The sequence below is a fragment of the Triturus cristatus genome, chromosome 4_1 (assembly GCF_964204655.1).
Source record: "Triturus cristatus chromosome 4_1, aTriCri1.1, whole genome shotgun sequence".
In the NCBI taxonomy this organism is placed as follows: Eukaryota; Metazoa; Chordata; class Amphibia; order Caudata; family Salamandridae; genus Triturus; species Triturus cristatus.
Genome location: NC_140585.1, coordinates 519,777,746 through 519,849,834, shown reverse-complemented (window position 1 = coordinate 519,849,834; position 72,089 = coordinate 519,777,746).

The following is a 72,089-nucleotide window of genomic DNA, read 5'->3' as shown; positions in this document are numbered from 1 at the left end:
TGTTCCTTTGGACTTTCAAGATGAATTAGGTCATTGTACTAAAGCTATAATTGATATTAAAAAAGTTCTTGAAGCAAGGATACTAAAAGGATATTATGTAGGTTTCGAAGACGTTATAGTAAGTTGCCTACTGGACTCTGTAATTAATTAATCAAGACTCAATTTTAATTGTGAGCCCTGCTGACCGCAGTGTAGGCCGGAGGCAGCGATCAGCATGGGCCCACAGCCACGTGGTGTTGAGTTGAGCTGCACAGTTAGAGGCACCAGAAGCACTCAGTGTGTGCGCACCCTGGGATCATACGTGGTCCAGGCAGGCTGCACTGGTAGCAATGTCTTTTGCCTACTGAATTCCGCCTTAATAAGCCTATGTGGCGATGACTTGTGGTGCAGTGAGTTAGTGGCACCTGAAGCACTCAGCATGTGCACACCCTGCAATGATGCGTGGTCTGGGCGGGCCGCACTGGTAGCAATGTCTTTTGTCTAATTAATTCTGCCTTAATAAGGCCACCTGGCATTGACTTGTGGTGCACTGAGTTAGTGGTACCTCTAGCGCTTAGCGTGTGCACAGCCTGCTCTGATGCGTGGTCCGTGCGTGCCGCACTGGGAGCAATGAGTCTTGCCTACTGGACTGCATCATCTGCAATTGCCATCTCCATCCAATTGTGAGCCCTACTGTCCTCAGTGTAGATCAAAGGCAGTAGTCTGTACAGACATAAGTCTGCGGTGCTGTGCCGCTGTGTTCGCAGGGGGCCTGTGTCAAGGCAGCCGGCGGACATGGCGGCAGCCACGTGACAGGGTGAGGGCTGCTTCTCTAGCAGATGCATTGGCCTTCACACAAGTAAACCATGTCCAGAGCCCCAGCCTATTTATTCACACTTCTACGTTGGAGTGGCGTATGTTGGACCAGCCTACTGCGCTTCCGCTTACAGGCAATGACGTTACGGGTACATGACCGAGATTTTCCCCACTTCCTGAGTTAACATGGTTGCGTCCATTGTCCACAACACTACAAGCACCAGCAGTATATGTGCACATGTAGAGGTTTGTGCTCTGCATAGTGAGGTCTGTCCAGCACATCAATGCTACACTTGGTATTGTGTGCATTATTGTTGGTGGGTGACTTGCGTCCTTCACACATGTTTGGTTGCTACATCTCCCAATATTCAGCTACTTTGTAGCTGAGGGGCCATGCCATTTTTGGAAAGTCTGCTGTCCTGTTGTTGCCAGCCTCGCTGGTAGTGGGGAGGGTGGTCTGAGGGGGAGGTCCTGAGGGTGGTGGTAGTGGGTTTTGTGGCCTTCTTGGGGGTCGGAGGTGCATGATCAGTAGCTCTGTGACATGTGTTGGTCTTCAGATGGGATTCTGGGCCGGGCTCCTTTTCACACTGTAGGTAGTCGTCCTACTTTACATTAGTAAAGGCAGATGTTACATTCCTACTGCTAACGCAGCTTATCGCCTGTTTTTGGATTGCACTGTAGATTTGGCTGCTCGTTGAAAATATCGGGAAGTGGTGTTTTCGTGTTACCTACTGTGCATATTATTAGCGTTAGTTGTTGCTCTCATATGTGGCAATTTTTATTTGCGGAAGCTATTGCTGGAAAACTGGCGATATCGGCTGTTTTCACCAGGTTGAGAATGGAATGATAATTTAAAATCACTGAAAAAACTATTGGTTTAATGAACATTACAATTAGAAATTAGCATTTAAAAAACCTTTGAAATTCACTGAAAAAACCATAGGTTTCAGGGACGCTATAGTTAGAAATTAGCATTTAAAAAACCTTAGAAATTCACTGAAAAACCATAGGTTTCAGGGACGTTATAGTTAGTTGGACATTTCACTCATACAAAACCAGAGAAATTTGAACGTTATAGTTAGTAGAGCTAACTATAACTCGTGCCCCCGCAATGCACTGCTGATGCCGTCACATATTACATCACTCATGACATGGTCAGTGACATCACTGATGACTTCACTGATGACATCTCAAATGACATCACTGATGACATCATCCACTTGATAATCTGATGCACCTCCTCACACCCTAATATAACCTTTGATATACCCACTCTAAAATACAGACAACCATTTTCGAAACCATAGACAAAACAATAGCAGTTACTATATACCCACTGACTAATTCCTAGCTATACACACACATTCATTCACCCATTCAGTTACTCATACATGCAGTAACTCATCAATACAGAACTATTATATGTACTCATACACCTATACAAACACTCACACACCGTCACTCATCCATAGAGTTATTGACACACCTAGCTAGACATGTAAAGAATCAATAACCCTGCTATTTACTCACCTATACAGTTATACATTCACTATCTAACCTATTCATACAGATACTAACATATACTTACTCTCTTATACAATCACTGACACAAGCACACACTCATTTATACTGCCACTCTCACAATTACTCACTCTAACATATAGTCATTTATGTACTCCAACACTCACATATACTGCCTTTCACATATGTGTTAACTCACACATATACCAGTAAGACATACATTCACTTACTAACACACTGATAAACACACTCACTCATCTATACAGCTATTTCCACATGCACTAGTGAACCCATACACCGAGTAAATTATCCACTCACACATGTAGGCAGAAAGTCACACACTGCCCACCCACCCACACACACAAACACTGAGGCACCCATACAGATACTCATGCAATCAATAAGTAAACCATATAGACATTCATGTACCTAATCATCAACCCATGCAGCAGGTTACACAACAACTAAGAGACTGATACAGACATACACACAGTTTAGTCACTAACCCATGCATTCAGTAAGACACATTTAATCACTAACTTATACAGTCAGTCACACACCTATTAAATCCTCCACCCACACACTTATACACCAACTCATTCTTCAATATACCTTGGCATTAACATATATAAAATATATTTTAACTTTACAGAAACACACATTCACTGGATGATGTCATCAGTGATGTCATCAGTGATGTCATTTGAGATGTCATGAGTGATGTCATCAATGATGTCACTGACCATGTCATGAGTGATGTAATATGTGATGTCATCAGCAGAGCATTGCGGGGCACGAGTTATAGTTAGCTCTACTAACTATAACATTCTAATTTCTCTGGTTTTGTATGAGTGAAATGTCCAACAAACTATAACGTCCCTGAAACCTATGTTTTTTTCAGTGAAACATATATATATATATATATATGTTCCAAAAAAGCTCCGAGCTTTAAAGCAGCACTCCACAAAGGTAAGTTGAACACAACCTTTATTGATGAAAGCGGCGCGAAAATGGCCCAATTAATCCTTTTCCCTGACGCGTTTCAGTGCTTCAAGCACCGTAATCATAGGGCGGCAGCTGGCAAAACATGAGATGGACTTCCACGTTTATTACCCTTATGGCACTCACTTTCAGGTAGGCGATATGCCGGGAGTAGAGGTCCCAATTCTTCTATTCAGGTATAGTCATTAATATGCCAGCGATTTTTCTGCCGATTTTCAGTCACTTTAAATTCACAGCCCTCCGGTGGGCCTCAGGCCATTTCAACCGCTTTCCTTTTTTGCAAACCCTTGTGCTGCATGGAGGCTGCAGTCGAATACTCAGCCCCACAGACCTTGTCCAATTGAGGAGGCGGTGCTTGCTTCCACGGCCGGAGGCGCCGTGTCATCACTGTTCCAAAAAAGCTCCGAGCTTTAAAGCAGCACTCCACAAAGGTAAGTTGAACACAACCTTTATTGATGAAAGCGGCGCGAAAATGGCCCAATTAATCCTTTTCCCTGACGCGTTTCAGTGCTTCAAGCACCGTAATCATAGGGCGGCAGCTGGCAAAACATGAGATGGACTTCCACGTTTATTACCCTTATGGCACTCACTTTCAGGTAGGCGATATGCCGGGAGTAGAGGTCCCAATTCTTCTATTCAGGTATAGTCATTAATATGCCAGCGATTTTTCTGCCGATTTTCAGTCACTTTAAATTCACAGCCCTCCGGTGGGCCTCAGGCCATTTCAACCGCTTTCCTTTTTTGCAAACCCTTGTGCTGCATGGAGGCTGCAGTCGAATACTCAGCCCCACAGACCTTGTCCAATTGAGGAGGCGGTGCTTGCTTCCACGGCCGGAGGCGCCGTGTCATCACTGTTCCAAAAAAGCTCCGAGCTTTAAAGCAGCACTCCACAAAGGTAAGTTGAACACAACCTTTATTGATGAAAGCGGCGCGAAAATGGCCCAATTAATCCTTTTCCCTGACGCGTTTCAGTGCTTCAAGCACCGTAATCATAGGGCGGCAGCTGGCAAAACATGAGATGGACTTCCACGTTTATTACCCTTATGGCACTCACTTTCAGGTAGGCGATATGCCGGGAGTAGAGGTCCCAATTCTTCTATTCAGGTATAGTCATTAATATGCCAGCGATTTTTCTGCCGATTTTCAGTCACTTTAAATTCACAGCCCTCCGGTGGGCCTCAGGCCATTTCAACCGCTTTCCTTTTTTGCAAACCCTTGTGCTGCATGGAGGCTGCAGTCGAATACTCAGCCCCACAGACCTTGTCCAATTGAGGAGGCGGTGCTTGCTTCCACGGCCGGAGGCGCCGTGTCATCACTGTTCCAAAAAAGCTCCGAGCTTTAAAGCAGCACTCCACAAAGGTAAGTTGAACACAACCTTTATTGATGAAAGCGGCGCGAAAATGGCCCAATTAATCCTTTTCCCTGACGCGTTTCAGTGCTTCAAGCACCGTAATCATAGGGCGGCAGCTGGCAAAACATGAGATGGACTTCCACGTTTATTACCCTTATGGCACTCACTTTCAGGTAGGCGATATGCCGGGAGTAGAGGTCCCAATTCTTCTATTCAGGTATAGTCATTAATATGCCAGCGATTTTTCTGCCGATTTTCAGTCACTTTAAATTCACAGCCCTCCGGTGGGCCTCAGGCCATTTCAACCGCTTTCCTTTTTTGCAAACCCTTGTGCTGCATGGAGGCTGCAGTCGAATACTCAGCCCCACAGACCTTGTCCAATTGAGGAGGCGGTGCTTGCTTCCACGGCCGGAGGCGCCGTGTCATCACTGTTCCAAAAAAGCTCCGAGCTTTAAAGCAGCACTCCACAAAGGTAAGTTGAACACAACCTTTATTGATGAAAGCGGCGCGAAAATGGCCCAATTAATCCTTTTCCCTGACGCGTTTCAGTGCTTCAAGCACCGTAATCATAGGGCGGCAGCTGGCAAAACATGAGATGGACTTCCACGTTTATTACCCTTATGGCACTCACTTTCAGGTAGGCGATATGCCGGGAGTAGAGGTCCCAATTCTTCTATTCAGGTATAGTCATTAATATGCCAGCGATTTTTCTGCCGATTTTCAGTCACTTTAAATTCACAGCCCTCCGGTGGGCCTCAGGCCATTTCAACCGCTTTCCTTTTTTGCAAACCCTTGTGCTGCATGGAGGCTGCAGTCGAATACTCAGCCCCACAGACCTTGTCCAATTGAGGAGGCGGTGCTTGCTTCCACGGCCGGAGGCGCCGTGTCATCACTGTTCCAAAAAAGCTCCGAGCTTTAAAGCAGCACTCCACAAAGGTAAGTTGAACACAACCTTTATTGATGAAAGCGGCGCGAAAATGGCCCAATTAATCCTTTTCCCTGACGCGTTTCAGTGCTTCAAGCACCGTAATCATAGGGCGGCAGCTGGCAAAACATGAGATGGACTTCCACGTTTATTACCCTTATGGCACTCACTTTCAGGTAGGCGATATGCCGGGAGTAGAGGTCCCAATTCTTCTATTCAGGTATAGTCATTAATATGCCAGCGATTTTTCTGCCGATTTTCAGTCACTTTAAATTCACAGCCCTCCGGTGGGCCTCAGGCCATTTCAACCGCTTTCCTTTTTTGCAAACCCTTGTGCTGCATGGAGGCTGCAGTCGAATACTCAGCCCCACAGACCTTGTCCAATTGAGGAGGCGGTGCTTGCTTCCACGGCCGGAGGCGCCGTGTCATCACTGTTCCAAAAAAGCTCCGAGCTTTAAAGCAGCACTCCACAAAGGTAAGTTGAACACAACCTTTATTGATGAAAGCGGCGCGAAAATGGCCCAATTAATCCTTTTCCCTGACGCGTTTCAGTGCTTCAAGCACCGTAATCATAGGGCGGCAGCTGGCAAAACATGAGATGGACTTCCACGTTTATTACCCTTATGGCACTCACTTTCAGGTAGGCGATATGCCGGGAGTAGAGGTCCCAATTCTTCTATTCAGGTATAGTCATTAATATGCCAGCGATTTTTCTGCCGATTTTCAGTCACTTTAAATTCACAGCCCTCCGGTGGGCCTCAGGCCATTTCAACCGCTTTCCTTTTTTGCAAACCCTTGTGCTGCATGGAGGCTGCAGTCGAATACTCAGCCCCACAGACCTTGTCCAATTGAGGAGGCGGTGCTTGCTTCCACGGCCGGAGGCGCCGTGTCATCACTGTTCCAAAAAAGCTCCGAGCTTTAAAGCAGCACTCCACAAAGGTAAGTTGAACACAACCTTTATTGATGAAAGCGGCGCGAAAATGGCCCAATTAATCCTTTTCCCTGACGCGTTTCAGTGCTTCAAGCACCGTAATCATAGGGCGGCAGCTGGCAAAACATGAGATGGACTTCCACGTTTATTACCCTTATGGCACTCACTTTCAGGTAGGCGATATGCCGGGAGTAGAGGTCCCAATTCTTCTATTCAGGTATAGTCATTAATATGCCAGCGATTTTTCTGCCGATTTTCAGTCACTTTAAATTCACAGCCCTCCGGTGGGCCTCAGGCCATTTCAACCGCTTTCCTTTTTTGCAAACCCTTGTGCTGCATGGAGGCTGCAGTCGAATACTCAGCCCCACAGACCTTGTCCAATTGAGGAGGCGGTGCTTGCTTCCACGGCCGGAGGCGCCGTGTCATCACTGTTCCAAAAAAGCTCCGAGCTTTAAAGCAGCACTCCACAAAGGTAAGTTGAACACAACCTTTATTGATGAAAGCGGCGCGAAAATGGCCCAATTGAAGCACTGAAACGCGTCAGGGAAAAGGTTTAATTGGGCCATTTTCGCGCCGCTTTCATCAATAAAGGTTGTGTTCAACTTACCTTTGTGGAGTGCTGCTTTAAAGCTCGGAGCTTTTTTGGAACATATATATATATATATATATATATATATATATATATATATATATATATGTATATATCCACACGAAATCTGACAATGAAGAGCGCCACAACCTCTCGAGTCGGGGCCTGTCTCAGGTGTGTCAGACACCTCATATATTCCACACGAACACACGCGCACCCTTCAGCAGCGTAGAACAGGCCACACCGACGTGCTTTTTCAATTTCTTTATTCCAGGCAAAAATGGCATGACGCGTTTCGAGGTGAAGCACCTCTTAATCATATGCACAGTTTGAAGGTGGGTTCGTTCGCATTTTAAAACGTAACTAAGACATTGAAGAAGGACAAATGTCCACTTGCTTGCTTTTAAAGAGGCAGTCCGTTTTTCTTGTGTTTGTTTTCGTTATTCTTTTCCTGTAAAGGTAATGAGTACTTTCTTTAATTCCTTTGTCTTTTCAATGCGAAATCGTTTTGAAACTCATATGCTTATCAGTTATCCTTTACACATTTATGGTGTTATTCCTTCATTTATCAATCCTCGGACTCCAATGCCCACAATGCCTCTCACATATCATTTAACCTTAAGTTCCTTCAATGTCGTTCTTGGCAGAACTTCCCAAAGTGTTTCTTTCTACCTGATGCTTGTCAAGCTTTTACTAGGTAAAGTACCATGTTGCTGCTACATCCGATAGTTATAGAAACTCCAGTAAATTCCACGACCACCCAGGTTAATTCGTTCTTACTTGCCTTTTTTGAAGTAAAGTTTTCATAAGTACGACGTGCTCCAGGGAAATCCCTTTAGCAAACTCTGGCAGATTCAAGAGTTCATATCCTAGGTGAGGCGGGCCTCTCAACGTGGCCCTTCCATTCAGCCCTTTTCAATGACAAGTGTTTCGGCCGGTGGGCGCTCTTTTACATAAATCCACACGAAATCTGACAATGAAGAGCGCCACAACCTCTCGAGTCGGGGCCTGTCTCAGGTGTGTCAGACACCTCATATATTCCACACGAACACACGCGCACCCTTCAGCAGCGTAGAACAGGCCACACCGACGTGCTTTTTCAATTTCTTTATTCCAGGCAAAAATGGCATGACGCGTTTCGAGGTGAAGCACCTCTTAATCATATGCACAGTTTGAAGGTGGGTTCGTTCGCATTTTAAAACGTAACTAAGACATTGAAGAAGGACAAATGTCCACTTGCTTGCTTTTAAAGAGGCAGTCCGTTTTTCTTGTGTTTGTTTTCGTTATTCTTTTCCTGTAAAGGTAATGAGTACTTTCTTTAATTCCTTTGTCTTTTCAATTCGAAATCGTTTTGAATCTCATATGCTTATCAGTTATCCTTTACACATTTATGGTGTTATTCCTTCATTTATCAATCCTCGGACTCCAATGCCCACAATGCCTCTCACATATCATTTAACCTTAAGTTCCTTCAATGTCGTTCTTGGCAGAACTTCCCAAAGTGTTTCTTTCTACCTGATGCTTGTCAAGCTTTTACTAGGTAAAGTACCATGTTGCTGCTACATCCGATAGTTATAGAAACTCCAGTAAATTCCACGACCACCCAGGTTAATTCGTTCTTACTTGCCTTTTTTGAAGTAAAGTTTTCATAAGTACGACGTGCTCCAGGGAAATCCCTTTAGCAAACTCTGGCAGATTCAAGAGTTCATATCCTAGGTGAGGCGGGCCTCTCAACGTGGCCCTTCCATTCAGCCCTTTTCAATGACAAGTGTTTCGGCCGGTGGGCGCTCTTTTACATAAATCCACACGAAATCTGACAATGAAGAGCGCCACAACCTCTTGAGTCGGGGCCTGTCTCAGGTGTGTCAGACACCTCATATATTCCACACGAACACACGCGCACCCTTCAGCAGCGTAGAACAGGCCACACCGACGTGCTTTTTCAATTTCTTTATTCCAGGCAAAAATGGCATGACGCGTTTCGAGGTGAAGCACCTCTTAATCATATGCACAGTTTGAAGGTGGGTTCGTTCGCATTTTAACACGTAACTAAGACATTGAAGAAGGACAAATGTCCACTTGCTTGCTTTTAAAGAGGCAGTCCGTTTTTCTTGTGTTTGTTTTCGTTATTCTTTTCCTGTAAAGGTAATGAGTACTTTCTTTAATTCCTTTGTCTTTTCAATTCGAAATCGTTTTGAAAAGGTTAAATGATATGTGAGAGGCATTGTGGGCATTGGAGTCCGAGGATTGATAAATGAAGGAATAACACCATAAATGTGTAAAGGATAACTGATAAGCATATGAGTTTCAAAACGATTTCGAATTGAAAAGACAAAGGAATTAAAGAAAGTACTCATTACCTTTACAGGAAAAGAATAACGAAAACAAACACAAGAAAAACGGACTGCCTCTTTAAAAGCAAGCAAGTGGACATTTGTCCTTCTTCAATGTCTTAGTTACGTTTTAAAATGCGAACGAACCCACCTTCAAACTGTGCATATGATTAAGAGGTGCTTCACCTCGAAACGCGTCATGCCATTTTTGCCTGGAATAAAGAAATTGAAAAAGCACGTCGGTGTGGCCTGTTCTACGCTGCTGAAGGGTGCGCGTGTGTTCGTGTGGAATATATGAGGTGTCTGACACACCTGAGACAGGCCCCGACTCGAGAGGTTGTGGCGCTCTTCATTGTCAGATTTCGTGTGGATTTATGTAAAAGAGCGCCCACCGGCCGAAACACTTGTCATTGAAAAGGGCTGAATGGAAGGGCCACGTTGAGAGGCCCGCCTCACCTAGGATATGAACTCTTGAATCCGCCAGAGTTTGCTAAAGGGATTTCCCTGGAGCACGTCGTACTTATGAAAACTTTACTTCAAAAAAGGCAAGTAAGAACGAATTAACCTGGGTGGTCGTGGAATTTACTGGAGTTTCTATAACTATCGGATGTAGCAGCAACATGGTACTTTACCTAGTAAAAGCTTGACAAGCATCAGGTAGAAAGAAACACTTTGAGAAGTTCTGCCAAGAACGACATTGAAGGAACTTAAGGTTAAATGATATGTGAGAGGCATTGTGGGCATTGGAGTCCGAGGATTGATAAATGAAGGAATAACACCATAAATGTGTAAAGGATAACTGATAAGCATATGAGTTTCAAAACGATTTCAAATTGAAAAGACAAAGGAATTAAAGAAAGTACTCATTACCTTTACAGGAAAAGAATAACGAAAACAAACACAAGAAAAACGGACTGCCTCTTTAAAAGCAAGCAAGTGGACATTTGTCCTTCTTCAATGTCTTAGTTACGTTTTAAAATGCGAACGAACCCACCTTCAAACTGTGCATATGATTAAGAGGTGCTTCACCTCGAAACGCGTCATGCCATTTTTGCCTGGAATAAAGAAATTGAAAAAGCACGTCGGTGTGGCCTGTTCTACGCTGCTGAAGGGTGCGCGTGTGTTCGTGTGGAATATATATATGTATATATATATATATGCCACCAGTGAGGGATATAGAACGGCCGATTTTGAAGCTGGGGAACCAGGTTCGACTCTGGCAGGAGGCTCAATCCTCCTGTTATTCGGGGCAAATCACGTAATCTCTCCATGCCTAAATAAATGAATGTGTCCGTCTGTAATGCAACTAGTGCTAGATACCTTCGGGTCAAGTTTGCGCTATATAAAATAAACTGCAATAAAACCCCTGCAAAAAAAAAAATATATATATATATTCACTGAAAAAAACACAGGTTTCAGGAACGTTATAGTTAGTTGGACATTTCACTCGTACAAAACCAGAAAAATTCAACCGTTATGGTTAGTTGAGCTAACTATAACTCGCTCCCCCGCAATGCACTGCTGATGACGTCACATATTACATCATTCATGACATGGTCAGTGGCATCACTGATGACATCACTGATGACATCTCAAATTACATCACTGATGATATCACTTATGACATCATCCAGTGACTGTGTGTTTCTGTAAAGTTTAAATATGTTGTGTATATATATATATTCACTGAAAAAACCATAGGTTTCACACATGTTATAGTTAGCTGGACATTTCTCTAGTAAAAAACCATTGAAATTCCCCCGTTATAGTTAGTTCAGCTAACTATAACTCGCGCGACCGCAATCCACTGCTGATGATGTCACATATTACATCACTGTATTCACTAAGATACTGTTAATAACTCACTTATACAATTAATTTTACAAAAAAAACCATCCATTTAGACACTTATTTACCCATTTATTCTTCCATTACCCTTTAGATATACATATATAAAAAATATTTATTTTTCAGAAAGACACATATTCACTGGATGATGTCATCAGTGATGTCATCAGTGATGTCATTTGAGATGTCATCAGTGATGTCATGAGTGATGTCACTGACCATTTCATGAGTGATGTAATATGTGACGTCATCAGCAGTGGATTGCGGTCGCCTGAGTTATAGTTAGCTGAACTAACTATAACGGGGGAATTTCAAGGGTTTTTTACGAGTTAAATGTCCAGCTAACTATAACATGTGTGAAACCTATGGTTTTTTCAGTGAATTTGCAAGGTTTTTTAAATGCTAATTCCTAACTATAACATGTGTGAAACCTATGGTTTTTTAAGTGAATTTGCAAGGTTTTTTAAATGCTAATTTCTAACTATAACGTGTGTGAAACCTATGGTTTTTTTAGTGAATTTGTAAGGTTTTTTAAATGCTAATTTATGTATGCATTATTATATGTTTTATATATTTATTTTACAATAAACTACCTATGTATATAGTTATAGATTGATTGTATGCTGTAATATGGAATGGCTCAGCTCTTTTTTTTTAAATTTGGATAAAGTTGAACAGCATAGTTAATATCTTCTATAAACTTATAAACAGTTTAAAATGTTATTTTTTTATTTAAGTGTTTTTCTCCGTGCGCGCACGGTGCGCGCACCCCGCGATTTTTTGAAAAAAAATAAAATGTTTTTTTCACCCTTCGGGGTCCTTCAGGGACCCCCTGACAAAGGCTAGGGGGTCAGGAACTCTCTACCCTGCCCCTTTTCACGTTCTCCACCTTTCGTTTTCACTGCGACACAGAAAATGGCGTCCGACACTTCCTGATTTCGACCGATTCGAATGTTGACTGACATCTAACCACCAATCAGAATTACGCTCGCGCACATTTGGTGCACGCACGGTGCGAGCACGGTGCGCGCACGGTACGGGCATATAGATATTTATGTACTTTTAACTGCAATTTTCTCAGGAACTACTGAACAGATTGACACCATATATGCAAAAGGCACATGCCTGACCTGAGGACTACCTCTTTGCCAAATTTCAAGTAATTCTGTTCAGCCGTTCTGGCTGTACCTTCGACTAAAGGTCCTATGGGAAAATGCATGGGGAAAACACGTTTTGGGACCCCCTTTTTTCTCGGCCCCCGCTTGACGAATCACCCCAAGACTTTCAGGGTAGGATCTGAGCGGAGCGCCCCATTAGTTTTGAAAATTTCGCGAGGATTCGTCAACCGGCGCCAAAGTTATTCAAAATAGAATTTTCAGATCTCCTATGGGAACTCGGTCCTAACTATAACTATCTACTGGCGACCGCCAGTAGATAATATATATATATATATATATATAGATATATATCTATATATATATATATATATATATTATCTACTGGCAGTCGCCAGTAGATAGTTATAGTTAGGACCGTGTTTCCATAGGAAATACGCAACATTCTATTTGGAATAACTTTGGCGCCGGTTGACGAATCCTCGTGAAATTTTCAAAATAGGTGGGGCGCTCCGCTCCACTCCTACCCTGAAAGTCTCGGGGGGATTCGTCAAGCGGGGACTGAGAAAAAAGGGGGGTCCCAAAACGCGTTTTCCCCATGCAATTTTCCATAGGGACCTTTAGTCGAAGGTACAGCCAGAACGGCTGAACAGAATAACTTTAAATTTGGCAAAGAGGTAGTCCTCAGGTCAGGGATGTGCCTTTTGCAGGTCTGGTGTCAATCTGTTCAGTAGTTCCTGAGAAAATCAAAAGTAAAATCATATATATATGTGGGCGGAGCCTAACCACACATCTCATCCTGAGATCTGATTGGCTGTCAGCACTTCATCCAAGAAGTGTTGGCAGCCATCTTGGGACCAATATACATGATAGCACCTCATTAAAAAGCATTGCAGTTAATAGAAGGTTTTAAGACTTTAGTTACATTATAAATCATTTGTTGATGGTACCATACTCATTTTAGGAATTGTGGTATGTTCTAAGGTGATTTCACCATGTGAAAAAGCCTTCTGCTGGGATATCATGATTGAGAGAAAAATATTTTCTCATGATTTTCACACAGCGGTTTGGAAGGTGATCTATAAGCTAAACTGAGAGCTTATTTTCTGTAAATTCACATTATCTTTCTCAGTCATGTGAGAATGAAGTCTGACATTCTCAGTAAAACATGTACATCCAACAAGGGCAGAGACTGTCAGTTGATTCCTTTGTGTTCTACTGCAGCTTCCCAGAGTGTTCCAAAGAACAACTAGAGCGCTAACAGTCCTACTTATGATAAACGTATGGCACACCTGAAGCCATCTTGCTTGGATTAAAGTGGTAACTCTTAAAACATTTAATTTAAAAAGGAACAAAATGAGGGGGTTCATTTTTCCATAAAAAGTATGATTAGTGCTGCGGAAAGAAAAATTAGGGCACATTTTGAGTGACTTCTCAAATCCTCTTCTATTTCATTAAAAAAATTCTGACATGCAGACTGAAACATGCACTTTCAATACCAGCAGCAGTTTTCCCTGGTGAGCAGTAGCTTTACTACAGTGATCTAATGAGCAAAAAGAGTGCTAACATTCTGAATTTGTGGCAAATGTGTGACACATCTGAATGCCTTCTTGATGGAATCAAAGTAAAAAACTGAAAGTATTTCCTACTGAGGAGACTGCAGTAAATGAGGAAATTAGGAAACTTCATAACAAATAAGTCTCCCAAGATGGCCACCAGAGACAAAAGAGCCCAAATGTAGCCCAAATATCACCCAGATGTAGCCCAAGTATAGCCCAATGACAGAATGTCCCAGAGTGTTCTTAAAAACAACTAGAGCGCTTACTGTCTTCATTATGACAAAAGTATGGCACACCTGAAGCCATCTTGATTGGAATAAACTGGTAACACTTTAAACATTTAATTTAAAAAGGAACACAATGAGGGGGTTCATTTTGCCATAGAAATTATGATTAATGCTGAAGAAAGAAAATGAGGGCACATTTTGAGTGACTTCTCAAATCCTCTTCTATTTCATTAAAAAATTCTGACATTCAGACTGAAACATGCACTTTTAATACCAGGAGCAGAGTTCCATGGTGAACAGTAGTTTTACTACAGTGATCTAATGAGCAACTAGAGTGCTAACTTTCAGAATTTATGGCAAATGTGTGACATATCTGAATACCTTCATGATGGAATCAAAGTAAAAAACTGAAAGCATTTCCTACTGAGGAGACTGCAGTACATGAGGAAATTAGGAAACTTCATAACAAATAAATCTCCCAAGATGGCCACCGGAGACAAAAGAGCCCAAATGTAGCCCAAAATCACCCAGATGTAGCCCAAATATAGCCCAATGACAGAAGTGTGCAAAACACTTATTATTTTGTGTTTTTGCAGTGTTATATAGTGCAGACTTGTCAGGTATTGGAGTGCTTTACATGAGCATTGGTTACATCACACAAGAACAAATTCATTTTGGTTGTAGACATGGGGAGACTAAGTGATTTGACCAGAATCACAGAATGTCGAGCTGAAGCAGAAACCCCAACCTGGTTCCCCAGTTGCAAAGTCTGCAGTTCTGGAAGTAACACCACATCCTCTCCCCTTTGTGCAACATTTAATCAAGTGGTCAACTGGATGAAAAAACATAAAGATAACAAATAATTTAAAAGTGCTTTGTCGCTATTTGAAAACTCAGAAAATATGTCCTTATTTTAGTCTTTTAGAGCACTAACCATAATTTTGATGCCAATAAGACCCTCTCATATATGTAATTTCTAAAGGAAATGCTCTAGGTATTACAGTTTTGATTACATCAAGATGACGTCAGGCGTTCCACACTTTTGTAATAAATATAGAATGTTAGCAATCTAGTTGTTCATTAGGATACTGTTGAGAGGCAGAGGCCAGGGGCACGGACTCTGAAAATTGAAGGCAGGTAGGAGGGTGCAAAGGCAACAATTTAACCACACTGAGCAGGCAGGAAGGGCCGTGGCAGCACAACAGACTATGGAGGGCAGTGGAAAGGGGGGCAGGTGCAACAAACCAACAATACAGGACTTGCAAGAGAGGCTGTGGCAATGTAATAGACCATTGTGGGCAGAAGGAAGAGGCAATGGTAGTACAACCATACATGCCAACAGACCCGATTCAGCCAGGAAACGTCCAATGTTTTTAAGCTCAAATGGGCTTTATTTGATCTGTCTCCTGTCTACAATCTCCTCTTTTTCAGTGTAACTCAAAGGGGAAAATCAATACCCCAGTTTTTTTTCAAAATCTCCCTCTTACCAAGCTCAAAATGTTCGCAAGTATGGTACATTGGATCATGGAAGGAAATAGAGTAGGGACATGGACTTGGATAACAGAGGACAGGAGGGACATGGAGAGGTGCACCAAACTGACCCTGCAGGGCAGGCATCAGGGTTTGCAGCAGCACAATACACCACACAGGGCATGCGGGACGGGAGTGCAGCACAACAATTCATAGAAAGAAAGAGGGAGGGAACAGGACCATGCACATGGACAACAGAGAACAGAGGGGCAAGAGGCAATGGTAGCTAGCTGACCATAATGGACAGACAGGAGAGAAAGCTGCAGCATAACAGACCATAAAGGGCAGGAGGGACGGATCAGGGGAATTACAATGGAACAGACAAGTCAGGAGGGAGGGAGTAGGGGTCTTCACATGTAAACAGAGGGCTGGGGGCAAGGGGGCAGGGCAGGAGCAGCAAGATAGCCATGGAGGTCAGGCAGGATGGGCACTAGAAGCAAGACACACCATGAAGAGCAACAGTGAGACTGTGATGGCATACACACAGACCATGGAGGGAAGGTGGGAGGGGGTCAGGGGCAGCTAACTGACCACACAGGGAAGGTGGGAGGGGCCATGACAGCACAGAAGACCATGCATGGCAAGTGGGAGGGTTAGTGGCAGGACAATGGCTATGATGGGCAAGAAGGAGGGTGCAGGGGCATGCACAAAAGACGATGGAGGATAGAAGGGAGGGTCAGGACCTGTGCACAGGCAAGAAAGTTCAGGGTAAGGGGCCTCACAACAGACCGCACGGGGCAGGCAGGAGGAGCAGTTGCAGCACAACAGACCAGGGAGGGCAGAAGGGTGTGGCAGTACAATGGACCATGTAGGACAGGAGGAAGAGGATAGGGGCATGGCATGTGGACAGGCAGGGTGGAGGTGGCAGGGACAGGTTACAGTCATCTGACAATGCTAGGCAGGTGGGAGGGGAGTGGCAGCTCAACAGAACACTCAGGTAGATAGGAGCGGCAGGTCCATGGAACATGGTGGGCAAAAAGGATGGAGCAGGGGCATGCACAAAGACATCGGAGGGCAGGGGGAAGGAGAATAGGGGCAGCAAGCTAAGCACAGAGTTTAAGCAGGAGGTCAATGATGGGGCATAGAATTGGGCAATGGAGGGCAGGAGGAGTGGACTGGTACATCATACTAAATTGAGGGCAGTGGCAGCACATCAGACCATGCATGGCAGGAGGGAGGAGGCTAGTCCATGGATTCACACAACAGAGGATAGGGAGGAGGGGGATGGGGCAGCAAGCTAACTGTTCAGAGAAGGCGGGTATTAGGAACTTTATTGTTTTTAAAACGTGTGTCTGTGCGAACTACTTAAAATATGAACAAGTATGCAGCATAATCTCACTTTTATTCAGGAAGAAGAGGGCGTTTGTGACTGTGACTCCGGGCTCACTTGGCAGAAACACACCCTGACCCTCCACCCCCTATCGCAAAATGTAATGCCCGTGAAAAGGGTAGGTGAACACAGTGTTATATAGAACATACTCCTGAGAGCACGATTGAAAATTAAAACTAGATATAGTGTATGGTATAAACTATGCACCAAAAAGTGTGATATAAGATGAACCGGGCGTGAAATATAATATAATGTGGAAATGTGGATTTTCCTGATCAGTTATGTCCCCTATCTTGGACCCCAACGGTTCTATATGCTTGTTACAAGTACATGTATGTTCCCTCCAGTTCCAGTTTCTAAGACGCAAACATATGTGTGTCTACCGTCAACATGTTCTCTGTCAGATCCGTCATCTATGGGCTGGATATTCGATTCCTAAGTATGAAAGGCCATCGACTTTATATGGCTAAGTTACTCCATTTTTATGATGCAGGCAAGTAGGCCCGATTCTGTCCTCAAAGCCTTTCCCTGCTCTCTGTCTTTGACAGCTTCAGCTTGAGCTCGCATCTGTATCCATGAACTTTGTCCTACTCCCTGTGCAGCTAACGGTGCCTGCCTCGGCCAGTTTTCGCCTGCCTGCCAAGAAGCTGTATTTCACCTTCGAATTATCTATTTTGCTCTTCAGCCGATGCATTCCTGTCTAGTGATTTAGGTAAACATTTCCCTTAGCTCACAAGCAAAGGACTCAGCCTTTCCGTCCTCCTGCAAGTGATTCATAGCCCTGCTGCCATGGAAAGTTTTCTATCCCTCGCATCTCATATAGACACTTAGACGTTTGTGCACGCACACAGTCAGTATAGACTAGATTCTGTTCGAGAGTCCTTCCTTGTGGATAACATAGTTCTCTAAACATAGGATGTTAGATATGATTTGGGATTAGGTTGACTTGACCCCCCAGACTTTTCGTCTCCACATGTAGAGCTAAATGTCAAGTCCCCTTCACCCCCTAGTTGCACGTCTATCACACGTCATGCTGCTGCGCGCGCATCTATGCCAAGTATTATCTTATAGATCCACCTATGTCTGATAATCCTAACCAATCATGTTTCTTTTATTCCTTATTACGCCTAGTTTCGATTACGTACCTGTCATGTCACTCTTCTTATCAAATGTTACGCCTTCTACATTCGTTTCATTGTAATGCACTTATTATAAAAATGCATGTCTGTCAATAAAGTATTGTACTTCACTTCCTGAACCCTCGTGGTGACGGAACCTGAAGGCCGCGACTCGAGTCGGCCATTTTGAATGGAATAAAGCCCATTTAGAAAACCTCTTATACCACGGATTCTGCCTCTTGTTATTTTGAGCTATTTACTTTATTTTAAGATTCCGTATGAAATTCAGTCCGGTATTTTTATTTACCACATAATGGCGCCCGAACAGGGACACTTTCTCATCTCACGCGCCGGCGGTGCGTTGCAGGCCCGGTCTCCTGCCACAGCTGGACGGACCATAAACGCGTACCAGCAGGATTTCCTGTAAGCTCCCTCCGGTCAAGCGGGGGCGACTGAGGCTGCGATCAACCCAGACGAGGCGGTGAGAAGTGCGAAGTATCCCGACCAGAGCCTAGCTGAGAGAGCAAGATCCGAGGTATACCGAGGCCCACCAGGTTTTCCGAAATCCCGACGTCCAGAGGGTCCGATGTCCGCAGTCGTCGAGTCCTGTCCATTCTCTGAGGCCTTCCGTTTCAAGGAGCTACTCGGTGAGTACCATCGCCGGGGAGGCGTGTTGACGCGCACATAGGTTGTGCCGGTCAAGACGGATTTGGGTACACAAATCCGGTCTGCACTGTTTAGCAGTGTATATGTACTGTTTAGCAGTATATCAAGTATTCCGAAGTATTCAGTTATTGTCAAGAATTCAGCGTGGTGATTAGTTAAGCAGACTGTCATCATTGTCGGCCATTGTTAAAATGTTTAATGTTTAATGTTTAAAGTATTCAGAAATGTCTGGCATATTGTGGTATGAATGATTGTTCATTGTTCACTGTTCATTATTGTGTTTTCTCGTATTAAGTAAGTTCAAGAGTAAGTATCAGATCAGTTGTCAATATGCCGCTCTTCTCGAAGTTAAGACAGATTACTACCAGAAAAGGGGTGCTTGAAGAAGCAGTTCCTATTCCTCCTAGGGACACTCCAGGGCATTTTATGTACCATAAGCATGGCTTAGATGCCATATTGTTTCTTGATCTATGGGTAGATTATACCAAGGGATTACCGGAAAGTCAAAGGTGGCCCGCAGCGGGAACCTGGGATGCAGAGTGCATCATGAAAGTGGAGGAAGAGTTATGGAAAAGAAAGGTCAGACAGTCACAGAAAGACGCTGTTGAGTTATGGCGTAAAGAATCTCATAGGCGAACAGAAAAAGCACGTAGACAAGAAGAGAGGAGTAAAGAAAGTTCAAATAAAGTTCAAGAAAATCTATTAATTGAGGAAGGTATCCGAGTGAAATCAGAACAAGTAAATAGACAAAGAAATGCTCTTATGAATGGTATGTATCCCCTTCTAGCCGAAGGACTACCTAAGGCTGCTCCAGAGATGCCAAAAGACTTGCCACCCCCATTATTTCCAATTAAGGTACATCCAAAAGGGCATCCCAGAACCGCAGAAGATGTTTTTCTTTCCTCATATCTAGACGACGCAGCTCCCGAGTATGCTAACGCCACACCACATAGACCGTCTAGCGGAGGGGTTCAACGTCAGGATCAGGTATCCAACCCCGTGCAACAGCAAGTCCCGACACAAGCTTCGGCAAGCACATCTGTTTCCGCATCTGTCTCCGCAGTCGACTCTACAGGGGTATCGACACCCATAGTTGCTGTGTCACGTTCAACGAACCCATTCACACCCGACGCCCCAGATGGGGCCACGGGAGGTGCTAGCAGTATCTTTACACCACCTAGAATAAATAAACTTGTCTTTCAAGAGTCAGCACATTCACGTACACCAAAATTCGTAAGTGAACGTGCGCTTAAGGAACTCCTTGTTAATTGTAGATATGACCCGGTGGTTGGTAAAGAGGACGAAATGGTCCTGGCATCATTACGTATCAGGCGAGCCGCAGAGTATTTAGCAAGGTTACCAGGAATGACTACGCATCTAGATAACATATATCATTTTGTTCAAACAGGACGAGATCCAGGATGTATTAACAGAGCTATGGAATTCCAGAAAGTAGAGATACAGGGGGAACTGTTACGTTTCCTCATAAACTGTGTAATCAGAAATCAAGATCGTCCGGGGGTAGACCCGAATGCAATGCTTATTCTTACAAGATGGAGTCAGAATATATCAGAAGGGAGACACGATAAGCAAAATTGTATAATAGCCATGTGCCGAAAAATACGTAAAGAAATAGAGCGTATTCATGAAGAAAGATTGGGAACAGACGAGTTTGAGCAAGATGAAGTGTCCGAATCAGGGAATTCCGCAAGACAGTCAGAGACCATAGCCTATGTAGGCAGAGGAAGATCCTGTGAAAATACTAGATGTTTTTCTGATCCCATACACTCTGTATGCCCAAATAATAGCAGAACGTATCCGACGCCTGTAATAAATCTGAAATCTCCTGAACATTCGTTTCAAGCCGCAGATAAGATACTACGAGAACGAAGGGGTTACCACCTCCTCGACTCCATGGATGAGCAAGAATTAGCCAGATCAGCCGTTCACTGGATTGTCCAGTCCTGAAACGTAATATAGCTACAGGTATTGCAAAAGAGAGACCACGATTAGTTAGACAAGATCAGAATGAACAAGGAGCTATGCAGCATGGACAGTCCATGCCAGTTCAGCAACAGTCCATGCCAGCCTCACAGCAACCCATACAGTTTGTGCCAGCTGCACCACCGTTGCCTGCTACTGCCACACAAACCACAACACGACAAATGTATCAGACTGCACAGTATGAATACCCTGAGTATCAGCGTTACGCATGAACCAGCCTAGAGAGGGAAGTTGACTTACCGCTTATCGAGATTCCTGTAGATCAAGAAGGACCTTATGTACATAGTGAATTATTAGGTCAAGATAGAAAATTCTTACTCGATACAGGGGCAAGTCGAACAACCATAAAACGTAGTGAAGTTCCAGGGGCACCCCTCTCAGGCTCTCAAAATGTTTCCCTTGGTTTTTCAGGAAAACCTATTGTTAATGAAGTATCACAGCCTCTACCACTTACGATAGGACCTTTGACACGAACTACAGATTTATTGCTTACTAAATCATGCCCAGAAAATCTGTTAGGAATTAAAACTCTGAAAGCACTAGGAGCCATAATATGTTGTTCTCCGGAAGGAGTAAGGTTGTTTTTACGTGATTTTAAAGGTCACTATGTGTCTAGAGACATGGATCCCCGACTACAGACTTTACCAGTACATCTATGGGCACAAGGCCCTACGGATGTTGGCTGCATGAACATTACACCCTATCGAGTTACATTGAAAGCAGGAGTGGTACTACCACGAATGCGACAATACAAGTTACCGCATGATGCTGTAGTGGCTTTGCTGAAAATCATTGATGAGCTGATTGCCCAGGGAGTAGTTGTAGAAACAGACTCTAATATATGTAATTCACCGATAATTCCGATTCTTAAACGAACTGATCCTACTGCCCCACCAGTGTACCGATTGGTTATTGATTTGCGTGAACTAAACAAGTGCATTGTACCACAATTTCCTGTGGTCCCTGATATATCATCATTATTGACAGCAATTGATTCCGAAGCAACATTCTTTACTGTAATTGATCTCAAGAATGCCTTTTTCAGCGTCCCAATAGATCCGGAAAGCCAATACTTGTTCGGATTCAGTTTAAATGGGCGCAGCTTTAAATTCTCACGCGCTCCCCAAGGATTCACAGAAAGCCCCAGCATCTACAGCCAAGCACTGAAACGAGAACTTGACAGTATCCACATGCCAGTCAATACTGCACTGCTTCAATATGTCGATGATCTGCTGATCACCGCGAGAAGCGAGCCAGAATGTGAAAAAGCTTCTCTGACAGTTTTACATTTCCTAGCCGACAAGGGGCACAAGGTGTCCCCTTCTAAGCTGCAATTCTGTGTCCAGCGAGTTATTTATCTTGGTCACTCGCTGTCCAAGGAGGGAAGGCAGCTTACACCAGATCGCATCCAGTTAATTGCTAACATGTCAATACCCCAGACACAAAAGGAGGTGCGAGCTTTCATAGGCCTCACTTCATATTGTAGGCAGTGGATCCCTCAGTACGCATTTCTAGCAAAACCACTCATTCAGTTAACCACACAGGAGGCAGCCACATCGACTGTTCTCCCTTGGACTCAGGAACATACACAAGCTTTTGAAAGCTTAAAGAAAGCTTTATGTCAAGCACCTGTTTTAGCAACACCATGTTATAGCAAACATTTTACACTCTTTGTTACAGAACGCGAAGGTACTGCCTTGTCAGTACTCACTCAGGATCAAGCAGGATCACGCAAGCCATGCGCTTATTTTTCCAGTACATTAGATCCCGTAGCTCAGGCTTTGCCTGCATGTCTGAAATCAGTGGCAGCGACAGCTTTAGCAATCAGACAAAGCGATGCCATAGTATTAGGACACCCATTGACAGTACAAGTACCACATGCAGTAGAGGTTCTTGTGAACCGAACACAAACACAACACTTGACCATAGCAAGACTTACCGGTTATGAACTGACATTGTTTCAACCACACATAGAGATCCGACGGTGTAATACATTGAATCCTGCTACACTATTACCTGTAATTGGAACAGACCCACTAGCTCATGATTGTGTTGAAATCATTGAAATAAAGACGAAACCTAGACAAGACTTGACAGACGTTCCATTGTTAGATCCAGACCTGACGTTGTATGTAGACGGATCGTGCATGAGAACAAGTACAGGAGATTTAGTGGCCGCGTATGCAGTCACAACAGACACTGAAGTTATTGAGACAAATTGTATAGATACTTTGTCAGCCCAAGCAGCAGAACTTATTGCTCTAACACAAGCCTGTATTCAAGCCACAAATAAGAAAGTTAATATATACACTGACTCACGTTATGCATTCGGAGTTGTACACGACTTCGGCGTGCTGTGGCGAGAGAGAGGTTATTTAACCTCCCATGGTGCCCACATTCAGCACGGACCCCTCATTCATGCTTTGTTAGACGCAATACATCTACCCACTGCTATATCGATTATGAAATGTAAAGCACACACGAAGGTTACTGATACCATTTCTCAAGGCAATGATTTAGCTGACAAAACAGCTAAACAGACTGCTCAGAATCGCACATTAGACATGACAAAGCCAATAGTTCAGACACCAACACAGTGTATGACAATTAAGGATCCCGCACTTGACGTAATTGACATACAGACACATGCCACAGCAGAAGAAATAAAGAAGTGGACTGAACTAGGAGGGATCCAGACAGATCAAGGATGGATGACGAAGGAGAAATCTGTATGGTTTCTCCCTGATTCCATGGTTCAAGCCATTATAGCTACAGTTCACAGTCCAGCACATTTAGGAGAGAAGGCTATGCTAGACAGCATTCAGCACATTTGGTTCAACAAACATTTACGAGCAGCAGCTAAACAAAAAGTTCGTACCTGTATGATATGTTGTCAGTTTAATCCAGGAAAGAGTGTTCCCGTAGAGCAGGGTGGATTTCAGCCTCCTGACCATCCTTTTGAAGTCCTCCAGATGGATTATATTCAGATGGAACGTTGTCGAGGATTCAAATATGTTCTCGTAGTTGTCTGCGCTCTCTCCCGTTGGACAGAGGCGTATCCCGTATCAGATTACACTGCCCCGACTACTGCCAAGCAGCTAGTTCGAGAATTCTTCCCACGGTACGGTTTACCACGTGTTGTATATTCAGATAACGGCCAGCCTTTCTCATCCGAATTAATGAAACATGTCTCACTTTTGTTGGGATATCAGTGGAAATTCCACTGTGTCCGACACCCCGAGGCAGCAGGTCTCGTGGAACGACATAATCAACTTTTAAAAATCAGATTGTCTAAAATATGTCAGGAAAAAGGTGTGGACTGGATAGTAGCCTTACCAGTTGCGCTATTCTACATGAGAATGGTAGCACACTCTCGAACAGGGCTATCCCCGTATGAGGTGATCTTTGGTAGACCACCGAATATGTGGGGGACGCCTATACCCCGTAAAATAACTGATGTTGACTGTAATATGCTGACAGATTACCTGGCTTCCTTGATGTCTGCACTACAATCTTGTCGTTCACAGGTAGTCGCAGCTTTTCCCGACAACACCGAGGTGAAACCTCATGACGTAATTCCCGGTGATTATGTCCTCGTCAGGAATTTTGATCGGAAAACCCAACTGGAGCCAAGGTGGAGGCTTCCTAGGTTGGTCCTGCTGACGACCAGAACAGCTGTGAAGATCGAAGGGAGAAAGGGCTGGGTGCATTCCAGCCATATCAAGAAATTTCATGGACTTCCTCCTGACACAAACAGTACTCTCCGTGTGTCTTCCCCCATTGACTCAAAGCTACCCTTGGCTGAGGCCAGTAGCACCGAACTCTATAAGCAGAAACTCAGGTCCAGATCCAAGCTGTCGGACGATTTGATGGTTTAAGTCCTCTCCAAGGTGAAGCGGTTGAATCTGTCCCGACATGTATCCCTTAGATCTGAATCACGTAGAGTCCAGTATCATAATGAAACGACATGCTTATTGTAAATTACTGCGTAACCACTGTATTGTGACTTTATTAATTTTGTTTTCCTTGAGTTTTTTAATAGTTACTGCAAGTATATTGTTGCATATGTATTATCCTGTTTCTAAACGTGCTTTCAATATAACTGATGAACATTCTTTTAGTGACCTACCCCCACATGAGTTGTCCTATAGACTTGCGCTGCGTAATAACACATTCATTAGTATGTTACATCATTCCCATCAGACTAGTAATGCCACCAATTGTTGGGTGTGTGGCCGACTCCCTCCTTATCAGAATAACAAAGGAGTTCTGCCTTTCTTTCCACATCCGTTCACACACAATGGCTCCTGTGGAGCATGGTTTAGTTTATTAAATTCCATAGACCCAGACACAGCAGTTTATCAACAACATTGGATATGGGGAAATCTGAATCTAGTTTTATTCAAAGTCTGTCACCCCAATAAGGAGGGTCACCCCAGTAGAACAGGAACTGATTTAGAAAATGAAGTGTATAAATTAGGTAATTTTACGCCTAATCTTATGATTTTGAATGTCAAATCCGAAGTTGAACTAATTCTGCCCACTATGTCAGTATTTCCAGTTAAGGGTGAATTATGTGTAAGAAAAGTTGGTTCCATACATATGGGCCATAGCCAATGCGTTACTACAGTAGAATATAGTGATCAAGGAAAATCTTCATTTAGAGCTTCTCGCCATTCTTACTTCATATGTGGCCAGACGGCATATATGCGTCTGCCTCTAGATTGGGATGGTACCTGTTACATAGCATTCCTTTTGCCACCTGTTTTCCTAGCTCCCCCTGATTATTATCGAAATGTTCATTTAGTACACAATAGAGAGCGAAGAGATCTCCCAGTTGTCGATTATACTGAGACGGCATGGGACAAGTATGTAGATTTCAATAAAGGCATCTTTCCCTATATAGGTACAATATCAAATAGTAAGCTGATACGTAGACTCACCAAGACTCTTGAAGCTGTAGTAAACGAGACTATAGCCGCCCTAGGCAATCTGACAGAGGAACAATCAGTGATGAGAATTGTTGTTCTCCAGAATCGTCTTGTCCTTGACGTCATCCTGGCCGATAGGGGCGGAGCTTGCAGGGTCATCGGATCCAGCTGCTGCATATTCATACCAGAAAATTCGCCATCTGTATATAAAGCTATAACACGCCTTCATAAGATTGTAAGCCAGATACACGAGAATCCAGGCACTTGGACGTGGTCCGGGTGGTTTTGGAGTGTGATATCAGCCTGGGGATGGAGAGTTCTATCCTTCCTAGGTATTGGCCTTCTTATGCTCTTCAGTTGTTGTTTATGCCTGCAATGTGGACCAGCGATTTGTGGTCTGTGTGCCACATCATGCATCCCATATCAAAGTTCTCGTTCAAAATGCCGGAAGAAGAAGGAAGAAGAAATGATGCTCCATGAGCAAATCGATGGAATGATGAAGATTGATATCTCTTGAAGGGCAAGAAGGGGACAAGGAGGGAATGTGGAAATGTGGATTTTCCTGATCAGTTATGTCCCCTATCTTGGACCCCAACGGTTCTATATGCATGTTACAAGTACATGTATGTTCCCTCCAGTTCCAGTTTCTAAGACGCAAACATATGTGTGTCTACCGTCAACATGTTCTCTGTCAGATCCGTCATCTATGGGCTGGATATTCGATTCCTAAGTATGAAAGGCCATCGACTTTATATGGCTAAGTTACTCCATTTTTATGATGCAGGCAAGTAGGCCCGATTCTGTCCTCAAAGCCTTTCCCTGCTCTCTGTCTTTGACAGCTTCAGCTTGAGCTCGCATCTGTATCCATGAACTTTGTCCTACTCCCTGTGCAGCTAACGGTGCCTGCCTCGGCCAGTTTTCGCCTGCCTGCCAAGAAGCTGTATTTCACCTTCGAATTATCTATTTTGCTCTTCAGCCGATGCATTCCTGTCTAGTGATTTAGGTAAACATTTCCCTTAGCTCACAAGCAAAGGACTCAGCCTTTCCGTCCTCCTGCAAGTGATTCATAGCCCTGCTGCCATGGAAAGTTTTCTATCCCTCGCATCTCATATAGACACTTAGACGTTTGTGCACGCACACAGTCAGTATAGACTAGATTCTGTTCGAGAGTCCTTCCTTGTGGATAACATAGTTCTCTAAACATAGGATGTTAGATATGATTTGGGATTAGGTTGACTTGACCCCCCAGACTTTTCGTCTCCACATGTAGAGCTAAATGTCAAGTCCCCTTCACCCCCTAGTTGCACGTCTATCACACGTCATGCTGCTGCGCGCGCATCTATGCCAAGTATTATCTTATAGATCCACCTATGTCTGATAATCCTAACCAATCATGTTTCTTTTATTCCTTATTACGCCTAGTTTCGATTACGTACCTGTCATGTCACTCTTCTTATCAAATGTTACGCCTTCTACATTCGTTTCATTGTAATGCACTTATTATAAAAATGCATGTCTGTCAATAAAGTATTGTACTTCACTTCCTGAACCCTCGTGGTGACGGAACCTGAAGGCCGCGACTCGAGTCGGCCATTTTGAATGGAATAAAGCCCATTTAGAAAACCTCTTATACCACGGATTCTGCCTCTTGTTATTTTGAGCTATTTACTTTATTTTAAGATTCCGTATGAAATTCAGTCCGGTATTTTTATTTACCACAATGCAATACATTGTGCGCAATGACACATTCATTGGAGAGCGCGAGATAGCACAGGCACTAGCGCGTGCTATGCGATATGCGCCTTGGAGTGTAATATGCACAGGGCAGTGTTGTGTAACCTAACTAGTCTCTAAAGTTGTAATATAAAATATGTGCTGGGGAGTGTAACGTTGCATATGCACTGTGACAAAGATATGGATCCCAGATTGTAATATGTATGGCATAGCACTGTGAGTTATAACATAGGCATCGAGGAAGGCACGTTAGATGGGGCAATATAACCCGTGCGAAGACAAGTGTGGCATGACATATTCACGGGGTGGTGTTACAGTGCACATGGGCTAGAGAGTGTCATAGCATATGCACTAGCTGGTGGAATACAACACAGAGGTGTGTGGCACTCGGCAGGCAATGGTGGGTGTAACACAGCATTGGGCTCTGCCAGGAGCGCGCTGTGACTCTCAAGTGATGTTCGTCCCCTTTCCAGAGAGTAAAATAAAAAGTATTACACATCCGGCAGTGGATGTGTGTTTTATTAACCGTGAGGGGGGTTTCTTGCATCGTTTTGGTCGAATTCTTGTCGAATCCCCTTTGAATGGCTTGGTGTGCATGTGTATTAAATGTGCCCGTCAATAGCTACCCATGTTTGTATAAATAAACGACAAGGGTGTCTACCGGGATTAGGCACGGTAGGGCATCAGACATGTCAGAGCTTCACTAGTGGTGTAAATACATTCCACGTGGATTCATTGTATGCATAGTCGCCTTTTAATGAATATCACGCAAATCGTCATGGTGATAGGTACGTACAGTTTGTCCAGCATGTCCTAGGTGTGTCTATAAATATAGATTTTTTTAAAATAATAAAAAACAGTGGCCGGCCCTGGGGATTAGGGTCAAAAAAATATAATTAGGAGACAGGCCCTGGGGGATGGGGTCATCAGGGCCAATAAATTAGAATAAGAAGGGGAACCACACAGCCCCCCTTCTTAAAAAATTAAAATAAATAAAAGACTGGCATCGTGCCGGAGGCCACGCCCCCTCCTTGCAGCACTCTGCAAACGCGCCCCCTGGCGAGTTGTAAGTTGGGGAATTAATTCCTCTTCAATACTGAGGGTCCCTGAGGGCCAACTAGCCCAACAGGCATCTCCAGTATGCGCCAGGGAGCTGCGCTGCAGAGAGGTGTTCTGAGGGCAAGCCCCTTTTTACACCTCTCTGCAACGCAGCTCTGTGGCGCTTACTGGAGGTACCTTTTGACCCTAGGGACCCTTAGGATTCAAGGGGACTTAATCTCTCAACTTAGAACAGCCACAGGGCGCGTTTACACAGTGGTGAAGGGAGGGGACGGGGTCTGAGGTGACGTGTGCAAACACGCACTATGGCACGTTTTAAATTGGGGATATAATTTCCCTTCATTACTGAGGGCCCCTGGGGGCTAACTAGCCCACCAAGTGCTTCCAGTAAGCGCCACTGAGCTGCATTGCAGAGAGGTGGTCCAGGCCGTGCCACTTTTTACACCTCTCTGCAACCCAGCTCTGTGGCACTTACTGGAGGTACCTAGTGGGCTAGTTGGACCCTAGGGACCCTCAGGATTCAAATGAACTTAATCTCCCAACTAAAAACGGACACAGGGCGTGTTTACACAGTGGTGAAGGGAGGGGACGGGGCCTGAGTTAACGTGTGCAAAAACGCCCTGTGGCCTGTTTTAAGAGGTAGTTTTAACCCCCCTGCCCTATTATCTACTAGGGGCTTACAGAGGAGGTCATGCTAATCACAGGGGGACCCCAATGCATAATGTTCCCTAGTGTATGTAGGTGTTTTCACTGTATTCTAAGTGTCTTTTAACATAGCACTGGCTCTAGGACTGGTTAGTCAGACTCAGTTACCACCAGTATCCGTCTGAAAAAGTTGAGGGTACAGGATGATTTTGCAACAAGGATTCTTTCTGCTCTTCTTTTTGTTCTTTCTGCACGTTATCCTTCTTCCTGCACTTTTCTTCGTCTTTGAGGACTTCTGTTGCTTCTTTCTGCACTTCTTTTTTTTCTTTCTGTGCATTTTTTCTTCTTTCTTCACATGTCCTATCTCTGTAGGCATAGTTAGAAATTAGCATTTAAAAAACCTTTGAAATTCACAGAAAAAACCATAGGTTTCAGGCACGTTATAGTTAGGAATTAGCATTTAAAAAACCTCAGAAATTCACTGAAAAAACCATAGGTTTCAGGGGTGTTATAGTTAGCTGGACTTTTCACTTGTACAAAACCATTGAAATTCCCCCGTTATAGTTAGTTCAGCTAACTATAACTCGCGCGCCCGCAATGCACTGCTGATGACGTCACATATTACATCACTCATGACATGGTCAGTGACATCACTCATAACATCACTGATGACATCTCAAATGACATCACTGATGACATCATCCTTGTGATAGAGTGGCAGACCTCCTCTCACCCTAATATAACCTTTGATACACACATTCAAAAATAGAGACTAAAATGTTCAAAACAATGTACATACCAATACCAGTTACAACAACCTCTTCAGTAATTCTAAGATCCACATACACATCCACTCATTCACTAACAGTCCTCTACAGTCACTCATACATGTACTCACTCATCATATGTACTCATACACCTATACATCCTGTTACACAATGCCACTCATCCATAGAGTTACTCACACACATAGTCACTCATGCTAATAAAGAATCAAACATACATTTACTTACATATACAGTTATACACACACCACCACACTTACTTCTACAGAAACGTACACATACTTAGTCTTTTAAACAATCACTTATAGAAACACATACTTATTCATACAGGAACTCTTTCAATCTCTCACTCTCACATATACTCACTTATATACACCAATAGTCACATATACTAGTTTAAAACATATGTAGTTACTCATAAAGACACTATTGAGACAGTCATTCACTCACTAACACACCCATACACACACTCATCCACCCATACAGTCCTGCACACATGCTGTCTTCAACACATACAAACAGTGAGTCACTCATTCATGCACCTATGCACTACGTAATACCCCCCACCGAACCATGCAGACACTCAGACTGATACTCAAAAAACCAACTAATAACCTATATAGACACCCATGTAGCTACTCACCAACCCATGCAGCCACTTATACACAAAGTGAGAGACTGATACAGATATTTACATATTTAAACATTACTCACTAAGCCATGTATTCACTATGATACACTTAATCAGTCAGTTACACAATCAATTTTTCAAAAACAAATCATCCATTTAGACACTTATATACCCATTTATTCTTCCATCATTGTTTAGATATACATATATAAAACATATTTAATTTTCTGGATGATGTCATCAGTGATGTCATCAGTGATGTCATTTGAGATGTCATCAGTGATGTCATGAGTGATGTCACTGACCATGTCATGAGTGATGTAATATGTGACGTGATCAGCAGTGCATTGCGGGCGCGCGAGTTATAGTTAGCTGAACTAACTATAACGGGGGAATTTCAATGGTTTTGTACAAGTGAAAAGTCCAGCTAACTATAACACCCCTGAAACCTATGGTTTTTTCAGTGAATATATATATATATATATGTATATATGCTATCACAACAGGACCTTCATCTGCTTGCAGCGTCGTACACGCTGACTCAGCCACCAAGGAACATCGAACCACAAAATCCAGGCAAATTAATTATTTATTGTTGCTGTTTTCCTCTGATGACACATTTCGGGCACCACTTGCCCTTGTTCACATACACGGAGAAAATAAAATGCCATATTTTTATGTGATGCATAACCCACGTGACAGAACACCATAAGTAGACATAGAAAAAATATATCTACACATATCCAAAGGCATACATAGTCTTTCTTTCTTATTTCTTAGTTACATTCTACTTTTTTTATATATAAAACTTTTTTGTTGTTTTATTTCTCTCATTCACTGTTGAGTCCATCAATATTTATAATTTACATCCTTGTGATTTCTTTAGTCAAGGAATTGACAGTAGGTCCAAATAAATTTCTTTAGCCGTTTCAATACATATTTTCCATCAATATTTCCATTTCCGTCTACAATATCAAAGGGTATAAATATGATATAAATACATAAAATGTATAAATATATATATATATAATAAAACAAAATGCTCAATTTATTATATTATGTTATGTGCAAAATACTGCCATTATGTCATATACTGCCCCTAAATCTCTGTATAAATACTTACAAACGAAATGAATATTGATAGACGGAGGGAGAGGGAGAGAGAGGGAGGGAGACAGAGGGCGACAGAGGGAGACAGACAGAGGGAGGGAGAGGGAGAGAGAGGGAGGGAGACAGAGGGCGACAGAGGGAGACAGACAGAGGGAGGGAGAGGGAGAAAGAGGGAGGGAGACAGAGGGCGACAGAGGGAGACAGACAGAGGGAGGAGGGTGACAGAGGGAGGGAGAGAGGAAGACAGAGGGAGACAAAATCACCCTTGGGTGGTGTGGGCATGTCCGCTCATCAGCAGGTGGACTGTGTGCATGTTGACAAGGTCTGGCAGTGCGTGAAATACCTCTTTTTCGTTTGGAAATCACTGGGCCATGTGTCAAATTGTGCACGAGTAGATCCTTGCTGCAGGCACAAACCTAACCTTACACCCAGTATACCCACTCACTGTGTTTGTTAGAACCCAGTCACAAATGCATAAGTTACCTACCTGCATTCTCCAATAGATATGAAAAAGCACCATTTGGCCACGTACAGTGCAACACGTAAGCCGGTTCTGCAGCGCTCGCTACGCACGCTCGCTACACTGCTCACTGCGTTCAAAAATGATGCAACGACAAAGAGTGTGTCACACATAGGAAAAGTGTTGAAAGCTGTGGCCAAGGGACATACCCATGCACCATGCACAATGCACAGGGACTTGCCAAGTACAGACAAGGTAGATGACACTTGGCCCTGCTGTAGACAGTACAAGGCAATCCTGTGAACACTGTACACTCAAACACCAACTCCACATGCCACCTACCTACCACAGGAACTCACATTCACTGTCATGCCAGCATGCACCATGAGGGGATAGACACATCACCTGGTAGACCCAATGACAAATAACACCACACCCAACAGCATGCCCGGTCACACACACACCGCCCTTACACAAGCACACCCCCCCGGGGCAGCCAATGCAAATTGGCACTCCCACAATGGATATGTGACACAACAAGACCAATCCATAGCCAAATAAGCATCCCAACACTCATTAGACAGGCCAAATAACCAGGAGTACCTATCAATCTGTCCCCCGCAACATACCCATCCACAAGTGCACTGTGAGAGGAATGCTAGACATATCCAACTACCCAGCGGAACTGTGCCAACTTGAATATGTATGAAACATGGATGACGCATGAAACACCATTAACATTGTCTCTCTCTCACACACAGGGCAACGTCGTCGATCTCCCCCCAACACTGGGGGGAAGAATCACAGGACCAGGCTCGGCGTGACGATGATCCCACCGGCAGCGACGACTCTCACCACACCGTGGATGACCCCGACCAACCTGGCCCCTCTGGTGCCCAAGCACCTGCAGCACCTGCGTCAGGTACAACTGTGCCAACCACCACCCCCATTCCTGCCACATCCCAGGATACACACAGGAGCCCTGCTCGCACACAACAATGCAGCCAGTCTGACCAGGAGGGACAAGGTACTCCGGGCACCCAGGAGGAGGCAGGCGACCCCGCAAATGCCATCCCTCAGGGGTCCCGGAGACCCGATGTGCCCACAACGGCAGGCCAGGCTCAAGTGGGCAGGGGTGGTGGGAGTGGAGGACGGCGGAGGCGCGAACCTGACCAGACAGCTGAGGAACTCGTTATGTCACACGTCCGCAACATCCTGGACACATACCGGCGTGACACCAGGGGCATCAGCCAGGTAGTGGAGACCCTCAATGAGATTAAGAACATGCAGGCCGAGCAATATGCCAGTCAACAGCAACACCAAGGAAGGATGGAGGCAAGACAGGCTGAGCTCGTGGCGGTGCTAACAGACATGAGCCGTTCACTCCGTCGGATTGCCGAAAACATGGGCAACCCTCCCTGTGCCACCAGGCGAAGATCAACACCAGCCACAGGGAGGGATCAGGAGGAGGATGATTCGTCCAACGGAGCATCACAGACATCGTCACAGCCTGCTTCTGAGGGTCCCCCGAGGAAGGTGGGTCGTACACGCAAAAGACCGTGAGAGTCAGCGGACCATCACCATCTCCCAGGCCACCTGGCCTGGCACCTGGCCCTCTGGCGCAACAGCAGCACCTCATCCAATGACATTCTCTGCCACATGGACTTGCTGGTCACTGTCTGACCAATGTTGACAAAGACTGTGGCATGGACTCTGATGACTTCCAATGGCAAGGATCCCCACTCCCCCTGTGAACTTTGGATTACAGACACCCGGCGAGCACCTCTTTACATCCCCCCAAACACGTACCCCACCACTAATAAAGATCATAAAAATCACGAGATGATGCCGTCATTTTGCATTATTCCATAACATGTGTGTGTTGGAAAGTCAAACCATGCCTGAGTTTTGAAGTAACTCCAACCATGCATACCCTGGGGTCTGAGTCTGGCACAGGACACACACCTGAACTTTCGGCTTTTTGTTCATATAGTATCACCCATTTGATATCTCGATGCTACATGAACTTACCACCCATACAATCATATCTGGACGATTTCTTCCATATTGACCGGAATTGGCTTGCAGTATGTTTGTTGAATAAATGTTTGGTATATGAGTTGAGCTTTGTGTGGGACATTTAGTATTTTTTAGATATGTAAGTTTGTTGCTTGTATTATTCAACACTAAATAAATGTATGTATATGTAATTATCAACTAAAAATATTTGAATATACTTTATGTGTTTAAAAAAAACTAAATAAATAAAAATTTTATTTTTATATCGACACTTTCTGTCTGACGCATTTATCGTCCTGTTCGTTTTGCTCCTATTGAGTGTTTGCTGGATTTAGGGACCTAATTATTAAGGCCCATTTATAGAATCTTGGGGAGGTGGTTACTTTCCTTCTTGAATACAGGACACACATGGGTCACAATGTATCATCCAATACAGACATGGAGCACCATACTCACCCGTGATGGGCCCAACCAGCTGAGGGGGTGCCTGCACAACTGTGCGGACAGACCTATTTCGAAGAGCAACAGTCATGCGCAGAGGTCAGGGATTATGTGGAGTGTCCTGGGGTGGGAGTCCCAGGTATGTGTAGCCAGGTGGGAGAACTATGTCCTGCATGCTGGAGTCAGGTGGATGTGGAGAATGGTGGCCAGGCCAAGGTTCGATGCATGGAGATGGCACAATGGGGTCTTGGATGACAGTGCCACAAGGTTGTGTTGGGGTTGTGGTCGTGGGCTGCATCCTGAGTGTGGGCGTGGATTGTGAAGGTCATCCTGCAGCTGACAGTGATCCATTGCAGCTATCTCTGTTGGACGTTGATGTGGCTGGGTTGCCGGATGTTGAAGCAGAGCTGTGCAGATGCACCCTGGATGTGGACAAGTATCATGGGAGTTGTAACGTACTTCTCCGTAGAGTGCAGGGTAGGATTAGACACGGATGTTGTAGTTGACCTGGGGGATGGTCTGTCTTGCCTTGAGGTGGATCGAACTGTGGATCTTGTGCATAATGCAGAGTGTGCTGAAGCCTGAGGTACAGATGCTGGTGATCAGCATAGCACATGTGAGCAAGCAATCCATGATGCACACCAGCTCGTGTGCGTGGACACTGTGTGCCTGTGCAGGGCCCTTGTGGGTGGGACACAAGCAGTTGACCCAGCTGTAAGTGGACAATCTGCAGATGAACACCTCAGTCGTGTACAAGTCCAGCATCAGGTGGCCGATGTTCAGCCATCTGCCAATGGATACCATGCATTATTCAATATGAGAACTGGCAAGGACTGCGTCTTTGGGGAGGGTGAGGAGCACCTGGCTGGCAATGGGACACCAGATGATGATGAGATGCAGTGCACATGTCATGGTGTAGAGGGGGATCCTGGACACATTGTAGACTGACACGCTGAGACATGATACCTGTGCCATGTGTCCCACAACAACACCATACTACATGCAGAGGCCTGGAGTACCACTCCCATGGCCTTGTTGGGGTACAGAGCCGGTGGGGAGTAGGAGGGACATGACATGGTTGGTGTGACAGGGCCTGGAAGGCGTGCCAGCGCTGTGTAGGCAGTTGGAGTTGCACACTCATTATGCAAAGGTGTAGTGTGGGCGATGAGTGCATGCCTGAGTGCATGCAACAGATGTATTGGATGGACATTGCTTGGTGGGTGGCCTCAACATCATGGTGTAGCGTGATGTGGCACATGCAAGGACATGGGGCACGTGCAATATGCACGTAGCATGTGCAGACGGTCCAGCCTTTCCCACCGCAACTGTGTCACACACAAGCAGATTACACCAAAATGAATGGGTGGAGGGAGGAAGGGGGTGCATCTTAGAGACGTGTGTGTGAGGGGAAATATAGAAACTCTGTGTGCCCTTGCTGCAGGGCCTGCAGCAGCAGGCGCCATGTCCTGAAAACCATGCCACAAGTTGCACACAAATACAAGCATGTCAGAAAGGACTACTGCAAAAGGTGTATGAGAAGGAAGGAGTGTCTGGTTCAACATGGCACACACACAGACAATGGATGCACATGCAGCAAAGTGGCCGTTGTGGGGACTGAGATGCCAAAATACTTACACAGCCATGTACATCATGCACAATACATATCATAATCCCTGACAAACAGCTTGCATCTTGCTACTCTACACATAGACTCATATGCACAATCTGTGACAACTATGCCAGACATGCCGCATGCACAGTGGCAAGAGACCTGCATTGACAGAGATGAGGCACCTTGGAGGCTGAGGGACACCTTTATTAGTCATGTGTGCCGGAAGGCAAATGCCTCTATATTAACAGATGCACAGGTCATGTGGATGAACATGTGGAACCTACACTGGCACCCCCCTTTGCACCACAGATGCAGGAAATCCATAGAACTGGCACACAAGTGACGGGTTTGAGGCAAACACCACATGCTGCTCACGGAGAGGCTGCTATTCACCATTGAGCCTCTAATGGGGATGTCCCACACTATGTCAACCCGGTGCATCCTGTATGTTTCCGAGGGCAGTGTTACACACATTGATGATTTCATCCCAATCCACAATCACATTACAGATGACTGTCACCAAGTGTGACTATCAATTCAGGTGAATCCAGCTCCATGTCATGTGCCCCATGGTGATTCTACATGTATGCAAAGTAACCAAACATGAACAGGAGCAGTGCACACACATTCCAAACAAATAGCACACCCAAAAAGCCGTGGTGCATCCCTTACCCTAAGGTGAATTTTCGACATGTCCGTGCATGTTACGCTGATTCAGCACACGTTGCTGTATTCATGAGAAATAGCAGGAGCACAACAATGCCACCAGCAGATAGCATGCACAAATACCTGGGGATGAGAGACACACAAGAAGTGAGCCAAAAGAAGCACATCCGCATGCATGGGCATGTACTCGACACGTATAAGGTTGTCAACATGCTAGGTGAAAATAGTGTCTCAGGAAAGACATTCTTTTATTACACCATCACTCGAGTCCCCTACATGGAAACATCATGGAAAGAAGTGGGTCAGGAGAAGCAGTAAGACAGAAAGATGACGCTAAATACAGGAGTAACAGAGTATACCCACCAACAAGACATGCTTGTTCGTTGCGCAGCTGCAGCATCATTTCAGGCACCCTGCTACGCCTCATGATGTAGGTATCGTGTGCTGATCCTGGAAAACGAGCACAGACATGGCATATCATCACCATTTTAGCAAGACACACCACAAGGGCATTGATGGAGTGGTAGTGTTTACGGTTGCGAAAGGCTACCTCCTGTGCCTGTGGTGGTACCAAGGCCACATGTGTCCCATCAATAGACCCAATGACATGGGGCATCCCTCCCAGGGCATAGAAGTCACCCTTGACACCTGTCAACTGCTCAGGAGTTGGGAAATGAATAAACTCATCCAGGTGAACCAACATGGCCTCTAAAAAATCATGCAGGACACGGCTGAATATGGTCTGGGACATGCCACCAACATGAGCTATGGTATCTTGAAACGTACCCGTGGCAAAGAAATGTAGGGCTGCCATCACCTTCATCATGAGTGTCAGTGCAGTAGGATACCTGTGTAGCGGTTGGAGGTGTGGTGCCAGCCTTGCTGTCAAGTTCACAATCAACCGTTGGGTGAAGCGGTAGCAGCGTATACAGTCACGTTCCCTCAGGGCAGCCAAGTCTGGCATTGGTCGGGGGAGAGGCGGAGCCCTGCAGTAATTTGGAAGGGACAACGAAGAGTGAGTACAGTACAACAACAATGTCAATGTACTGAGCACATGTTAAACAGCCAATACACATATGCTACATGCAGAGTCAGGTCTGTGCAATATATCCTGGACACGTATGCCAGGCAGGTGACACTCCTACCAAGAGCCAGCTACAAACGTGGATTCACAAGCTCAACATGACATGGCATGAAACTAGCTGTGGGCCAGTGTAAGTGAACAGGCAGATGCATTACAGGAGTGACAGACATCCACATGTGTGCAGAAGAAGGATGTTTATCATACAGACAAGTTGCAGAACACTAGAGGCACAGGTCACATGTCCCTGAAAAAAGGACAGACCACACACCTTGCCATGAAGGGGTACATGTCAAGACTGATCACACATACATTGATACTACGCAGATATGTCCTTGTCTCGCAAGTCCATGTTCGATGCATACATACACACGTTACGTCTGATTCCACATGTGTCCTGGTGTGCATAATAGTGTGCCATGCCCATCCACACACATGCACATGTTGGATGCAGCAACTGCAGATGCATTTGACGGAACACCAACAGCAAGCTTATGGGAACACATGACACACACATGACATACTCACATCGTGCAACGCCGGTAGTCACATGTCAGGTGTAATTATCCGTGTACCTGGCATCAGGGGACAGTTGCGGGTGTTGGCGACTGTGCCATGCCAGTGATGCATTGCTCAACAAGTCTGTACTACATGCACACATGTCAAAGGTGTGAAGGGGATGTGTGGCACATAGTGCACCATCACACATGACATGTGTACACAGCTCATCACACATCTATTGGGTTCAAACATGAGGAGATATGTGCCACATCACAGCCTGACACACTTAGGCCCGAGACATGTAGGACTGCACTGACAATGACTTGATGTTCAGCCTTGGCCAAGTATGACAGCTCAATTCCTTTGTGTGTGCCGCCTGTCACCAGTGTAAGGTGTGAAACGCACCGTACACACGCTCTGAGGGTGTGTGTAGGGTCCGCATCACTATGGTTGTGTTGCCGTAGGCGTACGCCAAAGGGATACGGTCCGTACGCGCGTGTGTAGGGTCCGCATCACTATGGTTGTGTTGCCGTAGGCGTACGTCATAGGGATACGGTCCGTACACGCGTGTGTAGGGTCCACATCACTATGTTTGTGTTGCCGTAGGCGTACGCCATAGGGATACGGTCCGTACACGCGTCTGTAAGGTCCGTATCACTATGGTTGTGTTGCCGTAGGCGTACGCCATAGGGATACGGTCCGTACACGCGTGTGTAGGGTCCGTATCACTATGTTTGTGTTGCCGTAGGCGTACACCATAGGGATACGGTCCGTACACGCGTCTGTAAGGTCCGTATTACTATGGTTGTGTTGCCGTAGGCGTACACCATAGGGATACGGTCTGTACACGCGTGTGTAGGGTCCACATCACTATGGTTGTGTTGCCGTAGGTGTACGCCATAGGGATATGGACCCTACACACGCGTAGGGGTGGGCGTGGTACGACCCATACCCATGCCTTTGGGACGTGGGTACGGGCCGTACCGCCATTGTTGGGGTGCCGTAGGGGTACGGCACGTACCCACACCTTAAGAGCGTGGTACGGGTCGTACCACGCCCACCGTTACGGCACCCCAACAATGGAGGTACGGCCCGTACCCACGTCCCAAAGGCATGGGTACGGGCCGTACCGCCATTGTTGGGGTGACGTATGGGTGGGCGTGGTACGACCCGTACCCATGCCTTTGGGACGTGGGTACGGGCCGTACCGCCATTGTTGGGGTGCCGTAGGGGTACGGCCCGTACCCACGCCTTAGGACCGTGGGTACGGGTCATACCACGCCCACCCCTACGTCACCCCAACAATGGCGGTACGGCCCGTACCCACATCCCAAAGGCATGGGTACGGGCCGTACCACTATTGTTGGGGTGCCGTAGGGGTATGGCCCGTACCCACACCTTAAGAGCGTAGGTACGGGTCGTACCACGCCCACCCCTACGTCACCCCACCAATGGCAGTACTGCTCGTCCCCATGCCTTTGGGACGTGGGTACAGGCCGTACCGCCATTGTTGGGGTGACGTAGGGGTGGGAGTGGTACGACCCGTACCAACGCTCTTAAGGCGTGGGTACGGTGCATACCACAATTGTTGTGTTTCCGGTTCGCGTCCATGTCGACTTCCGTTGTGGCGGACGCAGGCCTTGGTGGAGACGCCCCCGCCCCCCGAAGTGACCATGCCCTGGGGGTCAGGTATGTACAGGGCATGTATGATTTATAACTTGGGTGGGGGTTATGTTTCCTGCCCCTGCCCCCCCCTTTGCCCCGGATGTCACGTCCACGGTGTCCCGGATCCGATTTGTATGTATTTTTTTGCCAGTCGGTGTTTTTTACGATTCGTACGGAAATGGTGTTTCTGTACGAATCGTACATGCGGGTTTGTAAGGTGTTTTTCCTGGGTACGGGTCGGACGGAGAAAACGCTCCGTCCGACGATTCGTACCCGGTTTTTCCAGGATCGGAATCGACACCTATATGTGCAAATTTGCAATAGTGTACAAGTGCAAATACTAAAAGTGTTCTAATTATACTAGTTCCTCATAGTATATAAAAACGTTCTAAAATGTAGGGCTCTGGGCATCAAGTGCACACAAGATTGAATAAAATCCAAACCTGACTGCATCCAATTGTCAAAGGCCGCTGCTCCTATAGATGCCCCTCTACAACTACATAAAATATATGATGATATACTAGGTACGAGAGAGCCACCTCACAAATACTGTACAGATTTATAAAAAGTTATGCAGGTCTTCCGTATTATTCAGGCCAAATGGAAACTTAGTGTCAAGCTCTAAAATAATTTTTTACTCCAATTGTCTAAGGGCTGTTTCGCAATCCCCTCCCCAACGTTGTTTCGGAATAGCTGCTGCCACGAAATAACTCAAACAACTGAGATCATTATTGTGAGTTTGTTTAAAGTGGCGAGCCACTGGGTACGTGGGGTCGCTATTTCCAATGGCACGTAAGTGCTGCAGTATCCTGACATGCACCTGCAGCTTTGTGCTGCCCACATATCTTAGTCCGCAGGTGCATGACAGGACATATACAGCAAACTCAGGCCTACAGGAAAAGTTGCCCCTAATGGCGATATCATTTGGGCTAAAGGGTGACGAATAATGTGTTGTATTTTTCCCAAATTTACAAGCCCTACAAGTAGTGCATTTGGTAAAGCCGTTCTTTGGCTTTAGCCAAGTTTTGGCCGCTGCCAACTCAGGGCAAGCTTTTCCGATTTGTGTGCGCATGGAGATGCCCTTCCTGTAAGGGACAGTGGATTGAGATGGTAATCTAGCGGACAATACCACATCTGTTAGGACTATTGGCCAGTGACGTTTGACAATCGCGCGTACTTTCCTCTCTTGTTTGCGGAAGGCAGTGATCAGCCTCGGAGCAGAATTATCATCAGTTAATTTTTCCACCTTATTCATGAGTAAGGATTCCCTAGATCTCTCCTTGATTTTATTAATGGCCGTCTTAAGTATCCTCTCACTATAGCCCCTTTGTTTAAATCTTTGGTAAGCCTCCTCAGTGCATCTGTTCAAATCTTCATTATTGTTAGAGATCCTTTTCAAACGTAAGAATTCCCCATAAAGAATATTGTCAATCATGTGCATAGGATGGGCACTGCTGGCGTGTAAAGTTAAGTTGTCAGCAGTTTCTTTCCTATACAGAGTAGTGCCTAATTGCCCATCACTTTGGTAAACCTTAACATCCAAAAAATCAGTACTACTCTTACTGATGTCAGATGTAAATTTGAGATTAGCAGTATTGATATTGATCTCCTTGATAAATTCAGATGCTTTAGCTTCACTGCCTCGCCAAACAATAAAAACATCGTCAATATAGCGCATCCAATACAAAACATGCTCTTTAAAAATAGTAGCATACAGAACTTTGAGGACCTGCTCCTCCCACCAGCCGACATAAGCATGCGTAGCTGGGGGAGAAGCAAGCCCCCATAGCCACTCCTCTTTTCTGTAGATAAATATCGTTGCCAAATAAAAAATTATTATTATCCAAACACCATGAGATCAGACTTAAAAGTATCTTATTATGTTGATAAAATTCAATAGGTCTCAAGTCTAAAAAATGCTTAATAGCCATCAGTCCTGTAGAGTGTTCTATACTGGTGTACAAGGATTCAATGTCCAATATGATAAAAAGTAAATCCTCAGACCATGTAATACCTTGTACCTTTCCTAAAAAATCACCAGTATCCTTTATATAACTCGCAATTCCTTGACAAAATCTTGGAGGAAAAAGTCCACATATTGAGTAACACCTACACTGTTGATTGCCGATATAATGGACCTACCGGGAACTGGTGTAGTTTTTTTGTGAACTTTCGGGATGAAATAAAGTTTCGCCAAAACCGGATGTTCAATGTTCAAGAAATTAAATTCCTCCATAGATATCACCCCTTCCCTTTTCCAGGTCATTACTTCCTACTTCAAAATCTGTTTTGCCGCATTGTATTTACTGTGGACGGTCTTCTCATAACACTCTACATCTTGTAAATGCCTGTTGGCTTCTAAAATATAGTCTTTCTGGGGCCAGATGACCATGTTACCCCCCTTGTCAGATTTAGTCACTATGATCTCATGTGTGCTGCCCAATTTTTTGATCAATTTGACATATTCCACTTCCTTCTTACTCTTGTAACGTTTTTTATGCTTTGTATGGTGGTAAAGCTTCTTAATGTCTTCAATTATTACCTCATGATAAATGTCAATGACGTCCTTTGGCATAATAGGTATGAATTTGGATTTAACTTTAAATGGGCTGATACCGGCTCCCAATTGTATTATGTTCTCAGCGCGCAGACCTTCCTGCGTGGAGCACAGATCTCCTTCCAATTCAATCCCCACACCGGCCTCTTTATTCAGATGTTGCATGTCTCGCAATAATGTTGCATCTGAGGCTTTTAACTCAATGATAGGCCTTTTTTCACTGACATGACACACGCCCTGGCTAGCCTGCATCTCTTTGAGCCCTTCCTTAATAGCGAAAAACTTTTTTAGTTTTAACTTTCTGATAAAACAGAACACATCCACCCTAGTTTGGGAGTAGTTAAAATCACTTACCGGACAAAAAGATAGTCCCAGGATCAGAAGTTGTTCCTACGCTTGCGATAAAATGAAAGGAGAGAGATTGATAATAGTATTGTCATTCGTATTCACTTTCTGCGCCAATACGGTTTTTTCAATGGCGCCTTTCCGCTTTTTGCGCCATTCCCTTCTTCGGATGATTTTCCATGTTCTGATTTGTTGTTGGTTTGGTTCCGAGGCCTTAGCGTTTGGCGCCGGTCGAAGGCTAAAAAATCAACCTCTTCTCCCAGATTTAGAATCTTCTTTTGACCGCTGGCTCCCATGCTGGTTGTGCTTTCATTATCTGATGAGACCTCACTGGTCAGAGAATCGCTATCCAGTGCCATGTTCCCAGTTGTCCTGGTTCCTGTTGTTTTGCACTTTGAGAACCCTTCTCAAATATGGCTTTTTTGCATTTTCATACTTGCGTGCGAAGGTAAAAATGCGTCCTTCTTCATAGTCGCATTTATCTTGTAAAAACTTATGTGCCTTGTGATTTTTAATTTTCTCCTCCTGTTTGTCCACTCTGTCCTGAATGTCTTTCTTTGTTTTTGTAATGAAATCACTCGGTTCCAGCTTTGCCAGTGATTCAGTGATTTGGGTTATTTCTTCCATAAGCGTATGCCGGTCTATTTCAGCATATTTCACCAGAATGTGCACCAAGTTCATCGATGCCGCCAAGTTGCTCTCCCCCCATTCTTTTAGCATGCTGGGGTTTGGCTTCTCAAAACTCGGGGCTAAAAGGATACGCAAACCCCTCGGAATGCGTCCAACTTCAATGTATTTCATGAGGGATTTGTGTTCCCACCATTTTGTAGTTTCTGACCTCATACATTTCTCAAGCCTCTTTAACAGGTTTCTCGCGTCTCCCTCTTTAGTGGTACCATGTTCACCGTACATTCCCGTTCTGTTGTATTAGTGGGTAAATCCTTGAATATATATTCCAAGGTGTAATGAAGAATGAATGGGTGTATAAGTGTCTGAATATATGATGTAGTAGGTGCGTGACTTACTGTATAAGTGAGTGATTAAATGTGTGATACTGAATGCATGGGTTAGTACGTAAACTGTGTAAATGTCTATATCAGTCTGTCAGTTGGTGTGTAACCAGCTGCTTGGGTTGGTGAGTACCTACATAAGTGTCTATATGGGTTATTGATTGGTTGCCTGAGTATCTGTATAGGGGCCTGAGTGTCTGTGTGGGGGTCGGTGGGGGGTGTGACTCTGTGCATAGATGTGTGAGTGGGTGATTCACTGGGTGTATGGGTTCAAGAGTGCATCTATGAAGGGCTGTATGGGTGGGTGTGTGTATGTAAGGGTGTGTTGGTGAATGAATGGATATCTCAGTGGTACATGTGTGAGTAACTACATATGTGAAAGGCAGTATATGTGAGTGTTGGAGTATATAAATCACTATATGTGAGAGTGAGTGATTGTGAGAGTGGCTGTATGGATGAGTGTGTGCTTGTATCAGTGATTGTATAAGAGAGTAATTATGTGTTAGTATCTGTATGAATAAGTGAGCGGGTGTGTGTATAACTCTATAGGTGAGTAAATGGGAGTGTGATTGATTCTTTGAACGACTTACTAGGTGTGTGAGTAACTCTATGGATGAGTAGTGATGTGTGAGTGTCTGTATAGGTATATGAGTGCATATGATAGTGCTGTATTGATGAGTGACTGCATGTATGAGTGACTGTATGGGTGAATGAGTGGATGTGTGTGTAGACCTAGGAATCAGTGAGTTGGTATGTAGTAACTGGTATTGGTGTGTCTCTGGTTTCGAAAATGGTAATCTGTATTTTAGAGTGGGTGTATCAAAGGTTATATTAGGGTGTGAGGAGGTGTATCAGATTATCACGTGGATGCTGTCATCAGTGATGTCATCAGTGATGTCACTGACCATGTCATGAATGATGTGATATGTGACGTCATCAGCAGTGCATTGCAGGGGCTTGAGTTATAGTTAGCTCAACTAACTATAACAGCCAAATTTCTCTAGTTTTGTATGAGTAAAATGTGCAACTAACTATAACGTCCCTGAAACCTGTGGTTTTTGCAGTGAATTTCTATGGTTTTTTAAATGCTAATTTCTAACTAAAACGTCTCTGAAACGTATGGTTTTTTCAGTGAATTTCAAGATTTTTTACATGCTAATTTCTAACTATAACGTCCCTGAAAACTGTGTTTATTCAGTGAATTTCTAAGGTTTTTCAAATGCTAATTTCTAACTATAATGTCCCTGAAATCTATGGTTTCTTCAGTGAATTTCAAAGTTTTTTAAAATGCTAATTTCTAACTATGCCTACATAGGTAGGACATGTACAATAAGAGGAAGAAAGGCACAGAAAGAAGCAAGAGAAATACAGAAAGAGGCAACAGAAGTCCAGAAAGACAAAGAAAGGTGCAAAAAGAAGCAAGAGCTATACAGAAAGAACCAACAGAGGTGCAGAATGAGGCCTTGTTGCAAAGTCATCCTGTACACCCAACGTTTTGCTGTCTGGTACTGGTGGTAACTGACTTTGACTAACTAGGCCCAGAGTCAGTGCTATGCTGAAAGACACTTAGAATACAGTGAAAACACCTACATACACTAGGGTACACTATGGGGTGGGGTACCCCTGTGATTGCCATGACCTCCCCTGTAAGGCCCTAGTACATAATGGGGCAGGGGTATTAAAACTATCTCTAAGTCAGAGGTGCAGAAAGAGGCAAGAGAAGTACAGATGAAAGCAACCGGGGTGCCGAAAGAGGCAAGAGATGTGCTGAAAGAAGCAAGTGAAGTGCAGAAAGAGGCAACAGAGGTGCAGAAAGACGCAAGAGAGGGGCAGAAACAAGCATGAGAAGTGCAGAAAGAGGCAAGATAATTGCTAAAAGAAGCAGCAGAGGTGTAGAAAGAAGCAAGAGAAGTACAGAAAGAATAAACAGAGGTGCAAAAAGAGGCAAGAGGGGTACAGAAAGAGGTAGGAGAGGTGCACAAAGAGGTGACAGAGTTACAGAAAGAGTCAGGAGGGGTGCAGAAAGAAGGAAGAGAAGTGTAGAAAGAGGCAAGAGAATTGCTGAAAGAAGCAACAGAGGTATAAAGAAGCAAGAGAAGTGCAGAAAGAGGCAAGTGAGGTACAGAAAGAAGCAAGTGAAGTACAGAAAGAGGCAACAGAGGTTCAGAAAGACACAAGAGAGGTGCAGAAACAAGCATGAGAAGTGCAGAAAGAGGCAAGAGAATTGCTGAAAGAAGCAACAGAGGTGTAGAAAGAAGCAAGAGAAGTGCAGAAAGAAAAAACAGAGGTGCAAAAAGAGGCAAGAGGGGTACAGAAAGAGGTAGGAGAGGTGCACAAAGAGGTGACAGAGTTATAGAAAGAGTCAGGAGGGGTGCAGAAAGAAGGAAGAGAAGTGTAGAAAGAGGCAAGAGAATTGCTGAAAGAAGCAACAGAGGTATAGAAAGAAGCAAGAGAATTGCAGAAAGAGGCAAGTGATGTACAGAAAGAAGCAAGAGCAGAACAGAAAGAACCAACAGAGGTACAAAAAGAGGCAACAGGGGTGCAGAAAGAGGTAGGAGAGGAGCACAAAGAGACAAGTGAGGTAACGAAAGAGGCAGGAGGGGTACAGAAAGAAGGAAGAGAAGTGCTGAAAGAGGCAAGAGAATTGCTGAAAGAAGCAACAGAGGTGTAGAAAGAAGAAAGAGAAGTGCAGAAAGAGGCAAGTGAGGTGCAGAAGTAAGCAAGAGCAGTGCAGAAAGAACCAGCAGAGGTACAAAAAGAAGCAAGAGTAGAGCTGAAAAAGGTGTGAGAGATGCACAAAGAAGCAAGAGAAATACAGAAAGAGGCAGGAGGGGTGCAGAAAGGAGGAAGAGAAGTACAGAAATTAGCAACAGAGGTGTGGAAAGAAGCAAGAGAAGTGCAGAAAGGGGCAAGTGAGATGCAGAAAGAGGCAAGAGACGTGCAGAAAATGGCAAGAGAACAGCAGAAAGAGGCAGGAGGGGTGCACAAAGGGAAGAAGGGTGCAGAAAGAAGCAAGAGAGGTACAGAAAGAGGCAAGAGAAGTGCAGAAAGAAGCAAGAGAGGTACAGAAAGAGGCAAGAGGGGTACAGAAAGAGGAGAGAGAAGTGCAGAAAGAAGCAAGAGAAATGCAGAAACAGGCAAGTGAGGTGCAGAAGGAGGCAGGAGAACTGCAGAAAGAGAGTTGCAGAAACAGACAAAAGGGGTGCAGAAAGAGGGAACATGTGTGCAGACAGAGGCAAGTGAGCTGCAGAAAGAGGGAAGAGGGGTACAGAAAGAGGCAAGATGGATGCAGACATTTGCAACAGAGGTGCAGAAAGAGGCATGAGAGGTACAGAAATAGGCAAGAAAAGTGCAGAAAGAAGCAAAAGATTTATAAAAAGAGGCAAGAGAACTGCAGAAAAATGCAAGAGAGGTGCAGAAAGAGTCAGGAGAGATGCACAAAGAGGCAAAAGGGGTACAGAAAGAGGCAAGAGGGGTGTAGAAAGACACAAGAGAAGTGCAGAAAGACACAACAGAGGTGCTTATAGAAGAAAGAGGGGTACAGAAAGAGGCAAGAGAAGTGCAGAAAGAAGCAAGCAACAGAGGTGCCAAAAGAGGCAAGAGAGGTGCACAAACAGGCAAGAAAGGTACCGAAAGAGGGAACAGGGGTTCAGAAAGAGGTAAGAGGGCTACAGAAATTTGCATGAGAGGTGCAGAAAGAAGCAAGAGCAGTGCAAAAAGAACCAATAGAGGTGCAAAAAGATGAAATGCTGTAAATGGTGGTTTTTGGTTTTAGGTAAAGGCGCCACAGGGAAAATTCACATATATTATTTGTCCTGAACTCAGTGATTGACGGTGCTACAAGGTGAGAAGTACCACCTTACTTCCCAGAATTATGGGCCTTGGCCCAGTACAACTTGGAAAACAGTCCCTAGCACACGTGCTAATTATACAAATTTAAAGGTATAACGTGGTTTCACAACAAGATTCAATCAAATGTACAAAATAAATGAATTAGTCTTTTTCTCTTCTTGGTCGTTCTTTTATTAGTTGCCAGTCTTCTCAGTGGTTCGTAACAGCCAACACGTGTTTCGTCGCTACAAGGGAATGTAGTCCTGCGACTTTTTCAAGGCTATTTCCGGCTTGGTAAACGTATTTAGTAAGCGGTGATAGTTCCAAACCGCCTATGGTTTCTGATGCGGTGGCGTCACTTGTTGTCATAGGACACTGCAATCCTTAGTGAAATCCTGTTTCCCTTTCAGTACTTATTCGACTGTGAAGTGATTCAGACGTGACGCCCGTCCCTAATATTCTGGTCTCGAGAATGTGGCAAGTGGGGTACAGAAAAAGGCAAGTGAGTTATAGAAAGAAGCAAGATAGGTGTAGAACGAGGCGGGGAGCCAGCAGGGACCTGAGGGACTTTGGGGGCCAAGAAGCCCTCCTGGTACCTCCTGTAAATCCTACACAGCGGAATTCCTGAGCGCTGGTCGGAGGCCCAGCACCCTTTCTCTACCACTCTGCAAACGTGTCTACTAGTTAAAGAAGTGTTTACAATGCAATAGGTTTCGCATTCGCGAGAGTTAGAGCTATTGGTATTGTAAATGTAAAGGTTTTTTACTGGTAAACAGTCAAAATATTGAATTTTAAATATCGATAGGGCAAAATATCGAGTTTTAAATATCGAGTGAACATAATATCGACTTTAAAAAATATAGTGGTGCAGAATATTGAAATGCATGTACGAAATATAGTTTTTCATAATATAGAAGTTAGTAATATCGACAGTCATAATATAGTTGTTAAAAATATCATTTTTTTGTGTTTTAAGTGTTAGTATATGTGTTAAAAATGTGTATTATTTTTGTAATGTAAGTAATGAATTTTATGTTAATTACTTTTTGTGTAATTTAATTATGTAGTGGGTTGCGGGTTTATAGGGGAATAGGGTGGGGAGTAATTTAATTGAAATTAATGACTTAATTATTTTATTGATTAATAATTTAGTATTTAATAAATTATATAGTTAAGTTAATTAAATTATTATTAATTAATTATAAATTGATTCATAACAATTAATAATTAATTGGTAATTATGTTAATTGTGGTAAATTTAATTTAGTAATTAGTAATTAATTAGATAGTAATTATTAATAATTAGTTTGTAAATATGTTATTTGTGTACTTTTTTTAGGAGTGGGTTGAGGGTTGATAGGGGAGAAGAGTAGGAAGTAATTTAGTTTTAATGTAATTTTTATTATTTTTTATATTATATTTATTAAAAGTTATTTTATATCGTTAATTGTGTGAATTAATTTAGATTTGATGGTTATTAATTTTATTGTTCATTGTTATCAGTTAATTAATTAATTGTTAATTAATTATGTTAATTTGTTAATATTTTACAATATTGTAGATGACGTTTATAGGGGAAAATGGTGGGAAGTAAATTAATTTTGAAAAAACAACTACTTGTTAATTAATGTTAATTATATTGCAGGAGTGGGTATACTAAATTATTCCCACCCACTATCAAACACTTTCCCTACTGTTGCATTCGGTGGAGTGGGAATAGTAATTTTTACCCTCCCGCTATCCAACACTTTCCCTACTGTTGCACTCACTGGAGGGGTAATAGTAATTTTTACCCACCCGCTATCCAACACATTCCCTACTGGTACACTCACTGGAGTGGGAATAGTAATTTTTACCCTCCTGCTAGCCAACACTTTCCCTACTGTTGCACTCACTGGAGGGGTAATAGTAATTTTTACCCACCCGCTATCCAACACATTCCCTACTGGTACACTCACTGGAGTGGGAATAGTAATTTTTACCCTCCTGCTAGCCAACACTTTCCCTACTGTTGCACTCACTGGAGTGGGAAAATAATTTTACCCACCCGCTATCCAATACTTTCCCTACTGTTGCACTCACTGGAGTGGGAATAGTCATTTTTACCCTCCCGCTATCCAACACTTTCCTTACTGTTACACTTGGTGGTGTGGGAACAGTACATTATTCCCACCCGCTATCCAACACTTTCCCTACTGTTGCACTCACTGGAGTGGGAATAGTAATTTTTACCCACCCGGTATCCAACACTTTACTACTGTTGCACTTTGTGTTGTGGCAGCTCGATATTCTTCTCCTCGATATTCTGTCACTGATCCTTTTTACTAATGTTTTTTGGATGGAGTGGATGTACGTTGTGTGTAGGGAAATATGTGGTAAGTTGTGCAGTGAAATTATGTGGATAGAAAGTATGTGGCATTTAGTGTGTAGGAATTATGTAGAGAGGGATTATGTGTTATGGAAAGTAATTATGTGGTAGGGTAGTCTTTGTTGTGGTGTGGTAACCTCAGGTTTAGTCTTCCTCATTTCCATAGAAGCTCAACTATGAACTCAGTGAGACAAAATAAAAAAAGGAATCACTGAGGAGCACTTGTGGACCTAGTTAGAGGTATGAGCAGGGCCACTGGAATTATGCGACTGTTTGGCTGCACCAACTTTCGCACAATTATACATTTTCCGCATTAGCCACATAATCCATCATCTGCTCCCTAATCTGCAGATTTGAACAAAAAAGCCTTGTTTCTAGCTCAAACGTTGCCAAAAATGCAGCGACAAGTGTTACAGCGTGGTGGAAGGCCCTTTGCAAACCTAGAAATTATTGCTAAATGTGGGTGTTAAATTGGAACTAATGTTGTGCAAGCCACTCTTGCTTCTTGCTGCACCTCTCTTCCCTCTTTCTGCATTTTGGTTGCTTCTTTCTGCACATTTCTTTCTTTTTCTGCACTTCCCTTGCCTCTTTCTGTAAATCTCATTTACTTTCTGCACCTCTCTTGACTCTTTCTGCACCTCTGTTGCCTCTTTCTGCACCTCAGTTGCTTCTTTCTGCACCCTTTTTCCCACTTTCTGCACCTCTCTTGCCTCTTTCTGCACCCCTGTTCCCTCTTTCTGCACCTCTGTTCCTTTTTTCTGCACTTCTTTTGTTTCTTTCTGTACCTCCATTGCTTCTCTCTGTACCCCTCTTGCCTCTTTCTCCACCCCTCTTCCCCCTTTCTGCATCTTTGTTGCTTCTTTCTGCACTCATGTTGTGTCTTTCTGTACTGCTCTTGTCTCTTTCTGCACCTCTGTTCCTTTTTTCTGTACCTCTTTTGTTACTTTCTGTACCTCTCTTGCTTCTTTCTGCACCCCTCTTGCCTCTTTTGCCATCCCTCTTCCCTCTTCCCTCTTTCTGGACCTCTGTTGCTTCTTTCTGAACCCCTTGTCCCTCTTTTTGTACCCCTCTTGCTTCTTTCTGCACCTCTCTTGCCTCTTTCTGCACTCCTCTTGCCTCTTTCAGCACCTCTGTTCCTTCTTTCTGCCTTTCTTTTGTTATTTTCTGCACCTCTCTTGCTTCTTTCTGCACCACTCTTGCCTCTTTCTCTGTCCCTCTTCCCTATTTCTGCACCTCTGTTGCTTCTTTCTGCACCTTTGTTGTCTCTCTCTCCACCCCGGTCTGCCTTTTGCATCTCTGTTGCTTCTTTCTGCACTTCTCTTGCCTCTTTTGCCAGCCCTCATCACTCTTTCTGCACCTCTGTTGCTTCTTTCTGCACTTCTCTTGCTTCTTCTGCTCCTCTGCCACTTCTTTCTGCAACCCTTGTGCCTCTTTCTGCACCCTCTTCCCTCTTTCTGCTCCCCTTTTGCCTCTTTCTGCACCTCTGTTCCTTCTTTCTGCACTTCTTTTGTTTCTTTCTGCAACTTTCTTGCTGCTTTCTGTACCCCTCTTGCCTCTTTCTCCATTCCTCTTCCCTTTTTCTGCACCTCTGTTGCTTTGTTCTGCGTCTCTCTTGCCCCTTTCTGCACCCCTTTTCCCTCTTGCTGCACCTCTGTTGCTTCTTTCTACACTTCTCTTGCTTCTTTCTGCACACCTTGTGCCTCTTCCTGTACTCCTTTTCCCTCTTTCTGTACCTTTTTGCCTCTCTCTGCACCTCTGTTCCTTCTTTCTGCACTTCATGTGTTTCTTTCTACAGACCTCTTGCTTCTTTCTACACACCCTAGCCTCTTTCTCCGCCCCTCTTCCCTCTTTCTGCACCCCTGTTGCCTCCTTCTGCACATCTGTTCCTTTTTTCTGCACTTCTTTTGTTTCTTTCTGCACATCTCTTGCTTCTTTCTGCACCCCTCATGCCTCTCTCTGCATCTCTCTCCCTTCTTTTAGTACCTCTGTTCCTTCTTTCTGCACTTCTTTTGTTTCTTTCTGCACCCTTCTTCCCTCTTTCTATACCTTTCTTCCCTCTTTCTGTACCTCCCTTGCCTCTTTCTGCACCCCTGTTCCCTCTTTCTGCACATCTCTTGCCTGTTTCTGCAACTCTCTTGCCTCTTTCTACAGTTCTCTTGTCTCTTTCTGCCCCTCTGTTGCCTCTTTGTGCACTTCTCTTGCCTCTTTCTGTACCCCTCTTGCATCTTTGTGCACTTCTCTTGGTAGTTTCTGTACTTCTCTTGTTTCTTTCTGCACCTGTCTTGCAAATATCTATACCCATCTTCCCTCACTTTGCACCTCTCGTACCTCTGTCTGCAACCCTCTTCTTCTTTCTGTACCTCTGTTCCTTCTTTCTGCACCCTTCTTGCCTCTTTCTGCACCTCTCCTACCTCTTTCTGCACCCCTCTTGCCTCTTTCTGCACCTCTGTTGGTTCTTTCTGAAGATAATACTGTTAAAAGAATAAATTGATTTTGCACTGTATGAAATTTAAGGGTAGCTCAATATAATACGTGGTTTTTTTAATTGTATTTTAATCTTATTGGATTGTGTGCTGCTTTGCTCACTCATTGCAAACAATTGTTTGTTTATTTATTCATTTTGTTTAACCTAAATATCTGACGTTATAAGATGGCTGCCACTGTAGGCTGAACAGTCAATGCATTTGTGTAGACATTCCTTCATCTATGTCCACTTACTTCCTGTTTATTAGTTGCCCGGTAACTATGCATCAGTATTGTGACAAAGGCTTCGCGCCGAAACGCGTAGACGCTTTTTACCGATTTTGTTTACCTGATACTATAAAACTACATCTTGTACAACGTACGCCCTGTTGAGTGCTGTCCTCCCTTGTGGATTTTGTGGGTCAGAAGTTTCCTGCACATATATGGCATATATGTGTGACTCAACTGATGGACACTGATGGACACAATTCAATTCATATAGCTTTATTCGGAGCTTGACAACGAAGTCCATAAAAGCAATACACATAAAAAACATCAAAGATACACATAGGCTAATAGCAAGAATAATTCATAAAAACATCATCAGTGGAGTTAAAAACAGGTAATACATAAAAAACGACAATATCAATTTTAAAAGGTGATAATACTAGGCCTAGCCTTGATAGCTTTTAAAAGGAATGTGGCTGTGAAAAAACAGACATCGGGAGTGGGGTTAAATATCAATTTCGTGACATCCTTAACTGTTCTGACACCGAGTTTCTTATACAGGGGTTTTAAAAATGCAATACGGTAGTTACCATATAGTGGGCAAAACAATAGAAAGTGCATAGTACTTTGGGCTGTGGTTCCATCACAGGGACAAGGACCCATAGGGTATTTTTTGGTATTAGGAAACGCCACCAAATGGTGAACAATTCCGAAGCGCAGTCTGGTTAAAACAAACCTGTGAGAGGGCCTAGTAACAAAGCTCAAATAGGGTTGATAACCTGACATCTCACAGCAACTGTCATAGAGCTTGCAGGTGGATAAGTTGCTACTGGCCTTCAAATGTTGCTCAAACTTTAGTGATAACCAAACAGACTTCATTTCACTTTTGGACATACTATTGGCAGCATAGCAGTCCTCGTATAGATTAATACCATAAATGTCCTTAAAACTGTGCATAACATATTTTACCCAGGGGATCTTCAAATGATTATCTAGAGATAAACAGTCCTTAATAATATCTCTATTCATGGAGGTCTCCTCCTTGGCCCAGATCGCACGCCACAGCATTAAAGGTCTATGGGCAATGGAATCTAGAAGATGGGATATTCCAAATTCCCTATGGACCAAATGCGTGGATGCTGAGGTAGGCAAACAGAGTAACCTCTTTAGAAACAGATTTTCCTCCACTTGGAGATTCCCAACCGAAACATGCCCCCAGACACCTGCCCCATAAAGGGCAATTGAAAGGCACCTCATTTGGTAGATCTTCAGCATGTCGCTAATACGTTTAACCCCGATCTTAGAGGCGAACGTAAATACCCCGTGAGCACATTTCGCCATTCTTGCTCTAACGTGGGTAACTTCGCTGGTCCAGCTACCTGTCTTGGAGAAGGTGACACCCAAGTAGTTAAATGTATCTACCGTCTGTACCCTCTGTCCTTCCATAAAGAATGAATGAGGTTTTTTACGGCCCTTACCACATTCCATGACAAAGGTCTTTGTTTTGTTGATGACCAGCTTCCTTTCCCCAATAAACAAGGAAAACCTGTCCATGAGGCGTTGGAGGCCTACAGGGGTCCTAGAGAGAAGTACTGCGTCGTCCGCATACAGTAATACCGGGATATAGGAGTCAAGAATGGTTGGGGCATCTGCCCCCACAGACCTTAAGACAGAGTCTACCTCGTTAATAAAAAGTGTGAAAAGCAATGGGGCTAACACACACCCCTGCCTAATGCCACGCTTAACAGTGAACTTAGGAGTGCACTCCCCACCCGGGCCGTATCGAACGCTAGAGCTAAGGTTAACGTACAGTCTGGCCAGGAAATGGACAATGCCCTCCGGTGCCCCCATTCCAAGTAGTGTCTCCCAAAGAATCTGATGGTTAACCATATCGAAGGCACTACTAAGGTCGGCGAAACAGAGGAAGAGGGAACCTTTCTTGGCCATAGTATATTTCCCAATTAGTAATTCTAGGTTGAGGCACTGTTCAACTGTGCCTCTGCCCTTCCGGAAACCATATTGGGAATTGGCCAGGATATTATTATCTTCAGCCCACTCTTCAAGTCTGACAAGGAGCACCCGGCTCATGATTTTCACGGACGAATCGAGAAGGGAGATAGGCCGATAGTTCTTAGCATCACCCTTCTCCCCCTTTTTATAGATGGGGATAATAATAGATTCCTCCCAAGTAGGCGGTGCACCATGTCTCACAGCAGTGTTAAATACCTTGGTCAATAATGGGCCCCAGATTTCAGGTTCTTTTTTATAAATATCCACCGGCACACCATCAGGTCCCTGAGCCTTCCCACCTTTACTTGCAATAATACATTTCTTAACCTCAGCACATGTAATATCTAGGGGAAGTATTGGCCGGGCCCCACCACCATTGTCCATGTGTTTATCAGAATCAAAAATCAGGGAAAAGTGGGAAACCCAGCTTTCGACGCTAACATTAGCTGACAGAATAGGTGCAGCCTCGTCCCTTAAAAAAGGGCTGTTGACTGTGGCCCAAAACAGCGAGGAATCAGAGGTTTCAGCAGCCCGGTCTAACTTATCCCATGCCTCACGCTTAAGTTCTGCCTTTCTCTCTGACACGGCTGCCTTATAAGTTGCCCTTAGATGCCGAATAAAAATAATGTCCCTCTGTTTATCTGCCAATGCCACCTTAAGGGTCTTCAGGGCAGCGGTACAGGCATGATCAAACCACCCCCTTAGCCGATTTGAATCGCCCTTAAAATTTTTGGTGAATACTGCTTCTATGGAGTGATTGATGTCGACAAATGTATTCAGAATTACAGCTGACGATTCTTCACTCACTAGGATAGTTTCAATTTCTTTAGAGCAGTTCTTAATGATGGAGCTAGACAGGAGGTCTGCCTTCTCTCCCTTCCACCTAATTCTATATCCATTTGTTCTATGTGGTTCAATGTTATCCACAATACTAGGTTTGGGACCTGTATTAATTTTCCAAAAAGCCATCTCCATGGTCAGGCAGTTATGATCACTAATCAGATTATCTACTACCAGAGGGGCAGAACACCATGGAATAAGGCTAGTGGAAGTACAGATAAAATCAATGACAGAGTTAGCGTTTCTGCCCGTGAAGGTAGGGACAATTTCATCAAAGACACCCCTCGCATTCCCCATGATCTCCATATCATATGTCATCAGGATTTTATTTAATGAATCCCCATAAGGATTATGGGGAAAATGGGCGACTCCTTCTCCTTGGGTGCTTAAAAAACCACAAACCCTATGGGCAGAGGACATACAGGTAGAAACATTAAAATCACCCAACCAGATAAACTCAAAGGCGATTTCATTTCCAGTAACAATTTTAACCAAAGCTTCCTCCAACGCAGAAGCTATCCGTTGCCTAGAATTATCAAAAACATTATTATAAAAGTTGATTAAAAGGATATTCCTATCCTGCTCCTTACAAAGCCAAAGGATTTGGGAATGCTCCCCCACCGGGACATGTTTCTTTACTACAAACGGGGCGTCAACAGAAATCAGTGTCAGGAGGCCACCCTTGGCTCTTCCTGAGTTAGAAGCCACTGCAGGTATTGAATATGAGACAAACCCGTTATAATTAATGGACACATTTTGGAGCTGAATGTATTCGTGGCCGTCCTGCCGCGGAGTCTGCACCACCCCGCGATAACTGGGGACCACTCGACAAGGTATTCACCAAATCGATTATGTGGGCCAACAGCAGAGGATTTAGGACGGGCCCGCTTGCGGTGTCCATGTGACCTATTAATAACAGAGTATAATGCGTGCATCCATTTGGGGGATGATCAATTACGAACTATACTTCCCATAATGCACAGTTCCATATGAACATCCCATTGGAGGGAGTGCAGTATTTAAATGGAAATGTCATATGCATGCATCCTTCCCATGAAAGCCTCTGAAGAGAAAGCTGACGAGCTTTCAAAACGCGTCAGGCAAACCTACACGGAGGCTGTTGATGGATGTAAGCGGTATCCGTCCATACCATGGAAAGAGAGTTCTCTTGCTGCTGCTGGCCGAGTGCGACTCAACTGATGGACACATCTTGGAGCTGAAAATATATATACATATATATTGCTCCTGGCCAAAGAACTGCACCACAAAGCACAGTGTCACAAATGAAGTGATGGGGAGGTACACACACATGTAAAGCAAGGGGACAGCTGACATCAAAGTGAAGTGTACTGCATGACAGTAGGGGACATGGCAGGAGTGTAAAATACACAAATAGAGGTAGTGCAGACTCACAATGGGTAGACATCTGAAGCACAGATAGGCACCATGTGACAGCAATGCATGAGAAAACACAACCACAATGGCAGTGTGGAGCAGCAGGTCTGCACAGGCTCCACAAACAGTAACAAGACATATGGATGTTCAACAAAACACAACACTGACTTGCCAGTCACACACTCTGCATACTCACAAGTGACAAAAACAACAAGTAGGAGTCAGCCAGAACAGCAAGGACAAACCAACACACTGCACAGTGCACAACATACAACTCACACATGTGCATACAACCACATCCACAGGGCTGAACAATCAAAACAACAGGCATACAACTCCTGGGTGACACGTGTGTAGTTGACAATGCAGGGGCATGCACACATCAACACTCCCAACAAACTCACCCATTTCACACTGCACACTTTCTGACAATCCAAGAGCACACATTGAAAGTAAGCCATGGGACTAGGATGACTGGTCATCACAATAGACTAGTCAATTTGTTGCGAAACCTAGAACTAATTGCAATACAATTTCTGTGAGTGGATTGTTATTGAAATTTTTCCATAGAAAACGATGGTGAAAAGTCTACCACTCTATCATGACGCGTTAATCCAATATGGCGGATTTTTCAAAATGGCTGCCCATTATTTGAGATATAGAGTATAACTGTTTATATGCCCATGTGTGGTATCATTTTATATGTTTTTAGGGACGGGAAAGTCAAAAATAACATCAAAAATTGTTTCTGATGACCATAATATCAAATAATCGTGGAATATGTCAGATAGACAAAGTTTGTATAATTTTTCCGTTGACTTATATGACAAATTGTGAAGGAACGTAAATATTACATTTAACTTTTGAAATAAAAAGTTTGCTATTGTTTGTGTTTTGTTTTGTAACTTTGTTGTAATTGTTTGTTTTTCGTTTCATTTATGTGTTACAGGTTCTTGCGAGTTGCTGTGAGATACAGTGAAAATGGACGAAGAAAAGTGTTTCATTTGTGATGTGGTGTTTCAAGAAGATGGTGATGTATCTGTACTCACTGAAAGAGGAGTGACTGGAATTCAAAAAACATGCAAGGAGAGAAAAATATCTAAGTTTCACGTTTGTGTTGGGCAGAAAGTTCACATGAAATGTAGAGCGCGTTTTGTTAACTTGAAAACTCCATTCCAGGAGAAAGAATCAGATCCCACAACTTCTCGTGTTCTACGGTCGTGTGAAACCCGGTTTGATTTTAGAAAAAATGTTTTTTTCTGTGGTACTGAGTTAAGTTTATACTTCAGGGAGAGGAAAAAAATGCATAGTTTAATGCACGAACAGTTGAATTCAAATCATCAGTTTTACAAAAATGCAACGAACGCAATGATGAATGGGAAGACAAAGTTAAGAGACGTATCCAAAATGTGTCTGATTTACATGCTGTAGATGCATGCTACCACAAGCAGTGTTATGTCAACTTTTATACTGGAAAATTAATTCCCAGGCAGTTCACTGATAACCCTCCAATATCTTCAGGTCGACCAGAGGACTCAGTTCGCCAGGAAACTTTTCTTCAAGTAGTTAAATACATGGAGGCAAATGATGAAGAACAAACTACTGTTAAAGAACTTGTTAATAAAATGCGAGAATTACTGCCAGAAGTTAGCGAACCATACAGTTCAAAGTATATGAAACAAAAACTCAAAGAGCATTTTGAAGATGAAATCTTCATAGGAACAGTTGCAGGGACTGCTGATGTCATTACTTTTAAAAGTACAGCTGCTCATGTATTGCAAGAGTACCACAGTCATAGCCATGAAGATGTTGAAGAGGATCGAAACAATCTCCTTGTGGCAGCTGCTAAAATAATAAGAAATGATATTAAAGACATCCCTGTAGAACCAGAAACATATCCACCCAATGAAAACAAGAGTAGTGTTGACTATAATGTGAGCTATATTCCTGATGCGTTAAGGCTCTTATTATCAGTTTTTGTTACTGATAAAACCAACAGAGAGAGAAAAGTAGCTTCTATAGGACAAGCAATTATGCAAGCTGTGCACCACGAGTCTTAGTTGCACCATTGCAGTTAGGGCTGGCAGTTCAATTACATGACAACACAAGCTCGAGATTTGTAGTTGAAGCAGTAAATCATATGGGATTCTGCAGCTCCTATTCAGAAGTTCTTCGTTTTGAACATTCAGCTGCAGCAGAAAGAGGAAACCTAAGAAATCTTCCAAAAACATAACTGTGTATGATATTAGGAAATTAGCAAAAGCTTTAGGTAATGATGTCTGCACTCTTCTTCTTATTTGCTCACGCCGTATTAGGATGTGATACCGCCTCCAAACCATTTGGATTAGTAAAATGTGACTCCATAAAGTTGCTAAGAAAATCAGGCAGCTTCAAAGAAAGTGCTGCCGTATTCCAAACTTCACAAAAATCAAAAGAAGAAATTAAAAATGCTGGTCTTAATGCTATTATAGAGTTGTATGGAGGAATAACAGGAGACAGCACACTACATGATATGAGACTTCGAAATTTCACTTCAAAGGCAAAAAAATCAACAATACATGTGAAACCGGAAGTCTTGCCTCCTACAGAGGATGACTGCAAAGAGTATATCATCAGGTGCTGCAGTGGATGGGTATTCATATGGATCCATTACAGTGGGGATTTGAAGTGAAAGATGGAAGATTGGCTCCCATTAGAATGAGTCAAGCACCAGCACCAGATCATTTATTAAAATGTGTGAAATGTGGCTGTAGCAAGAGTCAATGTGCCACTCTGCAATGTATATGCAAAAGACGGAATAGTGTGCGCAGATGCGTGCACGGATTGTCGATGAATAAGCTGTTGCAATTCCATGGAAGTGGACATGGACAATGATTGAAATCATACTATTCTTATACTGAGGAGTGCTGTTTGAATTTATCTCTTTAACAATTTTCATTTGTCAGTGTCATATTGAGAAGTGCTATATTATCTAGTTGAAATTTGTTTATCCTTTTCAAATGATGTTAAAAAAATGTAAATAAAAAATAATGTCAAAACTATGTTTGGCATATTAACATATAATTATCGTTGTTTATTGTATTAATCCCAATTTGATGTTATAGTCATCAGAAACAATTTTTGATATTATTTTTGACTTTCCCGTCCCTAACAACATATAAAATGATACCACACATGGGCATATAAACAGTTATACCCTATATCTCAAATAATGGGCAGCCATTTTGAAAAATCCGCCATATTGGATTAACGCGTCATGATAGAGTGGTAGACTTTTCACCATCGTTTTCTACGGAAAAATTTCAATAACAATCCACTCACAGAAATTGTATTGGAATTAGTTCTAGGTTGGGCCATTTTTTGAACTAATTTGACTAGACTACAAGGTGACCACACACATACACTACTGGGCACAAGTAAAAGAAGAATACACATACACGATGACCCTGGCCAGCCTGCCTGCAATCCTGTGTATAGAATCCCATTCTGTGCTGGCAGTGCCCTCCAACCTGACATGTGTACAATATAGCCAACATGAACAAATTAAGAACATGACAACTGCTTTCCATTTAAAATTGACACCATTGTCCTCACAATTATCTGGTTCAGGAAGAATTGAAGTCCCTGTCACCCCTGTAAAAAATAGAGTAAGTGAGCCAAGTCATTGGCTATGTTGAAGTGGCACACAGACCATGTGGCACAGTAAACCATATACACACAGCAAAAGAACTTATTCAGTAAGGACACTGACAAAACAGACAACAGGGGCAACTGTCTTTATTCACATATTGCACAGAAAGGCACCATGAGAAGAGAAGAGCAAGGCACACAAAGCAGAGTATGTCCATGAGAAGCTGCGCAGACAGGGGTCACACAGCAGTGAGCAACAAGGCCAGTGGCCAGGGCAAAGTGCAGAGTATGTCCATGAGAAGCTGCACAGGCAAGGGCAAAACAGCAGTGAACAACAAGGCCAGTGGCCAGGGCAAAGTTCAGAGTATGTCCATGAGAAGCTGCACAGGTAAGGGCAAAACAGTAGTGAACAACAAGGCCAGTGGCCAGGGCAAAGTGCAGAGTATGTCCATGAGAAGCTGCACAGGAAATGGCAAAACAGCAAGGCCAGTGGCCATTTCAGGGTGCAGAGTATGTCCGTGAAAAGCTACACAGGCAAGGGCAAAACAGCAAGGCCAAAGGCCAGTTCAGGGTGCAGAGTATGTCCATGAGAAGCTGCACCGGCAAGGGCAAGACAGCAGTGAACAACAAGGCCAGTGGCCAGGTCTAAGTGCAGAGTATGTCCATGAGAATCTGCACAAGAAAGGGGCACACAGTAGTGAACAACAAGGCCAGTGGCCAGGGCAAAGTGCAGAGTATGTCCATGAGAAGCTGCGCAGGCAAGAGCAAAACAGCAGTGAACAACAAGGCCAGTGGCCAGGGCAAAGTGCAGAGTATGCCCATGAGAAGCTGCACAGGCAAGGGAAAAACAGCAGTGAACAACAAGGCCAGAGGCCAGGGCAAAGTGCAGAGTATGTCCATGAGAAGCTGCACAGGCAAGGGCAAAACAGCAAGGTCAGTGGCCAGTTCAGGGTGCAGAGTATGTCCATGAGAAGCTGCACAGGCAAGGGCAAAACAGCAAGGCCAATGGCCAGTTCAGGGTGCAGAGTATGTCCATGAGAAGCTGCACCGGCAAGGGCAAGACAGCAGTCAACAACAAGGCCAGTGGCCAGGGCTAAGTGCAGAGTATGTCCATGAGAAGCTGCACAGGGAATACTTGAACACAGCAAAGAGCAACAAGGCCAGTGGTAAAAACGAAGTGCAGGGTATGTCCAGGAGAGGCTGCACAGGGAATACTTGAACACAGCAAAGAGCAACAAGGTCAGTGGCAAAAACGAAGTGCAGAGTATGTCCAGGAGAGGCTGCACAGGGAATGTGTGCGACTGTACCTTTCCATGGACAGCAACAAAGTCAGGGGGTAACAAAGAGCAGTACAGGCCCACCTGTGTGAGAGACAGGTGTGTGATGGTGACTACCACTCAGACTTGGCTGTCAGGCGGACTGGGAGCTGGCTGTGTCTCGGTGACTGTTGGGGAACCTGACCAGGGAGAGAGCGGCCCTGCTGAGGTAGAGCTATCAGTGGCTTGGCAAGCCGGAGGGCTGCTTGGACCAGGTGGTGTAGTGGCACCTGGAGGCGGAGTCATGCAGATGGGAGACACAGTGGGGCTGGGAGATTGTGGAGGGTTGCCCTTCCACTTCCTGGGGATCCTAAATGGCTTTCCTGCATTGGTATCAATGGGAAGTGGTGTGGACACAACAGGAACACTCACCACCAAATCTGCTTCAGGTGCAGACACTGGCAACCCCTCTGGTGATGTGCTGGATCCAGCGGAACGCTTTGCCTGGCTTTGCCTTTGCCCCCCCTTCCCCTGTTTACTAGGTGTTAGCCCTACAGTGCCCTCCTTTCCCTGCTTCACTGGGCTTGAAACGGGAGTCGAGATGGTGGGTGAATCTGCCTTGGAGTCCTTCCTAGGTGTACTCTTGGCATGCACCACCTTCTCGGTGGGCACAGAAACTGTATGCTTCTCTTTGCGAGATGCTTTAGGGACAGGAGAGTCCTTGGATGGGGATGCCTCTGAGGCATGTGAGCCTGAGGTCGGCTTCTTTGCATTTTGTCCCCTGGTGTCGCCTGACGGGCTTTTCTCTCTGCACTCTGGGGTTGCTTTGGTCTTCTGTGGGGATGGTGTCTGTGCCCGGGACCACTTGGGTTGCCGCTGCTGTGTGCTTCGTCTGCTGTATCGTAACTTTGATGTATGTGGACTGTGGTCACTATCGTCAGATGTGGCCAATGCCAGGGGGGTGGACAAAGGGACCAGAGCTGTACTGTGAGTATGTGCCTGTTGAAGGGCTGACGTCACTGTGGAGGACAAAGCCTGCACAGTCCGGTGCAGCCCACCCACGTCTGAATGTGTGCCCTTCATGAATGCAACCACCTGTCCCAATTTTTTGTCGTGGTCAATGAAGGCATTGAGGAGAGCTGTCTGGCCTACACACAGCTGGCGCAAAAGGTCCACAGACTCAGCACTGACGGCAGCAGGGGGGACAGGGGCAGGGGCAGCGGTGCCAGGGGTGAAGGACACTCTTCCCCTCTTACTGAGGCGGACACAGGCAGCACCAGAGGAACTGGCTGGGAGGGTGGGCACTGGCCACTGTGTGATGGAAGATGATGCAGAGTCCCCGTTCCCTATGCCCGCCAACATGGATGCATCCCTACTGGCATCAGATGATGTGGTACTTTGTGTCTCAGGCTGGGATTCCTCCAGCAGACTCCTGTCCCCCTCTGAGGTGCTGGTGACATCTGTGTCACTGGGCTCCTGTGCAGCTGTTGTGCTTTTTTCACCACCACTTGTGTCCGTCTCCTGTCCCTCCGTGACCACAGGAGATGCTGCATGAGAGAGGGAGATGTAGGGTCAGTTCAGAGGCAGCAGCACAACAAACATATGCAAGCAATGCATAACAAAAGATGACTAAATCTACATGCTGCACACCACCCTGTGCAATCACATAGTGCTAACTCACTATATTGACTCAAACTGTGCATGGGAACTGGAAATCCAGGCATAAGGGAGCCATGTGATGACCACACAGCACAACACCCTGCTAGTGGTTCCGTTCAACCAGACACACAACTAGCTCTGAGCACACCTAGGGACATAATGGGGGCACACTACTTGTTGCCACTGACAGATCTAGATGGCACAGGAGTGGACAACACAGACACAGACTACAACATGACATTCCACAATGGCCATGAGCCCATGCCACCCACCATGTTGTACTTTGGGGCCCAAAGATTGGTGCACATTGTTGTCAGATGTCTAGGACTCCCAAATCTGAGTGCATGCAATAGACGCACTGATGAAGGCACAGTCATATCGGGCACACTGCCATTCCTTCCCATGGGATTCCACAGACTACCCCAATGCAGACGATACCTGAAGACCATGACTCAGAATGCAATGGGAATGCACAGCATTCTAATTACCTTTGTAAGTACAGGTAGGGCAAATATATAACACCTGCACCTATCCCAGCAGACACTTACATGCCACTGCATCACACTACTAACATCACCTAGGCCAGCGCTGGCACAGGCTCTGTACACATGCAGCCACTCCCAGCCAAAGTCCCCCCGAATGCTCACCCCTGGCTTGCTGCTGATGCTCCTTCAAACGTGCATACAGTCTGTGTCACCGCCAAGATGCGGCCCATTAGTGGTGTTATGCTGCGCCGTGCCAAACGCCCAGTGAGAGGAAGCATCCCCAAGGTCATCTCTGCCACGTTCTTTGCCAGCCGGCTTATGTCGTCCCACCTCTTGTGGCAGTGGGTGCGCCATCGGTTTGAGACCCCCAGACCTCGCACCTTGGCCGCAATGGCCCTCCACACGGCCGTACGCTGGTGTACCTTGAGCTGCAGGCATGGGAGACAAGAGGGGGAAATGATCAGTGACACAGTGTTATATACCTACATCTCTCAATACAGCAGCAAGATACAAACTCATCACAAATCCAAAGATATGTCTAACAGAGACAAGAATACATCTCACATGGTACATCTGCATGGGAAAAGCTGATGTAAATACATGCAGGTGTGAGGGGGAACACAGTCCCTGCACATCTCACACACATGCAGGATGCCAGCACTGAAACCCCTATGTAGCCTGCCCACATCTCCAGTCCATTTTTGGGTTGAGCAACACATACATCACATATCAACCTGTGTTTGGGGGTAGACCCACTGTGTCCAAGACTGCGCAGCCCTCAATGTCCCTGCCCTGTGAATAGATAACTGTGTCATGGATGTCACATTGAGGAACATGATCTCACAAATCAAAAATCCGCATCACAAGGCCAGTCGTGTGCAATCTACAATGCTGAGATGGCTCATAGCAGGAGTGTGATGAGAAAAGACTGATGTAATACTCTGTAAGTGAATTGATGTGTCCTTGTCTTTGTGGGCTGGGACTGTGCAGCCCAGCTGGGCTCACACTGAGATGGACAACAGGGGCACACACAGCCATTCAGCCAAGCAATCACTGTCCTGACTCCTGCATGAACAACTTTCTGCATCACTGTATGGCTGACAACACAACACAGGTCACTCATACATACATGTGCAGGCAGGGAAACCTTTGGCATAGGGTACACACACCTTCCCCCTGGAGACAGCATGTTAGGCAGTGCATGACATAACCCCACACTCTCAGGCACATACTGCATCAGTCCAACTACATGTGTGCCCCCCTGAACCCCCCCCCCCACTGCTGAGGACTTACCACGACATTTGGAGCACCATATAGCCTTGGGTACTGTGTGAGCACCTTGTCCACCAGGACCTCCAGCTCCTCGCTCATTAAGGGACTGGCACGGATCTTCTCTGTCCTTGCCATCACTGTGGACATGAGACAACAGCGGCGCAATTGGGTGGTGAGGGGTCTCTGGCAGCAGTCCCTGGAAGCAGCAGCAGGTGGGTGGTCACTGGCAGCAGTCCCTGGAGGAAGCAGCAGGTGAGGGGTCACTGGCAGCAGTCTCAGGCGGCAGCAGCAGGTGGGTGGTCACTGGCAGCAGTCCCTGGAGGCAGAAGCAGGTAAGGGGTCACTGGCAACAGTCCCTGGAGGCAGCAGCAGATGAGGGGTCTCTGGCAGCAGTCCCTGGAGGCAGCAGCAGGTGGGTGGTCACTGGCAGAAGTCCCTGGAGGCAGCAGCAGGTGAGGGGTCACTGGCAGCAGTCCCTGGAGGCAGCAGCAGGTGTGTGGTCACTGGCAGCAGTCCCTGGAGGCAGCAGAAGGTGAGGGGTCTCTGGCAGCAGTCCCTGGAGGCAGCAGAAGGTGAGGGGTCTCTGGCAGCAGGCTCTGGGAGCAGTGGAAATGTGAGGCTCCCTCCCACACATATGTAGCCCCCTGGGGTCGTTTCAAAGGTGCCAAGCTGCAGCAATTGGTGGTCCAAGTCTGCCTCTTTCAAATGCATCCAATGACCGCCTCCACGGCGGCGGAGCACGCCTACCACGATTTTTAAAAATTCATCATGCCACCGCAATCAAGGTTCCCATTGGCTGTAAGGGCATGCTCCATGGCGGTGACACACCGCTGGGGCCTGGTGTGTGCTACAGCGATGGTGCATCTTTCAAATGCATCCACTGACAACCTCTGCGGTGGCAGAGCACGCCTACCGTGATTTTCAAAATTGCATCCTGCCACCGCGATTAAGGTACCCATTACAGTGACACACCACAGGGGCCAGGTGGGTGCTATCGCATGTTTGGGCGGCGGAGCATGCCGACCGCCATTTGGGCATGTCTCCATGCCTATCACTACCGCACCTGTGTAAATGGGCAGTGCTGGTGACACACCGCTGGGGGCAGGCGGTAGCTACTGCGATTTGGGTGATGGAGCATGCCAACCGCCATTTGGGCATGTCTCCATGCCTATCACTACTGCACTTGTGTATTGTGGATTGCTGGTGTCACACCGCTGGGGCCAGGCAGTAGCTACCACGATTTGGGTGCCATACATTCACATGAGGCACCGCGATTTGGAAAGCAGAGCATGCCAACCGCCATTTGGGCATGTCTCCATGCCTATCACTACCGCACTTGTGTATTGATGATTGCTGGTGACACACCGCTGGGGCCAGGCGGTAGCTACTGCGATTCGGGTGCCATACATTCACATGAGGCATGGCGATTTGGGCGGCGGAGCATGCCAACCGCCATTTGGGCATTTCTCCATGCCTATCACTACCCCACTTGTGTATTATGGAGAGTGCTGGTGACCCACTGCTGGGGACAGGCGGTAGCTACCGCGATTTGGGTGGCTGAGCATGCCAACCGCCATTTGGGTATGTCTCCATGCCTATCACTACCGCACTTGTGTATTGTGGATTGCTGGTGACACATCACTGGGGCCAGGCAGTAGCTACCACAATTTGGGCAGCGGAGCATGCCAACCACCATTTGGCAATACATGGATATGTATCACTACCGCACTTGGGTATTGTGGATTGCTGGTGTCACACCGCTGGGGCCATACATTCACCATACATTCACATGAGGCACTGCGATTTGGGCGGCAGAGCATGCCAACCGCAATTTGGGCATGTCTCCATGCCTATCACTACCGCACTTGTGTAAATGGGGAGTGCTGGCGAAACACCGCTGGGGACAGGCGGTACCTACCTCGATTTGTGTGCCATTCAATGGCAATGGCCATCTGGCAAACATCAACAGAGCACAGTGCCCACATGGTCAATGGCACATCATTGTGCACACGATGCCAATGTTCCATGTACTCCACTGGTGACTACACAGGCCATGTTTGTGTATGTGATTTCGTTGATTGGCCTGTACTCCCTCACATGTCACTTATGATATTGATGGTCATGTACGCAGGACAGTGTTGTTCTGGACTCTACAATGTGTACACATGTCAATGTGTTGAGATGCAGGGACAATCACAGCAATGTTCGTCTCAATGAATGATGATCTGTTTTGCATGTCCTCTTATGTCTGATCATGCACACAATCGTCATTTCTGTTCCGACTGTGGTCATTGTGTTGTGGATGTCTGCCAGATTCAAATGATGCATGAAGGTGTGTCAGGTACAGCAGCTAGGTATGAGACAGTGGGGTTGATTTGTTACACATATGCTGGATGCTATACTCCCAGGCGTGCCCATGTTAAATGTGGCCATATCCCTATGTGCATTCACATTGACCGAGGTGGTGTTAGAGGTACTTGTTTTGTGTAAGTTGACAGGTGTTCCATTTGTGTAGCTGAAGGTGTCCCTACATGTAAGCTGGTCTGTAACTCAATTTTGATGACAGTCATTGTTGGCGTTGTGTCATCCAGAACGTGAGATGCTGTGCCCATCTCATGATGTATTGCATTGACATGTGTCCACTTTCATCTCAACTAGGAGGAGACCAAATCTGCTTCATCACTTGACAGTGTTGGAGGACATTGAGGATGTGGCGATCATCCGGAAATGCTGTCTGGATAGAGCCAGCCTAAAAACCCTTTGTGATATGTTGGAGCCCCACCTGCAGCCTCACAGGACATATCCAACAGTTTTCACCCCAACTTATAAAGTGATGGCGGCCCTGCATTTTTTGCCACAGGATCGTTCCAGCACACGGTGGCCAGCGCAGGTGGGTTGTCACAACCGATGTTCAGCATGGTGCTGCGTGATATTCTGTTCGCCATGATGATATACAAGGACAGATATATCCATTTCCCCAGGGGTCCTGAATTTGCATCCATGATGGGAGATTTCTATCCCCTTGGACAAATCCCCCATGTTGTTGGTGCCATTGATTGCACCCATGTCGGGCTTGTGCCACCACAGGCACGTGAGCACATTTACAGGAATCGTAAACATTACCACTCCATAAATGTGCAAGTTGTGTGCCTGGCAGATATGATCATCTCCCACGTGTGTGCCAAATCCCCAGGCTCAGCCCATGACTCCTACATCCTGTGTAACAGCATTGTACCCCAGCTGATGGCTAATCTGCTTCCCGAGTGAGCATGGATTGTGGGTGAGTATGCCTAGGCATATGGTGTGCTGGGTGCGTGACCTGCTGCCCTCTGACTTGGCGACATTGCAATGTCTATTTGTGTTTGTCATACCTAGGTGACTCTGCATATCCCAACTGTCCTGGTTGCTGAGCCCACTGCGGAATCCTAGGACCCTGGCTGGAGGTGAACAATGCAGTGGATGCCACATGCTTCTGAGTGGGAGTGAGTGCTCCATCCTGCTGAGGTGTGGGACAGGGGGCATGGTGGGAGCAGTGGTACAGGCCTCCCACCCACAGACACCCTCCCAGGGAAGATGGCTACCTACCTGTAAGTTTGTTAGGTGTACTGCAATGGCTTCCAACTGCTTCTGGGTGGAGGAGTTCTCCATCCTGCTGAGGTGTGGGCCAGGGGTCATGGTGGGAGTAGCGGTACAGGCCTCCCAACCCCAAACACCCTCCCAGGGAAAATGGCTACCTACTTGTAAGTTTGATGTGGGTTGTATAATGGCTGACACATGCTTCTGGTTGGGGTGAGGGGAGGGATCCATATTGCTAGGCTTTGGGACGGGGGCATGGTGGGAGTAGTCGTACAGACCTCCCACCCACAGACACCCTCCCAGGGAAGATGGCTACCTACCTGTAAGTTTTATTAGGTGTACTGTAATGGCTTCCAACTGCTTCTGGGTGGAGGAATTCTCCATCCTGCTGAGGTGTGGGCCAGGGGTCATGGTGGGAGTAGTGGTACAGGCCTCCCAACCCCAAACACCCTCCCAGGGAAAATGGCTACCTACCTGTAAGTTTGATGTGGTTGTGTAATGGCTGACACATGCTTCTGGGTGGGGTGGGGGAAGGGATCCATCTTGCTGATGCTTTGGGACCAGGGGGCTTGGTGGGAGTTGTAGTGTTGGTTGCCTGTACACATGCCCCCATGGTAATGTTGCTAGCTACGTTTGGGGTGAATGGGAGTGAGTGAATGTTGGATCTGTGAGACATGTTTTTGTGAGTGTGTGGTGTAGATGAATGGAATTTGTCCTGGGTGGTGTAGCTTTGTAGTTGTGCAAGACAGTACATAGCAGTGTGGTGGTAGTCATTTGATTGTACTTACCAGCCTCCACTCCTCCGGGTACTCCTGTGAGACTCTCTGGATGCAGTCTGGCAAGCACCTTCTCCTCCCATGGTGTGAATGGTTTTGGTGGAATGGGAGGGCCACTGCCAGTCCTCTCAGCCAGCTCACGGTTCTTGCTTCTCCTCTCTTTGACAACCCTTTTCTGATCATGCCTCCGCTTCATGATCTCCTTTTTGGATCACGGGGTGGTCCCTACTGCATTGACCCTTTCGACTATCCTTGCCCACATTTGTGTCCTTGTGGCTAATGGTGTCTGTTGGACCAGGCTACCAAACAGTTGTGGTTCCACTCTGACTATCTCATTTACCATGGCTGTCAACTCACTCTTTGTAAATTTGGGCATTTTATGTGTTGACAGGGTGTGTGATGTGCAAAGTGGTTGTGGGTGCAGGGGTGTGAGTGGTGGGTGTGGTTGTGATGTGTATGGTGTGTGATGTGCAGGGGGGTTAGTAGTGCAGGTGTGGTAGTGATGGTGGTGGTGATGTGTGTGTGCTGTATTCTTTGCCTCTCCTCTCTGATCCGGTGAATGCCCTTTTCTTCTGGAGTGTTGCAAAGGATTGTGTTTAGGGAAGGGGCTGGTTTTATACTCAGCCATGTGAGTGTGTCCAAATGGGGTATTGCTGTCAGGTGTGTTGTGTGTGTTGTCCTGGGAATTGTATTTTTCTTTTTGCCATGTGGTTGTGTCATTGGGGTGTGTTTTGTGTTTTTGGGAGCATGGCTAGTTTGCTGTGTGTACTTTTTGGCCTTATTGTGGGTTTTTTCATTTGTCCGCCATATTTTTCATGGATCGTCCGCAGCGGTGGCTATGCTGCAGCTCTTCCACTGGCTCTCCCATTCATCCCAGTGTGCGACCGCAGTGGTCGGAAACAGCGGAACGTACCGCGGGACCATCGGGGATATCCTAATTTCCCGTGCGGTGTCTCCGCTATACTTGCGGCAGGTTGGTGTTTTTCCGCTGCGAATCCGACCGCCGCGGATGGATTTTGGCCATCTCCGCCCGCTACGGGCAGTTTTTCTTCGCCCTGTTTCACCGCGGTTGATGTTTTTTGGCGGTTGATCCTAATTTGGTTGCCGGTTTTTCCACGGTACAGGCGGGAGGTGGTTTTGAGCTTCAATGGCGGTCGGGATGGTTTTCCGACCGCCAACATAATAGGCCCCAAAGTGTTTGTGAACACTTTGCCAGGCAACATAACGAATTTGGCTTACTTTAGGAAAAACATGGGTTCAGCCAATTTTTGGTTTCCTATTGTCGTTGTTCTGCTGATGCTCGACTGGAAGAAAGTCAGCCAGTGCCTACGGAAGACACTCTGAATTTTGATAAGTATGTGAATCATAGCCTTGGCTCGATTATGTTTAGTACGCTGTGGCACAAATATATGAGGGACAATGACAAGTTGCAGTGGCCTTTGACAGGCACGTTTAATGAACAAACAATTGCCTTTTTACAGGAGACATTTTTTGCAAGAAGAGTCAGGCAGTCTATGTTTGATTCCCTCAGAACATGGCAAAGGAGGTTAAACAGAGGCGAATGAAAGCAGAGAAAGAGGCCAGGAAAGGGAGAATGCAAACATTGACTCAGAAAGCTGTAGCGCATGATAGTGAGAAGCAGGAGATACGGATTGAACATGAAGATAGGAGATTCCGGTTACCGTTTGATAAATCATATGTGGCCCATGAAGAAAATGATACGTTTGGGGAGCAGTTGTTAGATACTCGACCCCCACCTCTGTATGCCCCGCAGAGGGTGTATCCCGCCCTTACACCACAGGCCCAGCTACCCGACTCTTCTGTCTCTGCTGTTTCTGCTTCTGTTCCTGTTGATCAGACTGCCTTGGCCACGGCACCTCCTGTCCTTTCTTCGCCCTTGCCGTCTGTGGCAACGTTGACTGTTAGTACTCCTGCAACGCCTATTGCTTGGGCATCTTTCTCTCCAGCTCTTGCACCCACGAAGCAACCAGAGCTCCGGGGTCAGCATGATAATGTGAGTAGGCCAAGGGTAAAGGCCCCTTTTCAAGAACAATGGGTTTATACTCCTTGGAAGAGGAGTGAAGTTTTGTCTCTTAAGACTCAGTTACCTGACCCTAGAAAAAATCCTACTGCTTATTATAAGGAGCTGACTGAAGCAGCCTCTTCAACTGTAATGACACTTGCCTATATTGAAATGTTTTTTG